Below are 72,089 nucleotides of genomic sequence, written 5' to 3'. Positions count from 1 at the left end.
GAACCTTTGGCCTCCTGGAGGCCAGGTTCAGGTGCCTCCATATGATAGGTGGTTCCCTATACTACTCACCAAAGAAGGTGTGCCAGATCATTGTGGCCTGCTATATGCTGCACAACTATGCTTTGCAACGACAGGTGCCTTTTCTGCAGGAGGATGGTCCAGAATGAGGTATTGTGGCAGCTGTGGAGCCTGTGGACAATGAAGAAAATGAGGCAGAAGAAGAGGACATAGACAACAGAAACACCATGATCCAGCAATACTTCCAGTGAGACACAGGTAAGAAGACATCACTGCCTCCTACATCTGATAAACTTGTTAGACCTATCATCTGTCTGTCACTTTCACCCAGTGTATGGACCCTGATTTGTCACTTTGCCTTTCAATTTCACAGTTGTGGGTCCCACTGTGTGACCTCTGCTATGTTACCTCATGGACTAGAGCTGTGTGACATAGGTATGTAGACACTGGAATGGACATTGGGTCTTTCCACAGTTATTGCAAATACACAATTGTGAAAGCACAGACTGACTCCAGATTGTTTTGTGATTCAAGGGTGTTTATTTAAGTGCAAAATAGTGGAGGGGGTTGTAAAATGGGCAGGGGTGATGGTGGAGGAATGTCCATGGCAGAGTCCAGTCTATTTGTCTCACAGCTGCATTGTCCAAAGGGGCATTGGAACTGGAGCTAGGGCAGTTTAAGGATGGACAGGGTGACAAAGTGGGACAGAAGGATGACATTCAGGGTGGTCTCATTTCTTGGGGGAGGGGACTTGGCATTGTTCTCTGTCTTTGTCCTGGATCTCAGGGACCGCTTGCGGGGTGGTTCTCCATCTGCAGGGGGTGGGGTGCTGGTGTCGTGGTCCTGTGGCGGTGCCTCCTGTCCACTAGCGCCGGGGGAGGTGGTGGGCAGTTCATCATCCAGGCTAGCGTCAGGGGCACCTTGTTGTGCCACAGTGTCCCTCCTGTTGTTCACAAGGTCCTTCAGCACCCCTACAATGATGCCCAGGGTGGTGTTGATGGACTTGAGTTCCACGCTGAACCCCAAATAATGTTCCTCCTGCAGCCGCTGGGTCTCCTGAAACTTGGCCAGTACTGTTGCCATCGTCTCCTGGGAATGATGGTATGCTCCCATGATGTTGGAGAGGGCCTCGTGGAGAGTGGGTTCCCCGGGCCTGTCCTCCCTGTGTCGCACAGCAGACCTCCCAGTTCCCCGGTTTTCCTGGGCCTCTGTCCCCTGAACCATGTGCCCACTGCCCCCAGGTCCCTGCTGTTCTTGGGGTGGTGGGTTTGCCTGGGGTCCCTGTAGTGGTGGACACACTGCTGCTTGACGTGTCCTGGGGACAGAGGTATGGGCCCGCTGGGTGGGTGCTGTGGTGGTGTTTCCTGAGGGGGGAGGCTCTGTGGTGGCCTGTGACTGTGTCAGGGGAACCGACTGTCCCAAGGTCCCAGATGGGCTGGGCTGGTCATCTAGATCCAGTTGGACGGAGTTGCTGTCATCACTGTGGGCCTCTTCTGTGGGGGGAGTGGACATGTCTGGAACCTCCTGTCCGGTGACGTTAGGTAGGGGTCCTGCAGGGGTGTAAAGGCATGATTATTGCATCTGTGTGTGCCATGGTGTGCAATGGGTGGGTGACCCTGTACCCCAGTGCTTACATTCTTGTTTAGGACCTTGTGTGATAATTGTTTTGGGGTCTGTGTGGGTATCTGTACTGGACATGCATTGGTGCTGGGTGTCCATGCTCTGTTGTTGCATGCAAGGCTTGGTGTTGGGATGTGTGTTTTGTGATAGTGGGACATATGTGAGCAGTCTGAGTGATGGGGGTGAGGGTAAGGGTGGGGATATGTGATAGCATGCAGGTAGGGTGGGATATACAGTAGTTAAAGATTTGACTTACCAGATTCCATTCCTCCAGCTACTCCTGCAAGGCCCTCAGGATGCAGTATAGCCAAGACCTGCTTCTCCCATGTTGTTAGTTGTGGGGGAGTAGGTGGGGTCAGCCGCCAGTCCTCTGAACCGCAATGTGGTGTCTTGAGACCACGGAACGCACCTTCCCTCGTAAGTCGTTCCACCTCTTCCTGATGTCATCCGTGTTCTTGGGTGCTGTCCCACTGCATTGACCCTGTCCACGATTCTGCGCCATAGCTCCATCTTCCTAGCTATGGATGTGTGCTGCACCTATGATCCGAATAGCTGTGGCTCTACCCGGATGATTTCCTCCACCATGACCCTGAGCTCCTCCTCAGAAAACCTGGGGTGTCTTTGCGGTGCCATGGGGTGGTGTGGATGATGTGTGAGGTGGTGTGTGTTGTGATGTGTGGGGTGACGTTTACGGGTGTGTGTTGTTTTGTGCATGGATGTGTATGAGTGATGGTGTTGTGTGCCTCTGTATGCTTGTGTGGTCTTTGCTTTTCTGTCTCTCTGATTCTTCCAAATTTTTCGCTGTAAGGGTTTGTGGGTAATGTGGGTGTGTGTTTTATATTGTATTGAGTGTGTGGGAGTGGTGTGTGTATGTGTTTCAGGTGGGTGAATTTCGATTTGTCCAATGTGGTTGTGTTTTGTAAACGTGTGTGTATTTTGAGCGCGGCAGTGTGTACCGCCAATAGAATACCGCGGTTGAAAGACCGCCGCATGGATTCGTGGGTCGTGATAGTGTGGGCGTATTCCTGTTGGCGTGACGGTGGAGGTTTTGTTATCTCCAGTTTATCACTGACCTTTGGTGTGGCGGACTTGTGTGTCTAGATTTTGGCGTATTCCCAGCTGGGGCTTGTAATAGCTGTGGCGGAATTCCGCAGCCACGGCGGTGTGTTGGCGGTCTTCTGCGCGGCGGTAAGCGGGATTTACCGCCAATGTTGTAATGAGGGCCTATATTTTCAACCCAAAATTACAAACTCAAGAATTTTTGCAATATGAACTAGAATACCCAGTTCCAGCAAACACACTGCCTATAGATCAGTATCAAAGAGTCATGTACGCCGATGGCTCAATGCAACCTGCAATTAACACAAAGCATCAATACTCCGCTGCTTGCACAGTCGTAAGCGGCTACATGGAGGATAATACATTTTGTCCCCAACATACATACACGCAAACCCTAGAGGATTGCACAGGACAGCTAGCAGAGCTAAAGGCTCTGGTGATGGCACTGGAACATACAGATTCTGCACAGTTAACACTGATTGTTTGCGATTCATACTATTGCGTTGAGTCCTTCAAAGAATACCTGCATTACTGGCGCCAGAATGGGTTCAGAGATTCTAAATGCAACACCATTAAACACAGACTTCTGTGGGGGAAAGTAGCGGATCTGAATGAAATGCTACCAAATGTCCATGTTGTACATATACTTGCTGGAATACATGTTGCTGGGAATACACTGGCTGATGAAGCCGTAAAGTCAGCAGTAGCCAGGTCCACTGTTGCTGCAGCTTAGGTGTGAAACAAGACGAAGACATATGGGCTGCTGAGAAAGCTACTGCTGATGATACACCCTATCCAAAAGCATTTCCTGCAAAACATTCCTACCAAATGGGAGGCTGCCTAAATGCTGAGGTTAAGATACCAGGCGTAGAGGTTTGAGATATTCCCAACAAAGATATAAGACCAGAGTTGATGAAAGTAGCACATGAGGGGTTAGCATCTGCCCATGCTGGTATGGTATGGCGGCTACAATATCATTGTTACAAGCCCATTATTGGTGGCCAGACCTATACAAAGAGGCCAAGCAGTATGTCCTTTGTTGTGACATCTGCCAACAAATTAAAGTTTCCACTGCTAAACTCCCACCGCAGACACCTCTCCTAATTTCCAACAAACCTTTACAGTGTGTGTACTTGGACCACTGTGTTCCCCTAACACCGGACAGTTCATACAAATACATCTTAGTCGCTGTTGACTCCTGCTCCAGATTTCTATGGGTGTCGCTGGGACTGTTATTAAAGATTTGTGAGTCTTTATCGGTACATATGCAGTTGCGGCTATCCACTCGGACCAGGGCCCTGTTTTCGCCTCAAGGGCATTCAGGAACTCCATGGCTTCATTGGGGGTCCAACTCCAGTACTTGTCTCCATTTCATCCAGAGGGAAATAGTGTTGTGGAGTGATTAAACCATGATTTAAAGCAATCCTTAACAGCCAGAGTCTTAGGTACGGCTCATAGTTGGTTTAACCACCTGTATGGTGTCCAGAGAGCACTTCACAATCTGCCTAGAAGGTCCCTGGGGGGGTCGTACTTCATATGAGTGCCTGTTTGGAACTAGGTGGCAGAAACACCCTTCGACATAAATTAAAGTGTCACTGTCTTATAGGATTTGCAACAGTTCCGTGATGACAACGCTTTTGCCAGTGCTGCCTCCACAGGAATTAAGAATGTACCTTTAACGCTTACAGGCTGGATTCCTAAAGTTGGGGATGTAGTACTTGAAAAGGTTGCTGTGAAAAAGGAGTTTGGCTCTTCTTCTTGTGCACCAGTCCCAGTCTTGGGAATACACGGTGTCATTCTACCACCTTTGGCAGGTGCCAAAGAAAACTGCTTTGTATCTATCGACAATGTCAAACTACACCATATGGACGATCCTGCACAGCAGACCAAAAGGAACAGCCAGTAGTTCCTGAATCCCTCCCACTACTGGTCAAGAAGTTCCTCTACAAGTTGTAAGCAGCAGCACTGATACCTCTCTGAGCTTGGGGAGGGTAGAAAATGATCTTGCAAATAATACAAAAATTATTGATCCATTTGACACAACTTCAACACAGACGGATGGCGCCATTTATTCTGAGCCACTATGGGAAATACCCACTCCACCTACAGACACGGCTCCAGTTTTTGCACAAACTGCTTCTGGAAACTGCTGACAAGAACAACAACGTTTCAGACTCATTCGCCTATTTGACACCTGAACTGTCAAAAATACGTAAGCTGACAAATTGACTTATAGTAACTTACTATATTCTTCCACGGAACTATCTGTGGCTTTCCTTAGCTGTATTGGCTTCCCTACTTTGGATTGGGTTTGTTATAACATTCTTTTTATTAATACATGGTAATTTTCTTCCTGAAAAATCAACCTTTGAAATGGTGAATAAGGTCCTAAAACCACATTTTTCTTCTCACAAGGTCCGCAGAGACTTGTCTTTTGTGAACATTTCCGCTATACCAATTACTGATGGGATTATTTGGGATAAAGTAACATTTGATATACACGGCCCCAAAGAGGTCATTCAAATACCATATGTACTTAAAATTTCAATGAACGATATAATAATACCCGCAGTTGTTTCTGATGATTGGGATGCGAAAACAGTTGATTCTAAGATGACTAAGTTGCAGTATTACACTGTATTTGAAAACCAAGATGTTTATCAATCTAAAGAGAATTATGGTGATATGTTTTGCTATAATTAATATGGGCACAATTTCATCCTCAGAGCAAGTACCCCAAAGACTGTTTTTAGTTACACACAATGGGAACATTGTCCGACTCCACAGCAAGGGAGTTCTAAAACACATCTGCAAAGTTTACATATATTTCTGGGCATGATGTTAGAAATGCTGAGTCATATTACTTTAAATTGCCACCGACAGCAAATGTACGCATAATGTTGACAAACACGAAATTGATTTTTTTGGGATTCCTTTGTTTCCCAGTTGACTATAGAAGGCTATGAATATTGGCTGAAGTCATTTGACTTAAAAAGTGTGTGGGGAACTAGACATTGGCAAATACGCGGGAAGGAAGCTTTATTTAGAGCATGTCTAATACCTGTTCAAATGATATTTTTAAATAAAACTGTACAACAAACAAGTTGTTTAGGCTTAGCAAAGATTAAGGAATTAAACACGTCCAGAATACTGCCCCTGCAAAATTGTATAAATGGTAAAAATATATAAATGCAACTGAAGATCAGCTTGATGAATGGGTCCAGAATGGCACGTATAATGCTTCACTGTCACGTCCTGGCGGGTGGTTATTGTGGCCAATAGATACCAATGGGTGTCATAAACATTTTATAAACTCCGCTTTAGAACTAGAAGGCCGGACCCTCGCTATATATCATCCGAACATGCGGGTATAGTAACAACATACAGTGTAGGGAAACTATACCAGCAATGGTTAGAGAGTTCCTCACTAGATGTGTTAGAGAACACATCAGTCTCCTGTCTAATAACACCGACTTATAGGACTTCCTGTTAGGCCCCAGGAAAAACGCAGAAAGCGTTTCTTATATGAGGTACATAATGAAATTTGGAAACTTTCCCAACAGGAAGCCGCTGCCCGATTAAGGCAAATAGACCAAGAAAACTTTCAGACGGCTTTAGCTGTTGTAGATAATGGGATTAATACCCTGTCCGACCGGACCTACACCTTAAATAACATTGTCTTTTCTGCTATATACATTATACTAACAGATAAGTCTTCCTTACACCATGGACAGAGTCAGCTAAGGTCCATTATGCAGTTGGATTGGACACTTCAAACGCTGAAGGCAGGTCGTATTCCCTGGCAACACGTCAGCGCAAGGGAAATATTTTCTACCTTTAATTTAACGTGACAACAAATAATGGCTAAAAAAGAAGCGACTTATGTCATGCTGAACATCGAAAAGTTGGAAAAGTTGCATTTTACATCCTGTTTAAAACACATTCCGGTAGGCAGATATGAAAGGCTTGGAATTATTTACATCCATGAGGTGTGGGAGCTACCCTTCTCGTACAAATGTCTCAGTGGCATGAAAGAGGTCTTTCTTAGCGGTAGTGAATGCAAGACTTCTGTCAGCCATTCGATGGTTTGTAAACATCTGTCCTTGCATGTGGCGTGTAACACGTCTGCAGCAAACTTGGCTTGTTATCTGAAAGGAGTTCCAGTCCCCTTGATTAGACCTACATTCCAGGTGCTTTCAAATGGCAGCTATGTTCTCCTCAATGGTGAAGACTGTTGTGGGATGCGAGCTGGAATAGTTTATGTTGTTTCGGTCTCTAAGATTGTTACATACTGCGGGAACGTACTTTTTCCTCCCACTAGATTAAAGAGGTAGCTGACATTTGGCTCCATATTGCTGCTTCTAATGTGAATTTTGTCAAGTTGAGCAGACTCAAAGCTTTACTGTTTAAAAAACATGTGGCTCTCACATCTGCACGCAAGACCTACACAAGGCCATCAGCAGAGATACAGTCCCTTTTAAGTACCAACTTTACGAGACACTTTGGTGAACTCGTGGGACAAATATTTAATGTGACCAGCACTACTGGAATCGCACATTTCTTTAAGGCTGTTGGTTCTGGTTTTGTTCACACCTTCTTCTCCATATTCGGTTTAATACCATCAGCCATCCACTCAATATTCTGAAATATTTTCAGGGGATTTCCAATAACTTTGGCTATTATAGTTGGCATTTTGCTGTTGCTACGTTTCATGTGCAATGGCTGTCCCGCCACTCAAGGAGAAAGGAGAGTGCTCCCATCAGCGCAGCTGTGTCATGAACGCATGATACAGTACTTGGAGCAACACTGCTGCAGGAATTGGTGTGTAACTGGTCTCTGTCATTCAGATCGTTTTTGCATTGTGTGCAGCCCATGTTTTGGTGCTTTTGGTGCTCTTTCGAACGTGCACTGGAAGTTTGCCTTTCTTCGCAGCACTTGCTTTCATTGGGCGCTGATCTGTTGATTTTCTAGCTGAGGGTTCATTACCGGACATGCGCTTTTAGGGTGCATTTCCTATGGGAAGCCGCTTATGAGTTGCCCTTCCTGGAGGATGCGACTCTTAACTCATTACTGGGAACTCCACGGAATGCTGCTGCCTTGTCTGAGGCTCAGGCTATGGAACACGACTGCTCCTTGGTCCTTCTCCGTGACGCCTTTTCAATGTTAACACCTGCAGAAGTGGAAGATTTCCTGTCTTCTGTTGTCCCGGATTCAATTGTCAACATTCAAAATGACTCTGACTCTTGAAATGCGGTCCCTTTTTAAGCCACATGTTAACATTTTAAATTGTCCTTTTATAAATGTTCATGTGTCCTTTTAACTTGTCATTATTGACCTTTTTTACATATATATCTTAGGTTGAGGTTTAGTGGCCTTTATATATATTGAGGCTTTGAACCCCCTCCAGCCGACAAGGGGAGGGTGTTGTGTAGCCATATTATTTATAGCTCCATGCATGTTATTTTAGCATACTAGCATTTTAGCATTTAGCATGCTAGGCCTGCTATTTTTAACTGAGATATATTTTAACCTAGATATATTTTATTCTGCTTCATTTTATTATTCTTACAATAGCCACTTTTACGGTCTTGCTTTATTTCTCTCTATCTAGCTGTTTTTTCCTAGGCCGACACTCTATTATCAAACAAGACATGTGTAAAGAAATGGCTCCCTGTTGCAGTTACCCCCCACTTTTTGCCTGATACTGATGCTGACTTGACTGAGAAGTGTGCTGGGACCCTGCTAACCAGGCCCCAGCACCAGTGTTCTTTCACCTAAAATGTACCATTGTTTCCACAATTGGCACAACCCTGGCACCCAGTTAAGTCCCTTGTAACTGGTACCCCTGGTACCAAGGGCCCTGATGCCAGGGAAGGTCTCTAAGGGCTGCAGCATGTCTTATGCCACCCTAGGGACCCCTCACTCAGCACAGACACACTGCTTGCCAGCTTGTGTGTGCTGGTGGGGAGAAAATGACTAAGTCGACATGGCACTCCCCTCAGGGTGCCATGCCAACCTCACACTGCCTATGGCATAGGTAAGTCACCCCTCTAACAGGCCTTACAGCCCTAAGGCAGGGTGCACTATACCACAGGTGAGGGCATAGGTGCATGAGCACTATGCCCCTACAGTGTCTAAGCAAAACCTTACACATTGTAAGTGCAGGGTAGCCATAAGAGTATATGGTCTGGGAGTCTGTCAAAAACGAACTCCACAGCTCCATAATGGCTACACTGAATACTGGGAAGTTTAGTATCAAACTTCTCAGAATAATAAACCCACACTGATGCCAGTGTTGGATTTATTAAAAAATGCACACAGAGGGCATCTTAGAGATGCCCCCTGTATTTTACCCAATTGTTCAGTGCAGGACTGACTGGTCTGTGCCAGCCTGCTGCTGAGAGACGAGTTTCTGACCCCATGTGGTGAGGGCCTTTGTGCTCTCTGAGGACAGAAACAAAAGCCTGCTCTGGTTGGAGATGCTTCACACCTCCCCCCTGCAGGAACTGTAACACCTAGTAGTGAGCTTCAAAGGCTCAGGCTTCGTGTTACAATGCCCCAGGGCACTTCAGCTAGTGGAGATGCCTGCCCCCTGGACACAGCCCCCACTTTTGGCGGCAAGTCCAGGAGAGATAATGAGAAAAACAAGGAGGAGTCACTGGCCAGTCAGGACAGCCCCTAAGGCAACCTGAGCTGAGGTGACTCTGACTTTTAGAAATCCTCCATCTTGCAGACGGAGGATTCCCCGAATAGGGATAGGAATGTGACCCCCTCCCCTTGGGAGAAGGCACAAAGAGGGTGTAGCCACCCTCAGGGCTAGTAGCCATTGGCTACTGCCCTCCCAGACCTAAACACACCCCTAAATTCTGTATTTAGGGGCTCCCCTGAACCTAGGAACTCAGATTCCTGCAACCTAAGAAGAAGAGGACTGCTGAGCTGAAAAACCCTGCAGAGAAGACGGAGACACCAACTGCTTTGGCCCCAGCTCTACCGGCCTGTCTCCCCTCCTTCTGAAGACACTGCTCCAGCGACGCTTTCCCCAGGACCAGCGACCTCTGAATCCTCAGAGGACTGCCCTGCTCTAAAAGGACCAAGAAACTCCAGAGGACAGCGGCTCTGTTCATCCAAGACTGCAACTTTGTTTCCAAAGAAGCAACTTAAAGACAACTGCATTTCCCGCCAGAAGCGTGAGACTTGCAACTCTGCACCCGACGCCCCCGGCTCGACTTGTGGAGAACAAACACTTCAGGGAGGACTCCTCGGCGACTACGAGACCGTGAGTAGCCAGAGTTGCCCCCCCTGAGCCCCCACAGCGACGCCTGCAGAGGGAATCCCGAGGCTCACCCTGACCGCGACTGCCTGACTCCCAGATCCCGACGCCTGGAAAAGACCCTGCACCCTCAGCCCCCAGGACCTGAAAGATCGGAACTCCAGTGCAGGAGTGACCCCCAGGAGGCCCTCTCCCTTGCCCAGGTAGTGGCTACCCCGAGGAGCCCCCCCTTGCCTGCCTGCATCGCTGAAGAGACCCCTTGGTCTCCCATTGATTCCAATTGAAAACCCGACATATGTTGGCACACTGCACCCGGCCGCCCCCGTGCTGCTGAGGGTGTACTTTCTGTGCTAACTTGTGTCCCCCCCGGTGCCCTACAAAACCCCCCTGGTCTGCCCTCCAAAGACGCGGGTACTTACCTGCTGGCAGACTGGAACCGGGGCACCCCCTTCTCCATTGAAGCCTATGTGTTTTGGGCACCACTTTGAACTCTGCACCTGACCGGCCCTGAGCTGCTGGTGTGGTAACTTTGGGGTTGCTCTGAACCCCCAACGGTGGGCTACCTTGGACCCAAACTTGAACCCCGTAGGTGGTTTACTTACCTGCAAGAACTAACAATTACTTACCTCCCCTAGGAACTGTGAAAATTGCACTGTGTCTAGTTTTAAAATAGCTATATGTGTTTTATTTGAAAAGTATATATGCTATTGTGATTATTTAAAGTTCCTAAAGTACTTACCTGAAATACCTTTCATGCAAAGTATTACATGTAGAATTTGAACCTGTGGTTCCTAAAATAAACTAAGAAAATATATTTTTCTATACAAAAACCTATTGGCCTGGAATTGTCTCTGAGTGTGTGTTCCTCATTTATTGCCTGTGTGTATATACAACAAATGCTTAACACTACTCCTTTGATAAGCCTACTGCTCGACCACACTACCACAAAATCGAGCATTAGTATTGTCTCTTTTTGCCACTATCTTACCTCTAAGGAGAACCCTTGGACTCTGTGCATACTATTCCTTACTTTGAAATAGTGCATACAGAGCCAACTTCCTACAACATTCTTGCTCACTCTGTACTTCTTTCAAAGCTGTAGTCAGATTGTTTGCCAGTGAATGTGGTACAAGTTTTGTCTCTGACATTCATGGAAAAACACGCATCCTTATGTAGGGACATTTTCTCAGAACATCAGCTGTTTTATTATAAAAACACTTCCCTGCCCCTTCCACGTTAGAGGGAGATTCCAGCCAGTAAACCATGACTGTATGCTGATTGCAGAATGCTTCAGTGCAGCTGCTTTTGCAGACTTCAGGCCTTTGCTCTGGTGTGGGGGAAGATGTTTTACCAGGGGACAAAACAATAGGTACTCTGTTCCAAAAAAGTATAAGGGGAAATCTACAAGTTTAGGAGCAAGAGCCTTCACACATCCTATTGGATGTCATGCTTTATTATCGGGGATGTTCCTTGTCAGACCGGTGCTGAAATGTCTGACGGGCTCACCGTGAGCCGGCTCTTTGCCGGAGATCTTTTTTAGTGTCTGCCATGGTAGAGTGTGCTAGTGGATGATACCTACGCACAGACACTAAGGCCCATATTTATACTTTTTGACGCGAAACTGCGCTAACGCAGTTTAGCGTCAAAAAGTTTTGCGCCGTCTAACGCCATTCTGAAGCGCCATGCGGGCGCCGTATTTATGGAATGGCGTTAGACGGCGCAATCAGACCGGCGCTGCCTGGTTTGCGTGGGAAAAAACCACGTAGACCAGACAGCGCCGGCGTAGGGGGAAAATGGCGCATGGGCGTCTTAAAATGGGGCAAGTCAGGTTACGTCGAAAAAATCGTCTTAACCCGACTTGCGCCATTTTTTAACGACGCCCATCCCCCATCAACATGACTCCTATCATTGTAAAGATAGGAGTCATGCCCCCTTGCCCAATGGCCATGCCCAGGGGACTTCTGTCCCCTGGGCATGGTCATTGGGCATAGTGGCATGTAGGGGGGCACAAATCAGGCCCCCCTATGCCACAAAATATTATTAAAAAAAAAAAAAAAAAACTTACCTGAACTTACCTGAATGTCCCTGGGGTGGGTCCCTCCAGCCTTGGGTGTCCTCCTGGGGTGGGCAAGGGTGGCAGGGGGGGTCCCTGGGGGCAGGGGAGGGCACTCTGGGCTCATTTTGAGCCCACTTGTCCCTTAACGCCATGCCTGACCCAGGCGTTAAAAAGCGGCGCAAATGCGCCGTTTTTAGCCACGCCCACTCCCGGGCGTCGCTTTTGCCCGGGAGTATAAATACCACGTAAAGGCCTGGGAGTCATTTTTTAGACGGGAACGCCTCCCTTGCATATCATTAACGCAAGGAAGGGGTTCACGCTAAAAAATGACGCACATTCCGGGAACTTTGGCGCTATTCGCCTCTAACGCCATAGTATAAATATGGCGTTAGTTGGCGTTAGTTTTGCGTCGAAATTGCGTCAAAAAAAACGACGCAATTTCGGCGCAAACGGAGTATAAATATGGCCCTAATTGAGCAGGAGAGGAAAATCTAAAATTGGTTCTAAACCTCGACGAGCATCACCATTTATTTAATGAGCAAACGAAAGGATTAGACCAAGGTTAAAAACAATATGAAAGTGATAATTGAGAGATCATGCTCAATCACTTTCCTAATAGGTAAGGAGTCAGGAATTATCACATGTCCTCTAAACAACGGTCAACATGTTTCGCATCCAGCAGTCCAACCGGATCCTATGACGCTTCATCAGGACCAAAAAAAAGAAAAGGGTAACTTCTCCTGAAGCACAATAATTAAAAAAAGACACTGATAGGTCTCTCTAGAAAATATGCTAGAGAACAGTCACTTACATTCAAGAATACTGTCCGTCCGGTCAAACTAAACAATAAGGTCGCCCTGCAAAAATAAGGATTAGTTATGAATCAATCCAAAAGTGCATGACATGCAATCAAACTCAAACCGCAGCAAACGGTGCAAGTAAGGGTGAAGACCGTGATAAATGGTAGTAGAAACTGCTAATAGGCTTACCATCCCCAATTCTGGAATAAGGCTCCCTGGGAAGGCACATGCCTAGGACTATTGCTGCTGTTGTCAGGAACAGGGACCATATACTCAGATTATGAAGGCTTAGATAAAACTGCATTTGTCAGGTTAATGTAATTAATAGGGTACACATGCACTGAAGTGTCAACAGAAATCAGGGAGACAGAGCCAACGTAAACAACATAGTCTCAGCCATAGTCAAAAACATGATTCAGTTGTCATAAGCTTAGTTGCTGTAAACTTAAAGGCTAAAGGAGATAGTATAGAAAACATGATATACTTTGAACCTCAACAGAGAGAAGGCACAGCCTAATACAGAACCAAGCAAGTAAACAAGTCTTTGTAAAACAATGCAAAACCGAGAAGTCGTTTCGTAATGGGCCTCAACATTAACCACATATACAGTGAATACAGACGTTAACTATTAGGTGCTATTAAGTACTCACAGAATAAGCAATAGGTCTGCACTTCTGAACCCACCCCGGCTGTCCTCCTGAATAATGGACGCGGAGCGCTAACAATGGTGCTTTAACATGGCAGACGTGGAAGTAAGCTGACTTCCGGATTGCGCGTCTAAAAAAAACTAGAAACTGAAGACGGCAGGGGGAGAGGAGCCTATCTCCGACTAGCGGTATCAACGTTAACCCCTTCTGTGCCCAGGACGTAATGGTTACGTCCTGAGGCACAGTGCTGCTGTGCCCAGGACGTAACCATTACGTCCTGTGCACAGAGCCCAGAGGGAGCGCTCTCGCTCCCTCGGTGGGGTTCCCCCCCACCCCCCCAAGTCAGGGATGGAAGGGGAAGCCCTTCCCCTCCCACCCCCGACCCCCCCAACCCCCCCTGTGATGTCAGCGCGCGAGCGCGCACTGATTAGTCACAGGGTCTCCCCCATCGCGCGCGATTGAAAAAGAAATGCTTTTGCATTTCTTTTTCAATCCCATGGGGGAGGCCCCGAGAGGCTTCAAAGGGAAGGAAATGTATTTCCTTCCCTTTGAAGTCTCTCACAGGTTTCAAAAGCCGGATTGCTTGCAATCCGGCTTTTGAAACCCCACTAGACACCAGGGATTTTTTTTTTTTTCCTTGAAATTGGCAAAAGGGAGCGACCCCTTGGGCAAGGGTCGCTCCCAGGGGGGCATTTTTTTAGGAAGGCCTTTTCTGCCCCCCCTGGGGGCAGATTGGCCTATTATTAGGCCGATCTGCCCCCAGGGGGGGCAGAAACCTCTAGGCACCAGGGACCTTTTTTTTTTTTTTGTGATGATTTCTTTTTTTTTAGGTGGGGAGCGATCCCTTAGGCAAGGGTCGCTCCCCTACGGGGCAATATATATTTAGGCCATTTCTGCCCCCCTTGGGGGCAGATTGGCCTATTTTGATAAGGCCAATCTGCCCCCAAGGGGGGCAGAAACCATTAGACACCAGGGAGTTTGTTTTTGCGCGCGAATGTCACGCAACAAAGCGACCCCTTTGGCAAGGGTCGCTCCCAGGGGGGGCAATTTTTTGGGAAGGCCTTTTCTGCCCCCCCTGGGGACAGATCGGCCTATTATTAGGCCGATCTGCCCCCAGGGGGGGCAGAAACCTCTAGGCACCAGGGATCTTTTTTTTTTTTTTTTCTTTTTGTTATGTTTTCTTTTTTTTTTAGGTGGGGAGCGACCCCTTAGGCAAGGGTCGCTCCCCTAGGGGGCAAATTATATTTAGGCCATTTCTGCCCCCCTTGGGGGCAGATTGGCCTATTTTGATGAGGCCAATCTGCCCCCAAGGGGGGCAGAAACCATTAGACACCAGGGAGTTTTTTTTTTTTGCGTGAATTTCACGCAAGGGGAGCGACCCCTTAGGCAAGGGTCGCTCCCTGGGGGGGGGTGGGAGGGGGGATTATTTTAGGCCATTTCTGCCCCCCTTGGGGGGGTAGATCAGCCTATTTTGATTCGGCTGATCTGCCCCCAAGGGGGGCAGAAACCACTAGGCACCAGGGATTTTTTTGTTTTTCTGTTTTACAGATGGGGAGCGACCCCCTTGGACAAGGGTCGCTCCCCTGGAGGGGCAAAATGTATTTAGGCCATTTCTGCCCGCTTTGGGGGCAGATCGGCCGATTTTAGGTCAATCTGCCCCCAAGGGGGGCAGAAACCACTAGGCACCAGGGATCTTTTTTTTGCGCCGTCACACAAGGGGAGCGACCTTGTAGTCAAGGGTCGCTCCCCGGGGGGGTAGGGGTGGGGGGGGCAAAATTATTTTAGGCCATCTCTGCCCCCCCTGGGGGCAGATCGGCCTGTTGGTATTAGGCCGGTCTACCCCCAGGGGGGGCAGAAACCTCTAGGCGCCAGGGCAAATTTTTTTTTTGTGTTTTTGTTTTTGTTTGTTTGGTTTATTTTAGAGATGGGGAGCGACCCATCAGGCAAGGGTCGCTCCCCTGGGGGGCAAATTGTGTTTAGACCATTTCTGCCCCCCTTGGGGGCAGATTGGTAGATTTTAGGTCAATCTGCCCCAAGGGGGCAGAAACCACTAGGCACCGGGGATTTGTTTTTTGGCGCCAATGTCACGCAGGGGGAGCGACCCCATAGGCAATGGTCGCTCCGGGGGCGGGGGGTGGATGTTCGGGGGGCAAATTTATTTTAGGCCATTTCTGCCCCCCCTGGGGGCAGATCGGCCTATTATTAGGCCGATCTGCCACCAGGGGGGGGCAGAAACCTCTAGGAGCCAGGGCAAATTTTTTTTGTGTGTTTTTTTTTTTTTTAAGGTTTGTTTTTTTAGAGATGGGGAGCGACCCATCAGGCAAGGGTCGCTCCCCTGGGGGGCAAACTGTGTTTAGACCATTTCTGCCCCCCTTGGGGGCAGATTGGTCGATTTTAGGTCAATCTGCCCCCAAGGGGGCAGAAACCACTAGGCACCGGGAATTTGTTTTTTGGCGCCAATGTCACGCAGGGGTAGCGACCCCGTAGGCAAGGGTCGCACCTGGGCAGGGGGGGTTTGGGGGGGTGGGGGGTCAAATTTATTTTAGGGCATTTCCCCCCCCCCCCGGGGCCGGCTGAGCTAGAGGCCAAAATCCACAGGTAGGCACTTTGCAAAAAACACCTCTGTTTTCTGTGAAAAAATATGTTGTGTTTTGGGCCATTTCCTTTTGTGGGCGCTAGGCCTACCCACACAAGTGAGGTACCATTTTTATGGAGAGACTTAGGGGAACGCTGGGTGGAAGGAAATTTGTGGCTCCTCTCAGATTCCAGAACTTTCTGTCACCGAAATGAGAGGAAAAAGTGTTTTTTAGCCAGATTTTGATGTTTGCAAAGAATTCTGGGTAACAGAACCTGGTCAGAGCCCCGCAAATCACCCCATCTTGGATTCCCCTAGGTCTCTAGTTTTCAAAAATGCGCTGGTTTGCTAGGTTTCCCCAGGTGCCGGCTGAGCTAGAGGCCAAAATCCACACGTAGGCACTGTTTTCTATGAAAAAATGTGATGTGTCCACGTTGTGTTTTGGGCCATTTCCTGTCGCGAGCGCTAGGCCTACCCACACAAGTGAGGTATCATTTTTATCGGGAGACGTGGGGGAACGCTGGGTGAAAGGAAATTTGTGGCTCCTCTCAGATTATAGAACTTTCTGCCACAGAAATGTGAGGAACATGTGTTTTTTTAGCCAAATTTTGAGGTTTGCAAAGGATTCTGGGTAACAGAACCTGGTCCGAGCCACACAAGTCACCCCATCTTGGATTCCCCTAGGTCTCTAGTTTTCAGAAATGCAAAGGTTTGGTAGGTTTCCCTAGGTGGCGGCTGAGCTACAGGCCAAAATCTACAGGTAGGCACTTTGCTAAAAACAGGTCTGTTTTCTGTGATGTGTCCACGTTGCGCTTTGGGGTGTTTCCTGTTGCGGGCGCTAGGCCTACCCACACAAGTGAGGTATCATTTTTATCGGGAGACGTGGGGGAACGCTGGGTGGAAGGAAATTTGTAGCTCCTCTCAGATTCCAGAACTTTCTGCCACAAAAATGTGAGGGACATGTGTTTTTTTAGCCAAATTTTGAGGTTTGCAAAGGATTCTGGGTAACAGAACCTGGTCCGAGCCCCGCAAGTCACCCCTCCTTGGATTCCCCTAGGTCTCTAGTTTTCAGAAATGCACAGGTTTGATAGGTTTCCCTAGGTGCCGGCTGAGCTAGAGGCCAAAATCTACAGGTAGGCACTTCGCAAAAAACACCTCTGTTTTTTTCCAAAATTTAGGATGTGTCCACGTTGCGCTTTGGGGTGTTTCCTGTCGCCGGCGCTAGGCCTACCCACGCAAGTGAGGTATCATTTTTATCGGGAGACTTGGGGGAACGCTGGGTGGAAGGAAATTTGTAGCTCCTCTCAGATTCCAGAACTTTCTGCCACAGAAATGTGAGGGACATGTGTTTTTTTAGCCAAATTTTGAGGTTTGCAAAGGATTCTGGGTAACAGAACCTGGTCCGAGCCCCGTAAGTCACCCCTCCTTGGATTCCCCTAGGTCTCTAGTTTTCAGAAATGCACAGGTTTGGTAGGTTTCCCTAGGTGCCGGCTGAGCTAGAGGCCAAAATCTGCAGGTAGGCACTTCGCAAAAAACACCTCTGTTTTTTTCCAAAATTTAGGATGTGTCCACGTTGCGCTTTGGGGTGTTTCCTGTCGCCGGCGCTAGGCCTACCCACGCAAGTGAGGTGTCATTTTTATCGGGAGACTTGGGGGAACGCTCGGTGGAAGGAAATTTGTAGCTCCTCTCAGATTCCAGAACTTTCTGCCACAGAAATGTGAGGGACATGTGTTTTTTTAGCCAAATTTTGAGGTTTGCAAAGGATTCTGGGTAACAGAACCTGGTCCGAGCCCCGCAAGTCACCCCTCCTTGGATTCCCCTAGGTCTCTAGTTTTCAGAAATGCACAGGTTTGGTAGGTTTCCCTAGGTGCCGGCTGAGCTAGAGGCCAAAATCTACAGGTAGGCACTTCGCAAAAAACACCTCTGTTTTTTTCCAAAATTTAGGATGTGTCCACGTTGCGCTTTGGGGTGTTTCCTGTCGCCGGCGCTAGGCCTACCCACGCAAGTGAGGTATCATTTTTATCGGGAGACTTGGGGGAACGCTGGGTGGAAGGAAATTTGTAGCTCCTCTCAGATTCCAGAACTTTCTGCCACAAAAATGTGAGGGACATGTGTTTTTTTAGCCAAATTTTGAGGTTTGCAAAGGATTCTGGGTAACAGAACCTGGTCCGAGCCCCGCAAGTCACCCCTCCTTGGATTCCCCTAGGTCTCTAGTTTTCAGAAATGCACAGGTTTGGTAGGTTTCCCTAGGTGCCGGCTGAGCTAGAGGCCAAAATCTACAGGTAGGCACTTCGCAAAAAACACCTCTGTTTTTTTCCAAAATTTAGGATGTGTCCACGTTGCGCTTTGGGGTGTTTCCTGTTTCCGGCGCTAGGCCTACCCACGCAAGTGAGGTATCATTTTTATTGGGAGACTTGGGGGAACGCTGGGTGGAAGGAAATTTGTAGCTCCTCTCAGATTCCAGAACTTTCTGCCACAAAAATGTGAGGGACATGTGTTTTTTTAGCCAAATTTTGAGGTTTGCAAAGGATTCTGGGTAATAGAACCTGGTCCGAGCCCCGCAAGTCACCCCTCCTTGGATTCCCCTAGGTCTCTAGTTTTCAGAAATGCACAGGTTTGGTAGGTTTCCCTAGGTGCCGGCTGAGCTAGAGGCCAAAATCTACAGGTAGGCACTTCGCAAAAAACACCTCTGTTTTTTTCCAAAATTTAGGATGTGTCCACGTTGCGCTTTGGGGTGTTTCCTGTCGCGGGCGCTAGGCCTACCCACACAAGTGAGGTATCTTTTTTATCGGGAGACTTGGGGGAACATAGATTAGCAAAACAAGTGTTATTGCCCCTTGTCTTTCTCTACATTTTTTCCTTCCAAATATAGGAGAGTGTGTAAAAAAGACATCTATTTGAGAAATGCCCTGTAATTCACATGCTAGTTTGGTCACCCCGGAATTCAGATATGTGCAAATAACCACTGCTCCTCAACACCTTATCTTGTGCCCTTTTTGGAAATACAAAGGTTTTCTTGATAGCAATTTTTTACTCTTTATATTTCAGCAAATGAATTGCTTTATACCCGGTATAGATTGAAAACGCACGTCAGGGTACAGCTCATTTATTGGCTCTGGGTTCCTTGGGTTCTTGATGAACCTACAAGCCCTATATATCCCCGCAACCAGAGGAGTCCAGCAGACGTAACGGTATATTGCTTTCGATAATCTGACATTGGAGGGAAAAGTTACAGAGTAAAACGTAGAGAAACATTTATGTTTTTTTCCCCTCAATTTCAATATTTTTACTTTTTCAGTTGTTATTTTCTGTAGGAAACCCTTTCATGCATTGGTTTCATGCCCATTTCTGTCACTGACTGGAAGGAGGCTGAAAGCACAAAAAACTGCAAAAATGGGGTATGCCCCAGTAAAATGCCAAAATTGTGTTGAAAAATTGGGTTTTCTGATTCAAGTCTGCCTGTTCCTGAAAGCTGGGAAGCTGCTGAGTTTAGCACCGCAAACCCTTTGTTGATGCCATTTTCAGGGGAAAAACCACAAGCCTTTTTCTGCAGCCACTTTTTCAAATTTTTTTGAAAAAAACGAAATTTTCACTGTATTTTGGCCAATTTCTTGGCCTCCTTCAAGGGAACCCACAAAGTCTGGGTACCTCTAGAATCCCTAGGATGTTGGAAAAAAAGGACGCAAATTTGGCTTGGTTAGCTTATGTGGACAAAAAGTTATGAGGGCCTAAGCGCGAACTGCCCCAAATAGGCAAAAAAAGGCCCGGCACAGGAGGGGGAAAAGGCCTGGCAGCGAAGGGGTTAAAGAAGGAATATGCAAATACAAAACAAATCATCATGTCTCAGAGGATCGTCGCAGTGGTAAAAAACAGAAAAAATATATCGAGTCAATGCTCATTAAGTTGCTGTGAAATCGCAATGGGCATAATATTGCTGATTCAAAAGAATAATGCCAAGAAGCATGCCGCAGTCAATTAAGGGACATACATTATGAAAATTATTTTTAAAAAGTGTATGGAAAAAGTGTAAATATCATCTTGCCGGAGAAGTATAAACACACCAGCTGGGTACCATCTTAATGTAAATACTGTAACAAAATCAAGGGGAAAGTAAATTATTGTGTAAATACAATAAAACGACCCTTGAACTTATTACTCATAGAGGACCATGGAGGCGGTATGGGAATTAAATCATCATTATGCACATTTCATGAAACGGTCACAAATGTTACACAAAAACAAAAATTGAGGGCTCGTGTTGTGAATAAAGGCACAATGTGCCATGAAAGCCAATCCATGATGTCTCACTTAACGGAAATAACCATGCAGAGAAAAAAGGAGAATAAAGGAGAAACTCATAATGGTTATTGGTACAGGTTGACCCAAGGTATCTCATCGTTCAGTCCATATGTACTGGTCCTTAGTTTGAAGACCCAGTGTTGTTCCAACCTAAATAAGGAACGTGTGTTGTCTGATCTGTATTTGGGAGCATCCAAAACTACCCACCATAAATCATTAGGGTTATGGGGTGCTTCTAAGAAATTGTCACAAAGTTTTGTTGTAACACATCCACACCTGATGTTGCTCCGGTGTTCGTTAACTCTTGTCTTCACTGGTCTGGTGGTCATACCAATATACCGTAAGGACCACGGGCAGGTGATCATATAAACACAATTTTGGGTATTGCAATTGGTATGTTTGGTAAGGCGCCATTGTCCATTGGGCTCCAGGTCAATGGTCTTCATATGTCTGGTAAAACGACATGCGTTACATTGACCACTTGGATAGTGACCCACCACTGGAGGAAAATTCCAAAGGGTCGTTTGTGTAGCATTCTTACGATCAGTTAATGGGCGAGTGTGTACCACCATGTCCTTGATATTCTGAATCCTCTGAATTGCAAATAGAGGTTTAGGAATCTTGACACCACTGCTGACTAAAGTCGACCATCTTTTATTGATCAGTTTCTTAATGTCATTTGATAAGGAAGTAAAAGTAGAAACACAGGGTATTGCGTTCCCGATTATTTGTCATCAAAAGGGCATCACGATTATTGTTTCTGGCTCTCTTACGGGCTTGACTGACTATCAGTGGAACCTGAAGGCAGAATTAGAGCTTACGACGCTGTGCTGTATACATACCTTAGGTAGGAATTAGTCTATTGACTCTAGTGACAATATGGTAGCGTTATTTTTATGCTTTACTTTCCTTGTCACGATTTTAATCTTGTCATGCTGTATCGTCCTGGTTATTGCAGCACATGCTTTGCTGTCTAAGATGCAGTCGCTTCATTAAAATCTTTCTGAAATATATACTGCCTTTGTTTGTCATTGTGTATGTGAGACTAATGTAACTGAGAGAAACGGATGAGACCTGAGTGACCACGGTTTGCCTTGGAAATCAATTATGTTATGCCCACGGCTGCCCAATCATCCCTGCCCTGGGGTAGAGATGAGGCACTGCTAGTTAGCCAGAGCAAAACCCATATTGGAGTGACAGATGGCACTTCTAGTGGGTCAGACTCAGTTTCCCACACCGCAGGCGATTCTGCCGCTCAAAATCCAGTAGTCTCAATAGAAAAATGAGAGCCTACGAGACAGAAGAAATAGACTTTTCGAGTTTGGTGTCTCTTGAATTACAATTTAAAATTACAACTTATGGTGAACTCAGATTTTAAAAAGAAATTCTGAAAATGACACTTTTAGAAAGTTGTCATTTTCTTACTTTAACAATTTGATGCCTGCTGCCTCTCTCTGACGACATGTCTTGGGTGGGTGACCGTTGGTCTTTCTGTATTCCCCCTAGACAGCCCAATGGGATTTAGGTGTAACTTGGTGGGACATCCTGGGAGGATGGGAGGGCGGGTCTGGGCACAGCCTCACACCTGAATAGGCTGTGTCCTGTCCACACACAAAGGGCTTCATAACCCCTTATATTGAGATGGCGTCAGGGCAGGAAGGGCAGAGGTGATGTAACCTTCTAAGTTGAGTCTTAGAAGTCTACTCCACTTCAAAGGCATAACTGAATATAAGTACGGGACCACTGACATCACACCTTGAGTACACTCATGTACCTGTGGATGCTCTGCCAGGTAGAGGAACTGGTGTGGTGATACAAAGGCTGCCACCCTGCTGGACTGCTACTTTGCTGGACTCCTGCTTTACTGTGCAGTTTAGAGCATGTCGCCCTCTTGCCTGGGAGTGAGAAGGACTGGACCTGAATCTCTCCAACCCAAAACCCAGAGTAATTCCAAGGGCTGCTTGGCTGGCCTCCTGATATGAAGTATCTGGTACATAACAGTCTTCCAAACACCCTGCTCCTGCAACTGGACTTTGCCCTCTGTAAGTCTGTCATGCCAAGTGGTGTCAACCCAGTCTTGGAGCCTTGGAAGTAGGCCTCAGGTGCTTGCTCAAGCAGTACTGACACATCCTCTGCTGCTGGAGCAGAATCAATGCATCACCACTGGTGTTTTGAGAAAATAGATGCATCACTCCTATTGCGTGTGTTGAAACCGTCGCAATCATAATCGCATTACCACTGTACCTTGCATCTTGAAACTAGCGCATCACCTTCTTAACCGACACTGTGGCGTTTGTCTCACACAAGATCCTGACATCTCTGCTGATGGCAGCCTTAACGATGAAGCCAAAACTCCACATTGCAGGCTCTGCGCTCATCAGAGCCAACACATCACAGCATCTCAACTGCCCAACATAGCCTTAATGTCAAGTGTTAGAAATGGGGTTTCTGGTTGGCTAGGGTATGCACCTCAGCCAGGCAGAACCTTCCCACTCTAGTCAGGGCAAGGGAGGCCTATCCCAGAGGCAATGTGTAAAGCGTTTGCACAACACACACAACACATGTGACGCACTATCCCCATCACAAAGGAAACACAACACCAAGTTATATAAAAATATACTGGTTTGTACACAACGCAATTATTAGACCAAACACCACATATCAGTACTATCCTGCTACCTTAGCAGTTGTCAGAACATTACACATTAGTCACCCTGCAAACTAGCAATAGTCACACATAACACACAGGTTACTCAGTATTCTGCAACATAAGCAGTAGTCAGGGAACATGTATTACACCAAAGCACTTGTCATACGAATATCAGAAAAGGCCCATAGTAGAAGCATTAGAAAACATATGGCAAGTCATAGAAATACATATCAGCAAATCATGTCCATAAAAGGAACATTTGCACACATATAAAAAAAAACATCAAACAGGTAGGCAATATATAAAATCAGAAAAGTCTCTAGCAAGAACTTATGTTCTATATATTGGTCCTTAGTAAGTACCTGTAAGATGAAGGCACCTCCGGTGCCTGTAGAACTAAGAAAGGGCCCCCGGCGCTCCTCTGCGCAATGTGGGGGCCTCCTTGACAACTCTGGGTTAGAGGGGGTGCCACTCACTCCCTCTGTTTCAAGGGCAGGCCACGATTGTTGCATGGCCACACCTTTGTGGAGGGCCAATGAAGGCCAGTGAAGGCCCGGGAGGCAAAGATCAACACTGGGCCACACAAGGCCAAACAAAGGACTTCTGCCCCGCCCGCTATCCGACAGAGAGCCCTTCTGGGCTTGGCAGGGCAGGGAAAGGCTTCCTCCTCTCCTGCCCGTCTCCTGCTTTGTCCGGGCTCAAATAAGGGCCTTCTGGTGCCCTGGGGGTCCTCCCGGAGCAATCCCTGCCCCGGAGGCACCGCTAGGAGTACGCTTGCTACAGGTTCTTCATTTCCAGCTTGGTTGGTGCCCCGGGCGCACAAAGAGCAGCGTGTCCTCGACGCAATTAAAATTGTTAACGCCCGGTTCACAGCAGTGATTACCACGGCAGCAAAAGCGCTTCACAAAACGCTTTATTCCTTTGGAGGAGCCCGGGTCGCGTGGTGTCTTTTGGGCACGAAGGAGCGCGTTCACAGCGCTTTAGGGATTAAAGACAAAGTGCTTTCCCAAACGCTAATTTTGGCAAGTATTGAAGCACTCCTCGTGCTTCACAAGGCAGCAGGGGTCAGGAGCCACAGCACCCTGTCCCTGGGGAGTGAAGCTTGCAGGAAAAGGCCTACAGGTGGAGGGCCCAACAACAGGCCAGCACAAGGAGTATGTAGCAAGTGGCAAGTCCGCTTTAGTGACCAAGCAGGTCACAGGTCAGCACAGCAGCAGTAGTCCATGGCGGTTCCTGGTGAGTTCTCCCAGCAGTCTGTGTCCAGTTCCAGGTAAGTTCAAGGAGTCTCCAAATTGTGGGGAAAATTCCCCTGTACTTATACTCAGTCTTTGAATGTTTTGTAATGGCAGGGAGAGGAGGTTCCAGCCAGTTACAACTGGTTCTGGGAGTGTCCCCTCTCTCCTTCAGCACAGGCTCCAAACATCAGTGGGGGGTAAACAGCCCTGTTGTGTGAGGCGAGGGCACAGCCTTTACAAATGTAGGTGTGCCCCCCTCTCCCTTCTCTCAGCCCAGGCAGACTATTCAGTATGCAGATGCACCTCTGTGACACCTCCACCTTGTGTTCAGGCTGTCTGAAAAGTATGCACAAAGCCCCAACTGTCACTCTGCCCAGACGTGGATTGGAGTCAAGCTGCAAAATACCAGAGTCATAAGCACAGATAAATGCACGCTTCCTAGAAGCAACATTTCTGTAATAGTAATAAAAAATACACCTACACCAGTAAGCAGCATTTATTATCACCATCACAACCATATAAAACACGCCTATGCTACCCCTCATAAATCAGACAATACCCCTTACACCTAAGGCATGGCATTTCTAATGCAATCCTACGAGAAGGCAGCACTCACCTCAGTGAGACACCAGGTTAGGCTGTTTGTCACTACCAGTACAGGCCACGCAACCTGGCACATGCCCTGCCTTCTACATACATGGCACCCTGCCCATAGGGTTAGTTAGGGCGTACCTTAGGGGTGACTTACATGTAGTAAAAGGGGAGTTCGGGGCCTGGCAAGTAAATTTAGATGCCAGGTCCCTGTGGCAGAAAACTGCGCACACAGGCCCTGTGCTAGCAGGCCTGAGACAGGTTTGAAAGTCTACTTCAGTGGGTGGTGCAAGCAGCGCTGAAGGCCCACTAGCAGTATTTAATTTACAGACCCTGGGTATAGAGATACCACTGTACAAGGGACTTATAGGTAAATTAAATATGCCAATTAGGTAGAAGCCAATCATATCAACTTTAGATGGGAGAGCACCTGCACTTTAGGACTGGTCTGCAGTGATAAAGTGCTCAGAGTCCTAGAGCCAACAGCAAGAGGTCAGAAAAACCAGGAGGAAGGAGGCAAAAAGACTGGGGATGACCCTGTGTAGGGAAAAAAGTCTAACATCAATGCATTGGGAACTCATGCCGTAGTCTCACAGCATCTCGAAACAAAAGCATTGCTGCTGTTGCGTGGAGAAAAGCAATGCATCCTCTCTACTGAATAGCTTGGAACTGACAAATCGCACCACAAAGGAGATTTGAGGTGCATTTCTTCAGCAGGTGTTAGAGTTGACAGACTTAGGGTGGTCTTCACCCAATCTTTTTGCCTGTTGTTTGCCTCACAATTTCTGCTGTATTTTCTGTTACCCTTAGGACTTAGGACTCTGAGCACTTTTCCACTTCTAACAAGTGCTAAATTGCATGTGCTTCTTCCATAAACATGATAACACTGGTGTATACACAATTGACAAGTTTAATTTACTTATAAATCCCTTGTAAAGTTTTATACCAGTTACCCAGGGCCTATAGATTAAATGCTATCAATGGGCCTGTGGCACTGATTGTTCCACTCACTTAAGTAGCCCTGTAAAATATGTCTCAGGCCTGCTAGCACAGAGCCTGAGTGTGTAATTACACTGCACCTTCGATTTGGCATTTAAAATGTCTTACCAGGCCTTAGGCTCCCCTTTTATTACATCTACATCCCTTCAAGGGTAGTCCCTAGATAGCCCATAGGGCAGGTTGCCATGTAAGTAAAAGATAGGGCAAGTACTTTTAATTTTTTCATATCCTTGTAGTGAAAACTCCCAAAGTCGTTTTTCACTATTGTAAGGTCTACTCCTCTCAGTGGCAAGCATTGGGAATTCCTTAATATACTGTCAGGCTGTAATTCCTGATCAGAAAGGAGTATCTGCATCATGTTTCATTTTATTGGAATGGTAATGATAAATCCATTTTACTTTAGAAAGTGGGCATTTCTCTTTTCCTACTGCTCTGTGTGCTTTGCAGCCTGCCTCCAATACACGTCTGGGCTAGGCAACAGCTACACTTTGTGCATTCCCTTTAGACAGCCAGAAACACAGGAAGGGTGGGTATGACAAAGGGCTCATCTGAGTTCATCTGCATTATGATGGGTCTTCCTGGGCTGGAAGGGTGAAGGGGAACTTGCCTTTACCCGTCAGTAGGGAAGTGCCTGTCCCCATACAAAGGGCTGATTACCCCTAACTGATAGTCTGGGGCCAGGGCTGGGATGAAAGGGAGATGTGTGCACATCAGGAGCTGCTTTGAAGTCACCCCACTTCAAAGGCACTTTTTGGTATAAGTACTGGGGCTCTAACCACAGCAAATTAGATCACTACTAGACTTGGGAAGAAATCTACTGAAGTGAAGATTGCTGTGCTACAAGGACTGTTTCTCTGCCTAGACTGACTGTTCCAAGAAACTGATCTATGCTTTGCTGATCTGCCCTGCTGCCTGCTGATCTCTGCCCTACTGAGGACAAGGATTGGATCCATCCTGTTGAACCTGAGTGACTCCAAGGACTTGCTGGCTTGCCCCTTGTCCTCCAACAGTCTCATGGATATCAAGGACTGACTGCAACTCTCCTGCAGTTCCTGGACTCTGCCATCTGTGAGTCCTACCCTTGCCTGAGGTGCCCCTCCCGAATCCTGGGCCTCCGAAGTGGGTTGTGCTGCTGATTCCTGCAAAAACAGATGCATCACCTCAAGTGCGTGTAAAGGTTTGCTGCACCGCTCTTTGATGCCAACTCAGAAACTGCACAACAACATCATAGCCATAACAAAGATGCTCAGCATGGCTGGATGACAACACATTGATTTCAACAGAGCTCGATGATGAACCAGGACCCCCATTTGCATGGCTCGATAAGGACGCTGTACATTCACAACGTTGACCAAAGCTCCATCCAAAGTACTTTGTTAGCGGGAAGTGTGTGTGTCCTATTGCTGGCGTACCATCCATCGTGGTTGGCCTGAACTTTGGATTTCCATGGGTCCCTCGTGACATCAAGTAACCTTTTGACTGCTAGTGACTTCTAAGCGCTATTTGTACATTGTACATTTAATGTTGAAAAATTAACAACTCAACTTCTACTAGTTGGATTTTTGTTGTTTTGGTCTTGTTTCACTCAGTTAAATATCCTCTATTTCTCTAAACCTGTGGAATTGTTTTGTGATATTTTCATTGAGTTACTGCATTGCAATTGTTGCACAAATACATTACACATTACTTCTTTAGATAAGCCTGACTGCTCTGTGCCAAACTACTAGGGGTGAACACAGGTTATCTTTCATGTGCGCTTAGCTTACCCTGACTAGGATTGTGGTCCCTCCTTGGACTGGGTGCATACCTCTGCTAATTAGCAACCCAATCTCTAACAGTGGGCTTCAGCGCTTTCCAATTCTTAGCCACTGTTTTCACCCAAAACCTTAACTATCAATATCTCAAGTTCTACTATTGGATTTCTGTCATTCTGGCCTTGTTTTACTCATTAAAATCAGAATTATTCTTCTAACATGGCGTGGAATCTTTTTGTGTGGAGTTTTCGCTGTTTTATTGTTTGAAATGTTGCACAATTAATTTACTCACTGCCTCTAAGTTAAGCCTGACTTATCTGTGCCCCGCTACCAGAGGGTGAGCAAAGGTTAATTTAGGGTTAGCATGACACTTACCCTGGCTAGGATTGTGGCTGCTGCTTGACTAAGGCTTACACCCCAGTTAACCAACAACCCAATTCCTAACACTGCGCACGTGACGTAACAGTAACACAGGCTATACCATAATCATATACAGGTCAAACCGAGGATATCTGGTCACACTTGACCGGGACAAGTCAAAGTTTGAGGTGGACCACGATGGAGCCCTGCTCAGATGCACTGAGCGGGAGGCCTCTGTCAAAATTTTACCTTCGCACTTAGAAACCTTTCTGGAGCTTTTCTCTCTCAACGTCATGCGTTCCTCTCCAGCAAGCCAATTTTGATGCAACATCATCGGGTTGCTTTTATGCGAGGCCCCAGTCAAATCGTGGAAATTTGGAGAACCAGTTTTCAGTGGGACAAACCTGAGATTGGGGCAGAGTCGTGGTTGAAGGTAGTCGGCTTGACTCAAGATGTTGGGTCGGTCCACTTATGGACCGTTGTCCAAATGTTGCTCTAATCATCTCCAAACTTCAGGAACTTCTTCCTGAAGTTCCTTTTGAGATCTCAACATGTCCAAAACACAAATCCAAGGATCTAGAAGCTCTAAAATGGTCCTTGGAAATTTAGGACTACAATTTCCACAGTGCACCTGGACAAATCCTTAAACGTCTACTGGACACACTCTAGGCTGGGGATATTTGTGACAGGTGGTGAAGGTAAGCTCTGTTAACCTGTTCCTTTCAGGGAGTGCACTCCCTAGTCCTTTTTGAAGCAAGGCAAAGTCATTAGGGCTGTTGGTCAAGTGTGCAGCAGGTGCAGTCCTTCAGAGTGCACTCGTTTGGGTTGCAGAGCAGGGTTTAAGCAGAGCAGTGCTTCTTCTTCTAGTGGTTTCAGGCAGCAGATCTGAGTTGCAATGCAGCTCAGTTACCTCTACTCAATCATCTTGGGGGACACGCAATGGGTACCCCTGTTCATTGAGATGAAGGGTGCCACCCAAAACCATGACAGCTTCCTCCAAAGTGTGATATTTTCTTTTCCTACAAAGCGCTGCAGTATCAATTATAAAGTGGACAATTTCTCTCCAGAGGAGCATGACCTAGTTAAACCAACCCACTGATGTGGCCAATCTCCTTTAACATTCCTTTCATGAGCATGCTAGCCATCTGTGGGGGACAGGATGAAAGGGCAGGCCTGGTTGGCATTCCTTACTTTCCTGCTTCCTTTGCAGCCCAGTTTGATTCACCCAGCCCCCTTCCTGGCCTGGCCTCTGCAGCTGCAGACATCCCTCTCTCAGATAACCTCTGCTCAGTGCAGGCCACTTGTCACCTCATCAAAGCAGCCTGGCTAATCCTGTTAAATTTGACCAATCAGAAGAGGCCACTGCAGCCTGAATTATAGCTACAGAAAAGAATGTCCTGTAAGTTCATTTCTTTATTATGATATGAAAAATTCAGCAGTGGCAAGTTGTTAGATCATTACCAAACTTTTGAGTCCTTTCATAACTAATTTAGCTCCTTCCTAGCAATACTTATGCTTATGTGAAATATCCCAATGTTATCCTATGGAGGTAAGCATCTCCAATGATGAAAAATGAAATGGACAGTTTTTCCCATACCAGGGCATATAGCACATCTTTTATAATGTCCCTGCTTATAATTACATGGTACCCCACCCCTGGGGCACCTAGGGGAGACTTTAGAGGTGACTTAACTTATATGTCAAAATAATGTAGAGTATAACTTTGGTAGCACCTTTAATTACAAAATCAAATTTGCACACATTTCACTTTTTAAAGGCACCTGGCAACACAGCAGTGCACACTCCAGTGCAGGTAACCTACTGGGCCTCTAAACATCCCTGCCTTAGTATATACGAAGGACTTATAAGTAGCTTGAATCCCCCTTGCCCTATTGTATAGTAGGGGCTTACAGGAGTCTGTCATTGCCAATTGTAATAGCACCACATTGCCATATACCTTTTTTTCAGAGAACTGGCCTTGGACCTGTTTAGCAAAACCCAGGGCACAGTCAGTGTCAGTTACCACAAGTATCAGTTAGACATATTGGGTGTACATGCTAAAAGGATTACTTTCTCACATCAAAAGGTATGTCTCAGTGATATTAATTGTTCCTAGATCACTGCTTCCCCTACTACATCTCACCTAATCTACAACAATTGCAACCAACAGACGAAAGGGACGCTGTGGTACTCTGGTGCACCTTTATTACATAGAAGCCTACAGAAAAGTGTGCTGCATACTGATGCAGATGGGTTCAAGCATGTGATGTGGATGCATTGTGGGATGGCTAAACTAGAGAATTGCATGTATCAAAATGGGCACTAGCTCAATAAATGGTAGAGAGAGCAGGCTTTACTGCCAGGATGGGAAGGGGAGAGTTTTTGGGTGGTAACTAAAGCAAGTGCTGGGAGGGGAGCCAACAGGTGGGTGCAGACCAAGCAATGGAAGTGCATCAGAGCATATGGGAATTTGGGGTCACTAGTTAAGAGTAAACAGCATCATGACATAGTACAAAAATACAAAAAGAGCAGGATAATGGAGAGCGTTAAGGTGGTAGGATATACGCCTGACCACACTGTACCCTAAAAATTATTATCAGACAGTAAGAAAGCTAGATTGAGACCAATTATGCACATGGAAAGTCAGAAACTGGTACTGCTACAGATAGGTGCAGATAGGAGGAGCTGGGCTGCAATGTACGAGCAAGGGCATAGAGTGCAATACAGCGATACCTTTGGCTAGTGAGCAGCCACAAGTAAAAAAAATACCAAATACATGGGAAACAAACCAGGTGAGGGGTAAATGGGGTGCAAAGGGAATCTATCAAAATATGCCATTGGGAATATCAGAAAGAAAAAACAGGGCAGGGCATGGAAAATGAGAAAAATAGCAACATGCACATTAGAGACAAGAAAGAAAATACAGTTGTGAGAGGTATAAGACCAAGAGGGCAGCTGGATACCCCCATCAAAGCATCATCTTATAGCATCAATCAGTAACAACAACCGAATACGTGAAATAACAATTAAAATGCAGTAGTGTGTTACGATATGTCACGAAGCATAATGCATTTACATTCTTTCTACACACACACTTAAAGAGATAGTTCCAGGAATCAGTCAATATGAAACTCAACTCATATTTTTGCCAAACATCGACAACCTCTGTTCACCAGGGAGCTAAAAGTTATTTGTTATTCCTTCTAAGAGTTAATCATCAGCAATTCAAGGTAAATATCACAAACTGTTCTATTACACTGGCGTGGGTAGCGAACAACAGATGTTTACCTAAATAATCTCAGTCTTAAGGCATTATTTACTTTTAATATTGATGATAGCATCGCCGTTGAATGGTTGGAGCAGTGCAAGATCTCACTTTTCACATACATGGGCGGCTTGTACTCTCTGAAAATAAGGTGGTCATGAATCAATGCATGTGAGATTGTACAGAGCCATACGATATTTGTGAAATTCTTATTTTTCACAAACGATCGATCTCTAGAAGGAACCAGAATTGTTAGGAACCAAATTAACCCCTGTTGGACTTTTTTGCTTCTGCAGGGTCATCCCCAATCTTTTTGCCTCCTGCCTTCTATTTTTTCTGACCTGTTGCTGTTGGCTTTTGAACTCTGAGCACTTTATCACTTCTAACCAGTGCTAAAGTGCATATACTCTCTGTGTAAATTGTATGTAATTGGTTTATCCATGATTGGCATATTTGATTTACTGGTAAGTCCATAGTAAAGTGCTTTAGAGGTGCCAGGGCCTGCAAATCAAATGTTAGTAGTAGGCCTGCAGCACTGGTTGTGCCGCCCACATAAGTAGCTCTGTAAGCATGTCTCAGACCTGCCATTGCAGTGTCTGTGTGTGCAGTTTTATCTGTAAATTCGACTTGGCAAGTGTACCCACTTGCCAGGCCTAAACCTTCCCTTTTCTTACATGTCAGACACCCCTAAGGTAGGCCCTAGGTAGCCTCAAGGGAAGGGTGCAGTGTATGGTTAAGGTAGGACAGATAGGGGGTCATTACAACATTGGCGGTAAAAGGCGCTTACCGCCGTGCAGAAGACCACCAACACACCGCCGCGGAATTCCGCCACAGCTATTATGAAACACATCACGGAATCCGCCGAAATTCAGACACCCACACAACGCCGCCACACCAAAGGTCAGCGATAAACTGGCGGAAACAAATCCTCCACCTCCACGCCAACAGAAACACGCCCATGCCATTACGACACACGAATCCACGTGGCGGTATTTCAACCGCGGTATTCCATATGGGGTACACACCGCCGCGCTCAAAATACACACACAGCTCCAAAACACCACCACATTGGACAATTACAAATACACACACCTGATACACATACAAACAACACTCCCACACATCCAACACAATATAAAACACCCACCCACATCAACCACAAACCCCTATGACCACAATTACTGAGAGAACGCCATAGAGAGACAGCACAGAATAGAGAACCCCATCACACAGAGGCACACTACACCATCACCCACACAACATCCACGCACAAAACAACACATACCAGTACACTCACCCACTCATCAACACATACACCACCCCACACCTCACCCACACCACCCCATGTCACGCCAAAGACACCCCCGCTTCTCCGAGGAGGAGCTCAGGGTCATGGTGGAGGAAATCCTACGGGTAGAGCCACAGCTATTTGGCTCACAGGTACAGCACACATCCATAGCGAGGAAGATGGAGCTATGGCAAAGAATAGTGGACAGGGTCAACGCAGTGGGACAGCACCCAAGAAATAGGGAGGACATCAGGAAGAGGTGGAACAACTTACGGGGGAAGGTGCGTTCCACGGTATCCAGGCACCACATCGCGGTACAGCAGACTGGCGGCGGACCCCCACCTCCTCCCCACAACTAACAACATGGGAGGAGCAAGTTTTGTCCATCTTGCATCCTGAGGGCCTCGCAGGAGTCGTTGGAGGAACGGACACTGGTAAGTCAAATCTTAACTATCAGATCCCCCACCCTACCTGCATGCTATCACACACCCCCACCCTCATACCCTCCCCTATCACCCCAAATCCTCAATAATGTACCCATAACACCAACCACCCATCCCAACCCCAAGACCTGCATGACACAACTAAGCATGGATACCCATCACTAAAGCATGCCCACTGCACAGACCCAGAACACCCCCCAACCATCAGCACACAAGCCCCCACACAGGAATGCCTGCACTAGGGTACACGCACACCCAACCATTGCACACCATGAAACACACACATGCAATAATCATGTACTTATCCCCCCGCAGGAACCCGAAGGAACGTCACCACACCAGAGGGTCCAGACAACACCACTCCACCCCCAGAAGAGGCCCACAGTGACGACAGCAGCTCTGCCCTACTGGATCTTGATGACCAGCCCGGAACATCGAGGGCCTCAGGACAGTCGGTTCCCCTTGCCAAGCCACAGCCCAACACCGAACTCCCACCCTCTGGTAACACCAGCACAGCACCCACCCAGCGGGCCCATACCTCCCTACCCAGGACAGGTCAATCAGCGGTGTGTCCACCACTACAGGGCACCCAGGCGAATGATAACGCTTCCTGTTCCTGTACACCTGTTCACTCCTCTGGGGGGGGACCAGAGCTACATGGGTCCCATCAATAGCACCTATGACGTTGAGGATATGTCCAAGGGCATAGAAGTCACCTTTCACTGTAGGCAAATCCTCCACCTCAGGGAAAATGATGTATCTCCTTACGTGTTTCAGCAGGGCAGCAAACACTCTGGACAAGACGTTGGAAAACATAGGCTGGGACATCCCTGATGCCATGGCCACAGTAGTCTGAAATGACCCACTTGCAAGGAAATGAAGCAATGACAGCACCTGCACGTCAGGGGAGATTCCAGTTGGATGGCGGATTGGTGACATCAGGTCTGGCTCCAACTGGGTACATAGTTCCTGGATTGTGGCACGGTCAAACCGGTAGGTCACGATCAAATGTCTTTCTTCCATTGTCAACAGGTCCACCAGCTGTCGGTACACCAGAGGATTCCGCCATCTTCTCATATGTCCCAGCTGACGGTGCCTAAGAAGGACAACAGCGAAGAACCAGTCACTATTCCTCCAGGTATGTACCCACAGTTACACACAAGACTACACCACTCACAAATCCTGTATGTGTGTTGATTATAGGCCTAGCTATGTGTGACGCAGTAGTAAATGAAGCCATGTGGGCCCCTGAAATGGCGGCTGCCTGACCTCTAAAATGGGACAATGGAATTGTGGGGTAACTGCACTGGCGTTCGACACCGTCGCGGTAGGCGGTCGTAGAGCGCGGCGCAATCCTGCATTGGTTAACATTGGACCCTATGGGTCCCAGGAGCCAATGAACAGGTGCGCTGGGGGGGGAAGATGCGTCCCGCCGCGGACGTCACCGCCGCGGACGTCACCGCCATTTTCTATCTCTTCAATCACTAGATACCTGACCTTCGACAGGAGAGGACCTACACTGCTAGTGCTGCTGTGACCTCGGTCTGGAAGCGACGATGGCTGCTGCGTCTGGGGAAAGGGCCCCTGCCTTCACTGCACAGGAGTTGGAGAAACTTGTGGATAGGGTCCTCCCCAGTACATGCTACTCTACGGTCCTCCAGACCAACAGGTCAGTACACAGGGAGCACGTTGGATGGGCTATGCCTGGGTGGAGAGGGCTGGTTGGAAGGGGGCAGAGTTCATAGAACAGAAATGCATGGGAACGAATGGGCCACATGGCCAGAGTAGGGAGGGGGCCACTCACATTGACGGTGCAGTAGGTAATGACTGTCCCTCTTTCCTTGTGCATGTCATGTAGGTCAGCGCCCACCAGAAGAGGGACATTTGGCGTGCCATCGCCAAGGAAGTCCGGACCCTGGGGGCTCACCAGAGACGGGGCACCCACTGCCGGAAGAGATGGGAGGACATTCGCCGCTGCAGCAAGAAGACGGCGGAGGCTCCGCTGGGGATGGCCTCCCCACGTGGGAGGGGTGTCTGTCGCACCATGACACCCCTGGTGTTCCGGATCCTGGCGGTGGCCTACCCGGAGTTGGATGGGCGCTTAAGGACATCACAGCAGACACAAGGGGGTGAGTACAACCTCATTCTGTGGACTTTGCGTGCAGTGGAGGTGTCTGGGTGGGGGAGGTGGGCTGTGGGTGTCCCTAGGCCAGGGCGAGTCAGGTAGGCAAGGCCCCTCCGTAATGTAGGCCATGTGGCACTCTAACCCAGCTCAGAACAGTGGCAAGTTGATGTATAGTTGCCCCTTTGCCATCCATTTGCGCAGATTTCTACCATTGCCATGTAGGCCATATCCCTGAAATTGCATGTACAGAGGCCAGGAGCACGGCGTAATGCATGGGGCTGCTGCGTTTGTCTTGTCCGCCAACGGTAGCGGTATGCCATGCACTAAAACTCTCTTTCTTCTGTCTCCCCCCCTTTTCCTGCTCTCCCTGTCCTTTTGTACATCAGCATCATCAGGCGGAGGTACAGTGGCACCGGAGCACGAGGGAGCTGCATCCCACATGGCCATGGAGGGCCACACCACAGACTCTGAATGCACCAGTGGGACGGAGGGGAGCTTCACGTCGGCCACAGGATCACCAAGCAGCGATACAGACTCGTCCGCCGATGTGAGCTCCCCTGTGGTGGCGGCACCATCTGTGCGCCCCACTTCTACAGGTACAGCCGCCACCTCCCCTACCTGCACCGCCCTCCCAGCAGTCCCTCAGCGTTCACCCCCTGCCCGCTCACCCAGGAGGGTGGGCATCACCTTCACCTCAGGCACCTCAGGCCCTGCCCCAGTCACCCCTGCTGCCCTCAGTGAGGAGGCCATTGACCTCCTCAGGTCACTCACTGTTGGGCAGTCTACCATTGTGAATGCCATCCAGGGTGTAGAACGAGAGTTGCAACACGGTAATGCATTCCTGGAGGGCATTCATTCTGATCAGGCTGTCCTTCAGCGAACCCTGCAATCTCTGGCCTCAGCACTGATGGCAGCCATTGTCCCTGTGTCCAGCCTCCCCCCTCCAACTTCCTCCGCCCAGACCCAATCCCCTGTACCCCAGCCCATCCCAAGCACACCTACAGACCAGCATGCACACAAGTCAACACCCAAAAGTAGCTCAAGCAAACATAGGCACCACACACACCACAGGCACTCACACAAGCATCACACCCATACAGACACAGCAACATCCACTGTCTCCATTGTCTCCCTCCTCCCTCCCAGTCTCGTCTACACACACACCTGCATGCACCACATCTACAGGCACTAGGACTCGCACCAGGACACCCAGCACCACAAGCCGCTCACCTGCACTCACCACCCCCACTGCCATTTACACGTCCCCTGTGTCCTCTCCCAGTGTGTCTGTGACGCCCCCTCCCAAAGTACACAAACGCCGGCAATCACTCACCCAACATCCATCCCCATCACAACAGCCTCCAGTACCTGCACCTGCACCCAAAACACCTAAAGTGACACCTCCTACAACAACCTCCTCTTCCTCAACTCCCAGACCCCCTCCAACTACCCATCCCAGTGTCCGTCAGAAACTGTCCCTATGTCAAATTGACCTTTTTGCCCCCCTCCCTCCAATTCATCAGTCCCGTCGTAGCGCCTCAGCCAAAAAGCCTCCAGTACCAGTGGTGCGTGTTCCAGGTTTTTGGAGTGCACCGTCCACCAGGGAAGGCAGTAGGACCCGGAGCCAAGGCACTGTCAGCCCACCCCCTGTAAAGTCTCCGAAATTGGAGAGTGGACGACGGGACCGTGTCAAGACTCCTGGTGGGACAACAAGTGAAATGGGATCGAGGGCGATTGGTGAGTCAGCTGTAACTCCAAAAAAGGTGGGGAAGGTCCTGAGGAAGTCTCCCCAGCCTGTTGTGAGTGTCACGGCAGAGAAGTGCGCCATCATTTCCGGCGGTCCAGACACAACCGCCAGCACCGTCGTTACTGGTCAGGAGACCACCGCCAGAGTCACAGCCCAGGAGGGCCCAAGTATCTTTACTGGTCAGGAGACCACCGCCAGAGTCACAGCCCAGGAGGGCCCAAGTATCGTTACTGGTCAGGAGACCACCGCCAGAGTCACAGCCCAGGAGGGCCCAAGTATCGTCACTGGTCAGGAGACCACAGCCACCGCCGGAGTCAGTGCCCAGGAGGGCCCAAGTATCATCACTGGTCAGGAGACCACCGCCACCGCCGGAGTCAGTGCCCAGGAGGGCCCAAGTATCGTCACTGGTCAGGAGACCACCGCCAGAGTCACAGCCCACGAGGGCCCAAGTATCGTCACTGGTCAGGAGACCACCGCCAGAGTCACAGCCCAGGAGGGCCCAAGTATCGTCACTGGTCCAGAGACCACCACCGGAGTCACAGTCCAGGAGGGGCCAGGATGCCACAGCCCCGCTGGGCAATGATGGAACGTCATGCCACACACCAATGTCCAGTGTGGAGATCGTCATGCCACACACCAATGTCCAGTGTGGAGATCGTCATGCCACACACCAATGTCAGTATCAGAACCGCCATATCAAAGCACTGATGAACAGTCCTGAACCGCCATGGCAAAGCACTGATGAACAGTCCTGAACCGCCATGGCAAAGTACTGATGAACAGTCCTGAACCGCCATGTCAAAGCACTGCTGAACAGGGCAAAGACCGCCATGGCAAAGCACCGCTGAACAGGGCAAAGACCGCCATGTCAAAGCACCGCTGAACAGTCCTGAACCGCCATGGCAAAGCACCGCTGAACAGGGCAAAGACCGCCATGGCAAAGCACCGCTGAACAGGGCAAAGACCGCCATGGCAAAGCACCGCTGAACAGGGCAAAGACCGCCATGTCAAAGCACCGCTGAACAGTCCTGAACCGCCATGGCAAAGCACCGCTGAACAGGGCAAAGACCGTGTAGGTATGAATAGGCCGCCACATCAGGCATCCTTATCCAATGTGCAGCTGGGACAGTGACAGGACAGGAACTCATCCAGTCTGGGCACCAGTCCCACCCAGTACCAGTAGAGAACTGCATCTACTTGAGAGACTGTGGCTTTGCACTCCCCAGGATGGCACAGTGGGCAAGCCACCCACTGTAGAGACTTGAGAGACTGTGGCTTTGCACTCCCCAGGATAATGCAGTGGGCAAGCCACCCACTGTAGAGACTTGAGAGACTGTGGCTTTGCACTCCCCAGGATGTAACAGTGGGCAAGCCACCCACTGTAGAGACTTGAGAGACTGTGGCTTTGCACTCCCCAGGATACATCAATGGGCATGGAGCCCCGTCGTGGATCTGGCTTCGCATTCATGTGGCTGAGGTGCCCCCCCTTCCCTTCCTCCTGAGGTGCCTGTAGTGTTTCTATCTAATGCCCCGGCAGTGTTCTCTCGGATTTTGGTCAGGTATCTATTGTGGGCCTCGCCCATGCATTTTTGGACTGTTGGTGCACGGACATTGTTGTGTACATATCTGCACTACTTCTTGTATTGTATATATAATTAGGACAGATTTCGAGATATATATCAGTATATTTTTGTATGTATATTGGCACATTACAATGTTTGACCGCAATTCGCTTTGTCTTTGCATTCTTCCGGGGGGATTGTGGGTTGTTCATGTGATATTTTTGACTGCATTGGTGTGTATGTTGTGATATGCGAGGGTGGGGGTGGGGGTGTTTGGTGGGTGTCCCCCTAACTTTTGCCTCCCCCCTTCCCCGTGTCGTAGGTGCAGTACTCACCGGTATCTTCGGCGCCTACGTCGCTGTTGTTCGTAGAGGAGCAGAAAGACAAGGGCAGGGAGTATTTGGAGCTCCGGCTCCATGGAGTTGTCGTTCCTCGTGGAGTGTGTTCAGGTGAGCGTTTTCCCATAGCAAAAGCTGTTTCTGCCGTGTTTTTATCCACGGTGAATCCGCCCCGGAAAAGGTGGCGGATTGGTGTGTTCTGATACTATGGGCGGTACATTGTCTTCCGCCTGTCTGTTGGCGGTGACCGCCGCTCTGCTTGTCTGTACCGCCGTGGCGGGCAGTGTGTTAAAGTGGCTGTCTTTGTTGGCGGTTTCCGCCAGGGTCATAATTCCCTTTTTTGTCCGCCGGCCAGTTTGCGCTCTTACCGCCGCTTTAACACCGTCCGCCAGGGTTGTAATGACCACCATAGTAATGTCTTTTATATGTCCTGAGAGTGAAATATTGCTAAATTCGTTTTTCACTGTTGTAAGGCCAGTCCCTCTCATAGGTTAGCATGGAGGCTACCTTTAAATCTGATTAAAGTGTAGATTCCCTTTGGGAGCGGATGGACATATGGAGTTTGGGGTCTCTGAGCTCACAATTTAAAAATACATCTTTTAGTAAAGTTGATTATGAGATTGCGTGTTTGAAAATTCCACTTTTAGAAAGTGGGCATTTTCTTCCTTATACCATTTCTGTGGCTCTGACTGTTTGTGGATTCCCTGTCTGTTTGGCAGTTGGGCTGGTTGCACCTCACACTAGACAGTGACACAAATGGAGCTGGGGTGTAACCTGCATATCCTGATGAGCCGTCTTTGCTAGGAGGGGGGGGAGGAGTGGTCACTTACACCTGAAAGGGCTGTGCCTGCCCTCACACAATGCAGTATCCAACACCCCTGGTGAGTGTCTGGGGCCTGGCCTGGGCAAGGCATGATTTCAGATTCCCAAGAGTCTTTGCTTTGAAGTAAGCCTTCTTCAAAGGAGAAATTGGGTATAAGAAGGGCACCCCCAAACTACAGACTTTAGAAACACTTCTGGAAACAATAGGAACCTCTGCCTGGAGAAGAGCTGAAGAGCTGAGGAAGAAGAGCTGCCCTTCATGTGACTGTGCGTTGTGGAGCTATCCTGCAGTTGCTGCCTCTGCCAGAGTAAGAGGGCAAAGACTGGACTTTGTGTGCCTTCCATCTTCAGAAGAAATCTCCAAGGGCTTGATTTAGAGCTTGCCTCCTGTTGTTTGAAGTCTCAGGGACAGCAAAGACTTCTCTCTGCCAGCACCGGGAGTCTCTGGAGAGACTCCTACTCTGCCCTGTGGTGCCCATCCAGTTCCTGGGACCCTGAAAGGAGAAGCTGGCAACCTAAAGAAAAGGAAATCCATGAACAGAGCGCCGTGTGGGGAAAAGATCGAAGCGACTCAGATCTGTGGCTGAAGAAACTACGCGCCGCCGGCTCCGCAGCTGAAAATCAGCGCTCACCAGAAACACGACTGACAAATTGACGCACAGAGCAGGAGAAATGACACACAGCATCGCGGACGGAGGCTGAGAAATCACAACCCGTGCTGCAGGGTTTTCGGATCATCTTGCGGCTGGATTTCTGACTTAAGTACTGCTGGGCGTGTAAAAACAACGCAAGGCCTGTTCGTACCCGAGAGTGCTGACCGGATCGAGGCATCACTCTCCTGCAGAGAGAAGAAACAACACGCCCTCATCCAATGAAAGGAGAAACAACGCAAGGTCCCGCTCGTGAGTGGAATCAACGCATCGCAAGCCCTTTTTGATGCGCACTTGCCTGTGCAGGGTTATTTTTGACGCACCCGAGGTACTTTTTCACGCTAACAGTGTTAGTGTGTGTTTAAAACTACTTAAAGACTCTTTTTGAATTTCCATTGATAACTTGACTTGTGTATTGTGGATAAATATTTCCTATTTTTCTAAACCTGTGTTGTGTCATTTTGTAGTGTTTTCATTAAGTTACTGTGTGTGTTAGCACTCTGAAATTAAGCCTACTGCCCTGCAAGCTACCAAGGGGGTAAGCAGGGGTTAGCTGATGGTGATTCTCTTTTACCCTGACTAGCGTGAGGGTCCTTGCTTGAACAGGGGGTAACCAGACTGTCAACCAAAGACCTAATTTCTAACAATCCCTTAATACCACCTTAACGATTACCTCTGAGACTTCAACTTTAAAATTGATACCTCTTTGGATTCCAAATATTATATCCAGTTAAAGTATGATAGTCTTTAACATGAATGTATTTATCTGAACAGTTTTTATTTCCTATTTTTGTGATGTGTTTTTGTTACCGGGAGCGACCAATGTTCCTTGACTCTCTGGCTCTGTTTCTACATTTCATTATTTCCTTCCTATAATGGCTGCCTTCCAGTGCTCTCCCATTTTATGCCTTTAGCACTGTTCTCCTTTTTTTTTTCCTCTCCTGACATTTCTTTAAAAATATATTGTATGTGCTTGCTACCGAAGTACAGCATTTTCCTGCCGGATAAAATGTCTAATTTGAAGGAGCTGACATTTAATTGTTGCTCTTCTGTTTGTTGAAATGTAGCCAGATTTTGACCTCACCTTCTTGCTAACAAGAATATTCAGTTTGGAGGCAGTGCCATTCTCATTTACACACAACCCTCTGGTCACTTGCATTTCCGGTTTACATTGTACTAACAACAACTCAAAGCCTTTGCCTTTTTTTCAATTCTAAATACAGATTTTATACCATAGACCAGTGGGTCCTACTTTATTAGTACCCCCATTGAATCTTATTGGAATCCGCCCCCCGTGAGTTATTACTGAAAGCTGGGGATCTAATCTGTTAATATAATTTAATTTTCTAGTAAGTCACAGATACTATGAGAAGGCTTTGCGGACCCAGAGGGGTCTCTGGACCAAAGGTTAGGAACCACTGCCATAGACATCTCCAGCAGCTGCATTCACTTACCATCAGATCAAATTAATCTTCCTGTCTAAAAAACATCTGTCACTGTGCAGCCTTTTATCAAATGTGTTTTTATTCTGGACTCAAAGGACAGACAGAAGCTGAAGGTACGTATATATTCAATGGTCAAGTCCACATTTTAGAGAAAATGATTATAAGTAAAAGTGTGATAGTGTCTTCCAATGAAGTTAGTTTCACTTTAAACCAGAGAGTATCAGTGAAAAAGAGATATCAACAAAAGACATTGAGCAGGCATGGCTGTGCTTTCTTCTGTCTGTGTCTCAGGAGTATGAATCATAAGGCATGAGCAGAGTTGGATGAGGCTTGAGCGGTAACTAATGGTTTACAGTACTAATTCCTAAAGTAGTTCTACTGGTAAAATTCTGTATGTAGCAGCAACAGGTAAAACAATTACTTCATCGCATAGTAGAAAGGGAGACTTCCTTCATCCTAGTTCCAAGTTAATTCTGAATGTTAGTTCTGGCAGCCTCAGGGAGATCCTCCCCAAAACATTTTGCCTTACTCCTCTATTTTTACTGACCTCATTTTTGCAGACTTTAGGACTCTGTGCACTTTACCACTGCTCACCAATACTAAAATGCTTGGCTCTCTCCTCCAAACATGTCATCATTGGCTTATACCCAATCAGCATATTTAATTTACCTATAAGTCCATAGTAAAATGTCACCATATGTGCCCAGGGCCTGTAAATTAAAGAATACTAGTGGGTCATGATTGTGCCTCCCGTTTAAGTCGCCCTTTAAACATGACTCAGGGCTGCCATTTCAGCTTGTGTGTGTAATTTTACACTATCATTTTGATTTGGCAAAATAAACCTTTTGCCAGGCGCAAATCTTCCTTTCTAATATATATATCACCCCTTTGGTAGGCCCCGAACAACCCAGAGGGCATAGTGCAATGTATATACAAAGCAGGATATGTACTTTTAGGTTTTACATGTCCTGGTAATGAAAAACTTTTAAATTCATTTTTCATTACTGCAAGGCCTACCTCTCCCATAGGATAACATCGAAGCCACCTTATTATATTTTCATGAGATTAATTTTCAAATGGAAATAGATGATTAGTTCATGTTTAGTGTCTATAGAATCACATTTGAAAATCCTAACTTTTGGTCAAGTTGGATTTAAAATTGTAAATCTGAAAATGGCACTTTTAGAAAGTTGGCATTTTTTGCCCTAGCCGTTGAGTGCTTGTAGTCCGTACCTGGGTCACATGACCGGGTGTAGCTGACAGTTGAGCATTGTGCATTCTTCCTAGACAGCCACACACAATAGGGAAGAGTATCCACAGGTCCAGGTGTGCCTGGATGGGCCATCACTGGCAGGATTCGAGTGAGGAGCTGGCCACAGCCTCACTTACACTTGGGGTGTATCCTGCCAACATACACAGGGCTGCATACCACCTACTGTTTGTCTGGGGCCAGGACAGGGAAAGCAGGATCCCTGGGGACTTCAGAGGAAATCCTCTAGAAGCCTGTCACTCACTTCAAAGGCACAGCTGAGAAGAAATACTGGATCTCAGACACTTACTCTTCAGTACACTTCTGGACCTGTGGATACTCTTCCAGAAAGAAAGATTGCTGTGCAGCTGAAGGGTTGCCACTCGGCTGGACTATTGCTCTACTGTGATGACTTGCTGCCTGCTGCCATCCTACCTGGGTCTGAAGTAGTGGACCTGCATCTCTTGAACCCAGAACCCCAGAGGGACTCCAAGAGATAGTTTGCTGGCCTCCTGACTTGAGCCTCGGGCACCGAAAGCTCGAACAACCTTGCATCTGTCTCTGGACTCTGCCATCTGTGAGTCTACCATACCAAGTGCTGCCACAAAATTCCTTCACCCTTGAAGGTGGACTTACAGTGCTTTACCAGCCTCTGTGGATCCAGCATCTCCTCTGCTGCGCAGCAAAATCCCAAGCAGAACCAACCCATCTCTGCTGAATCTAACCCATTGCAAACCATTGCATTGCCACCATATCCCACATAGCATTTGGAACCAAAGCTGTGCGACAAGTCCTTTGTGAAGGCCCTCACACATCTTGTCAACGCCAGCCTTAATGTCGGCAATGGACACCGCATTGCAGCCTTGCAGCTCTTCAGAACCGATGCATCGCCCTGACTGTGCATCACATCCCAGACTCTGAACTTCACATCACAAGCCCTTGTCAATGACTTCTTTGATGACAACACAACAGGACCTTACACTGCAGCCTCCCTACATTTCAGAACTGATGCATTACCTCGGCTGTGCAAACGCATCTTCAGCTCGGTTCCTTGCAATGCTCTGTAAGCCAGGATTGAGGGTACTCTGTTCAACGACCTGTAGCAGACCTGTGCTCCATCGCAGTCTGCCTGTATTTGCAACTTTGTCCTGGTCCAATGTGACCAGATATCCACAGCTGGCGCTTTACACCTTTTGATGCTATGTTTATTAAAACATTTAAAATTGAATATCTCTGGTGCTATTGATTGGATTGATGTGGTTTTGTAATTGTTTTATTTATTAAAAATACTCTACCTTTCAAGCAATTGTGGACTCTTTCAGTGGTGTGTTTTCATTGGATTGCTCTTTGAAGTGCTGCATAAAATCCTTAACACATTGCCTCTCAGTGAAGCCTGACTGGTCTGTGCCAAGCTACCCTATAGTTGAGCACAGGTTAAATAGGGTTTGCTTATGACTTCACACTGAGAATAATTGTGGTAGCTGTTTGAAAATGGTTACACCCCCCCTCAACCAGTGATCACATTTATTACACCAGTATTCTAATGGCCAACTATTGATTTTCAAAGGGAATATGTAGTTTGCAATTAGTATTGTCTTCCTAGCCTAATTCCTAAAAGAAGCTTCTCACATACTGGATTCCACCTTTCACTCTGCCAAGGTGTGCTTCTTTCGCTAGGAGAGTGACTTTCACTACAAATGCCCAGAACTCCACGTTGGAGTGAAACTGAGCTCTTTCCTTCATATCACCTCACCTCACAAAAGCTCTAAAGGATTTCCTGGCACATGTTTCACTTACTGTCAGAGATGCTACTTCTGCAGATGAGACCACTGCGGGTGATGAAGCAGTTTGAGCGACTAACTGGAACTTCATCAGTCTGTGAAAAGATACGCTATCTCTTCAAGCAAAGACCCTGAAACAGCCATTGAAGCAAGCTGTCAATCTTTGAGGTGACCTTAAGTCATCAGTGAACATCACAATGCTGTATTCTGCTTTGGCCAAGGTCTCCCTAACTCACACCCTGTTCTTGTGAGAGGCACAGCTATTTACTTTTGCAAAACTGTGAGACTTAAAGGGAAAAAAGAAAATCTTTCTGCTTGCAAAAATAAGTAATGTCGCAAGTTCTGAATTATTCGAAGAAGCTAAGCGGAGGAAAAATCCAATTATCTTGGATTCCCAATTTGAGATGGTGACTCCTTCCTGTCAATGTAACTAATAAATGTATAAGGAGCCCTCATCCCAAGACGTATGTGTTGTGAGACATGTTTTTAATTAATTTTATCTTTTCACCATCCCTTGCCACTTTTTTGTTCCCTATTTTACCCTTTGCAGCACTCTTCGTCTCTGGGATTCTGCCCAGTCCTCTCCTTGTTACAGATCAATACTATTTTTCAGCTCCTACCATTCACCATCAGTGTGGTTTAATATTCAAAAAGGTGTTTTCCTATTTTTACTGTTTCCTATCTGAGGAAAACCTGTAGCCCTCCATGTATACTAATCATGAGATGAGTGTTGACCTTCATGTGTGTTATTTATCAGATGGTCCGGTAATGAGTCTCCCCTTCATCTGGCAATTGAAGAACTACAAGAGACAGCGTCCTTTGCGCCCTCCCTTCAATATTATGCTTGAAAGTGCTTCTGATAGGAAACAGAATTACGAGGTCTCAGACTAACCCAAAGCTGCAAAGGGAGATGTGAATGCAGAGCATTTGCACTTCCATGGGAAAAGGCAGCAGTGACCTGACATTTCCTTTCCCTCTGATGTTAGCTGTGCTGTACGTCCCTAGGAATAAAAAAAAACTTAAGCTAGGACATGCTGTGATTGCTCGTTTAATATGCTGGCCAGCCCAAAGGTGACTACCTGCTATTCTATACTCTGCGCCAATACCGGAGAGTATATTTGTTAGAGGATTTCACCATGGGCGATTTATGTTGGTTCTGTGTTGAAGGCTAATATGGTGGGCGGAAGGAGTCATCCTTATCAAGTGATTCTCTCAATAAGAAATTATCTAAAATAAGATTGATAAAATAATTTGAGCCTGTTCAGGGCTAACGTATAGATTTGATGAAACCAATGGAAATCTAAATTAATCTAAATTCCTGTCTCTGCCTAGCAATGGCCATCACTTTCTTGAGGAAGGTAGTTACCTATGATATGATTCACTGCCCAGTAATAAATAGTAACCTGACTCACAAACAGCTATCACTAAACATTTTAGGTGTAGAGTAAGGTAATGAGGAAAAGTATTACATACAATCTAACAGTTTTAAACAGTATGGCTGCACAAAAAGAGACTTACATTGTCCATTATCCTCTTTGTGAAACTTGCAATACTAACATGCTGTCAGCTTATTTTGCAGCTGACTATCATGCAACTCCTCTTAGAACACACTCTGAATTGGAATGGTCATGAGAACGCAAAACTTTGGCTGTGCTATTATGTGCTGCAGGACTAACACATAATTGTAATTGACGATACATGTATTGTGAGTTTTAATACTACTAATAGAAAGTGAAGCATCCAATGTATCGTTGAAGGTGCCTTCACAGTATATTAATAATTCCTATATATGATTGTTCAAAGGATGACTTTAACATGTTGGATTTTGATACATTTGCATATTTATATTCAGGAAATGTGAATAAGATATTTGGTGAACTTACATATAATTAATAAATTGTTGAGAGATTAATTGAAGATGTAAATATAATCATATATTTTGAATATGCATTGAAGTATCTTACTAAATTAGCTTGACTAAAGTGCTGAAATGTTGATTGTGTGTCCAACTTCAATGTGGAGTTTGCTCTTGTTGCAATGTTGTTTATTTGCAGGTGCACCTGTCTTAGTGTACAGTTAATGAAAAGTATATTTTGTATTTGAGATATGGCCCCCAATTCTTTTTTGGAAAGGACAAAGGGGATATTTTGGCAAGGACAAAGGGAGCACTAGTGAACTAAGAAGGAATACTCCTTTGTGTGTGCTGTGCTGCTAGAGGCTCTCAAAGTTGTCCTGATGTTCGACTTCTGGAATGAGAACTTGAAAGGGAGTTGCCAATTCCAAATGGAAAACTACTGGTGTTGATGACGTGGATTCTCACAGGTTCCTCAAGGTCTAATTTGGTATTTATTTAGCTAGATGAGAGCAGACCCCTTTACCCTTTGGTGAGAACAGATTCTGCAGAGACCTGGAGAGGTACAGGTCTCTCTATTCCGAATCTGGTTGAGTGGCTACATACTATACACACCTCTCTATCACAACTTCTACTGAGGTTCCTGTTATTCTGACACTTTCCTATTATTTTCATCATTTCCTACATTTCTTGATAGATAATTAGGATTCCCCTATAGCTTAGAATATTTAGCTCAGATTAGTTTTCAGATGATTAGGCAAGAGGACTGTAACTTGTATACTGATCAACAAATCCTATTTCTTATCTTCTGTATTGCTGCAACCGAGATTCTTGTATGCCTTATGCTTGTACAATTTAATATGAATCAATGTTTTAATTCACCTTTGGTGATTCTGTACTTACATAAATGAGTTGAAGAAACATGATATATATGTCTTCCCCTAAATGTGGAATGAATCTTTGAACTCAAACCTCTGACTCCAAGATTTAATGTGTGAACAAATAGGTTACACTGTTAAGTAATTTGAAGTGTTGATTTGAACCCCCTTTATCCCTCAGAACTCCTAAAAAGGACCATTGAAGAAAGAGAGAAAAGAAAATGGGCACTGAGGTCATCAGATGGAAGTAGAGTGATGCTGATTAAGATTCCAAAGCAATAGGAGCTGGAATCCTTCATTTTAGATTAGTTCATCCCAAAATCCCAGTACATAGTATCCTTGTTCATACTTTGGAGGATCAGTAGAGTTTCAGAGATCCGGGAGAGAGTCAGCATTGAAGGAGTGAGTGTCAACAGGGTAATACATTTCAGTGGTTAATGTTTAGCTTGCAGTGTTTTGTAGAGTTTGGATAATGTTTTTTTGGAGATGTTTTGAATGCTGTGCGAGTGTGATGTTTAGTAAATGAAGTTGAAGTTGTTATTAGGTCCAACATGACCAAAGAGCTCAGGAAAGTCTTAAAAGGTGTACAAGACACCACATTGTAATTGTCTGCTTGTTTGACAGTGCTTATGCTGAGACATTGTCAATGGCACAATTGAAATAGGGATTTTACCTTTGTGTGGATGTGAGGTGGTTGGAATAGTGGATTTTAATGTGCAGGGTGAACCTATACTAACTTGGATGATATCCATGAATTCTGTCACGAAAGCTCTCATTATTCTAATGAGACTACTGGATTTGAGCGGTACAATCGCCTGCGGTGTGGGGGATTGAGCCACTACCGCTGACAACTGTCGGCCCAATCTGGGTTTTGCTCCGGCTAACTACCAGTGCCTCATCTACACCCAATAGCAGGGATGATTGGGCAGATGAGCGCATGACACGATTGATTCCTCAGGGAAATCGTGGTCACTAATATCTCATCCGTTTCTCTCAGTTTACGTAAGTCTCACATATACAAGGACAAGCAGAGGCAGTATATATTTCCATTAGGGTTTTTAATGAAGCAACTGCATCTTAGATAGTGAAGCATGTTCTGCAATAACCAGGACAATAAAGCATGACAGGATTAAAATTGTGACAAGGAGAGTGAAGCATAGAAATAATGCTACCATATTGTCACTAGAGTCAATAGACTAATTCCTACATAGGCTATAATACAGCACAGCATGTTAAGCTCTAGTTCCGCCCTTCAGGTTCCCCTGGGAAAGACATAATCCCCCATACCTGAGCAAAGGCCTGAAGTCTACATAAGCATCTGTAGCGAAGGGTTCAGCAATCAGCATACAGTCGTAGTCATCTGGCAAGTGTCTCCCTCTAAAGTGTATGGGACAGGGAAGTGTTTTTATAATAAAACAACTGATGTTCTGAGAAAATGTCCCTACGTAAGGATGTGTATGTTTCTATGAACACCAGAGACAAAGCGTTGTAGGAGGCTGGACTGGCTTGTAGTGAGTACCAAGGGGTACTTGCACCTTGCACCAGGCCCAGTTATCCCTTATTAGTGTATAGGGTGTCTAGCAGCTTAGGCTGATAGATAATGGTAGCTTAGCAGAGCAGCTTAGGCTGAACTAGGAGACGTGTGAAGCTACTACAGTACCACTTAGTGTCATATGCACAATATCATAAGAAAACACAATACACAGTTATACTAAAAATAAAGGTACTTTATTTTTATGACAATATGCCAAAGTATCTTAGAGTGTACCCTCAGTGAGAGGATAGGAAATATACACAAGATATATATACACAATAGCAAAAATATGCAGTATAGTCTTAGAAAACAGTGCAAACAATGTATAGTTACAATAGGATGCAATGGGGAAACATAGGGATAGGGGCAACACAAACCATATACTCCAAAAGTGGAATGCGAACCACGAATGGACCCCAAACCTATGGGACCTTGTAGAGGGTCGCTGGGACTATTAGAAAATAGTGAGAGTTAGAAAAATAACCCTCCCCAAGACCCTGAAAAGTGAGTGCAAAGTGCACTAAAGTTCCCCTAAGGACAAAGAAGTCGTGTTAGAGGAATAATGCAGGAAAGACACAAACCAGCAATGCAACAACTGTGGATTTCCAATCTAGGGTACCTGTGGAACAAGGAGACCAAGTCCAAAAGTCACAAGCAAGTCGGAGATGGGCAGATGCCCAGGAAATGCCAGCTGCGGGTGCAAAGAAGCTTCTACTGGACAGAAGAAGCTGAGGTTTCTGCAGGAACGAAAAGGGCTAGAGACTTCCCCTTTGGTGGACGGATCCCTCTTGCCGTGGAGAGTTGTGCAGAAGTGTTTTCCCGCCGAAAGAATGCCAACAAGCCTTGCTAGCTGCAAATCATGCGGTTAGCGTTTTTGGACGCTGCTGAGGCCCAGGAGGTCGCAAATTGGACCAGCAGAGAGAGGGGACGTCGAGCAAGACAAGGAGTCCTCTATGAAGCCGGTAGCACCCGGAGAAGTGCTAGAAACAGGCACTACGAGGATGCGTGAAACGGTGCTCGCCGAAGTTGCACAAAGGAGTCCCACGTCGCCGGAGACCAACTTAGAAAGTCGTGCAATGCAGGTTAGAGTGCCGTGGATCCAGGCTTGGCTGTGCACAAAGGATTTCCGCTGGAAGTGCACAGGGGCCGGAGTAGCTGCAAAAGTCGCGGTTCCCAGCAATGCAACCCAGCGAGATGAGGCAAGGACTTACCTCCACCAAACTTGGACTGAAGAGTCACTGGACTGTGGGGGTCACTTGGACAGAGTCGCTGGATTCGAGGGACCTCGCTCGTCGTGCTGAGAGGAGACCCAAGGGACCGGTAATGCAGCTTTTTGGTGCCTGCGGTTGCAGGTGGAAGATTCCGTCGACCAACGGGAGATTTCTTCGGAGCTTCTGGTGCAGAGAGGAGGCAGACTACCCCCACAGCATGCACAAACAGGAAAACAGTCGAGAAGGCGGCAGGATCAGCGTTACAGAGTTGCAGTAGTTGTCTTTTCTACTATGTTGCAGGTTTGCAGGCTTCCAGCGCGGTCAGCAGTCGATTCCTTGGCAGAAGGTGAAGAGAGAGATGCAGAGGAACTCGGATGAGCTCTTGCATTCGTTATCTAAAGTTTCCCCAGAGACAGAGACCCTAAATAGCCAGAAAAGAGGGTTTGGCTACTTAGGAGAGAGGATAGGCTACTAACACCTGAAGGAGCCTATCAGAAGGAGTCTCTGACGTCACCTGGTGGCACTGGCCACTCAGAGCAGTCCAGTGTGCCAGCAGCACCTCTGTTTCCAAGATGGCAGAGGTCTGGAGCACACTGGAGGAGCTCTGGACACCTCCCAGGGGAGGTGCAGGTCAGGGGAGTGGTCACTCCCCTTTCCTTTGTCCAGTTTCGCGCCAGAGCAGGGCTAAGGGGTCCCCTGAACCGGTGTAGACTGGCTTATGCAGAATTGGGCACATCTGTGCCCAACAAAGCATTTCCAGAGGCTGGGGGAGGCTACTCCTCCCCTGCCTTCACACCATTTTCCAAAGGGAGAGGGTGTCTCACCCTCTCTCAGAGGAAGTTCTTTGTTCTGCCATCCTGGGCCAGGCCTGGCTGGACCCCAGGAGGGCAGATGCCTGTCTGAGGGGTTGGCAGCAGCAGCAGCTGCAGTGAAACCCCAGGAAGGGCAGTTTGGCAGTACCAGGGTCTGTGCTACAGACCACTGGGATCATGGGATTGTGCCAACTATGCCAGGATGGCATAGAGGGGGCAATTCCATGATCATAGACATGTTACATGGCCATATTTGGAGTTACCATTGTGAAGCTACATATAGGTAGTGACCTATATGTAGTGCACACGTGTAATGGTGTCCCCGCACTCACAAAGTTCAGGGAATTGGCTCTGAACAATGTGGGGGCACCTTGGCTAGTGCCAGGGTGCCCTCACACTAAGTAACTTTGCACCTAACCTTTACCAGGTAAAGGTTAGACATATAGGTGACTTATAAGTTACTTAAGTGCAGTGTAAAATGGCTGTGAAATAACGTGGACGTTATTTCACTCAGGCTGCAGTGGCAGGCCTGTGTAAGAATTGTCAGAGCTCCCTATGGGTGGCACAAGAAATGCTGCAGCCCATAGGGATCTCCTGGAACCCCAATACCCTGGGTACCTCAGTACCATATACTAGGGAATTATAAGGGTGTTCCAGTAAGCCAATGTAAATTGGTAAAATTGGTCACTAGCCTGTTAGTGACAATTTGGAAAGAAATGAGAGAGCATAACCACTGAGGTTCTGGTTAGCAGAGCCTCAGTGAGACAGTTAGGCACCACACAGGGAACACATACATATAGGCCACAAACTTATGAGCACTGGGGTCCTGACTAGCAGGGTCCCAGTGACACATAACAAACATACTGAAAACATAGGGTTTTCACTATGAGCACTGGGCCCTGGCTGGCAGGATCCCAGTGAGACAGTGAAAACACCCTGACATACACTCACAAACAGGCCTAAAGTGGGGGTAACAAGGCTAGAAAGAGGCTACTTTCTCACAAGCGTTACCACGTTTTACCGGCAACCTATCTCACTGCAGCCTTGAGAGAAGCACAGAGTGCTTCTTTAAGAACACAGTGCTGACCTAAGCAAAGAACAGCTAGATAGAGAGAAATAAAACAAGACTGCAAATGTGGCTATTGTTAAAATAATAAACAAAGCTAAATAAAATATACCTAGGTTAAAGTGCACAGTGGCGGGCCTAGTGTGCGAAAATAACGTGCATGGAGCTATAACTAAAATGGCTACTCAACAGTTCAAAATTATTGATAACCTTGCATGACTGGATACTGTCAATTCTTTAGTGGAACAAACAAAGCTTATTGTGTACTATTTTATTATATGTGTGTGTACTGTTGAAGATAGTGTGTGCATGCAGATTGTAAAGGAGGGTGAGCCGCTGCAAGGAGCGAGATTGATGTCACAGTGTGCCATGTTGGTATTGGTCAGTTGGTGCACTGCTGCACTGGTATTGGTTGTTGATGTCATAAGGCAATGCACTGTGATTGGTTGTCACTGTTGAATAAGGAATTTTGGCAAAAGAGTTACTTCCCAATCAGGAACATAATTTTTTTTTGGGAGATTATTGATATTTGTCTGAAAAAGGATTTGTTTTAAGGTAATACAAGGTTTGTTCAGAGGAAATGTACCTATACCAAGTAGGAAGGAAAAAGAGGTTCCTCACAAAGATATCCCAGGTCATTATATGGCAATACATGTAGGGCTCCATAAATGCATTTGGCTTGGTCAGTGGCACAAGATTACAGAAAAGGAAGGTGACTTGAGGTTTCCATGTTATGGCACATTTAAGTTGAGAATTATTGAAAACCTGAGGAGAGTGTTGCATGAGATGTAACCACCTCCTAAACCTGCGCAATATGAGGCACCTAATGCTTGGGAATATGCTGCTCATGCAAGAGAGAAAGAGGTACATCAGAGAAGAGCTTAAAGCGCAGTGCACACCTATGCAGATGCTAAATGGGATGCTGAACAAAAAAGATGGAGAACTGATATGATCGAGGTAGTTAGATTGTATCCAACCTTGACAAGCAGAGTATTTGAGGGAGAGAAGGAAAATAAAATAAACAAGAAACAAGGAGGGAAAGTGAAAGGAACTAGACGATATGAGTGAGGTTAGTGATAATGACTCTGGAGACAGTCTTCCAAAGGTACTATTGTCAGAACGTCGTCCTGCGTGCAATGAAACTTGGGAGAAGGGTGGAAATGGCGGCACGAGTAGTGGTGGGAATGTTGGATTAGCTACTGCTCTGGTAAATGTGACCCCTGGTCCCGTTGCAGTTTTTCTGGTAAATGTATATTATTAACAAAGACAGAGGATTTAGGAATTTGTGTTCCTGCTGATTCTGTCACCCCAAATACTGCTGAGTTACTATTGGACTTGTGGTTCCCATGTATAAGCCTGATTGCATAGGAAAAACAACTTAGAATTTGAATGTCCCAGTGCAGTAGGTAGGTCAGATAGTGCTGCAGTGTTCCTCTAGTTCTGACACGCAGAAGCTCTTCATGTGTGACAAGTGCTAATTCAACTTTGAATTTTTTAGGGTACTGTTCCATAGGAACATATCAGAGAATGCAAATTCCTGGAACACTGGTATGGAAACCTCATTTAAATCCTAGTAGCAGTGCCCAGGGAGATGGAAATTTGTCTAAAGTCCCTGAATTGACACAGAGTCTTAGGGCTAAGGAAATAGATGAGTGGGTGAAGGCTTTTAATGTTGATACTCCTTCAAGAGAAAGTGTGATTAATGAGGTAAGTCAGTGAACAATTCAGTCTCCGGAGAGAGAGAACCTGGTGGATGTGGCAAAATTGAAGTTATAACTGGATGAGATGATTATCGGGAAACTTGCAATGATTTGTTTAGATACTTATCATAAAAATTAACTTCATGTGTGAAGATATTACCAGACATGCAGGACAAGTTCATGACAAATTTTCTGAGATGTCTCAAAGATACGAGGTAGACTTGAATAAGACCAAAGCATTTCAAAAGAGCTATCTTGTATGCTTTAATGATGGAGATGTAACCTGCATGAGAACTTCAGGGATGAAAATACAAAGCAGGCAGTTCACTACCACCCACCGCCAGGCCAGAATCGACCGCCGGGCCGACAGTAGGCACATTCGACCCGGTGGTGGAGGCCAGAATGGTGGTGGGATTATGATCCCATTTCTACCAGGGATTTCCTGGCGGGATACCCTGCCAGGTAATCCCTGACGGAAAGCATACCAGTGACAGGAATTCTCATTCCTGTCACCTGCATGTTACACGCCGGCCTCCCCCTTGTCACTACCCAACCCACTCCCACAAGTCCCTAAAACTGCCTTGACCCCCAACCCCCGAAACACGAAAACCGACCCACCAACCCTCCTCCCCCAAATGTCCATGTAGGCCTCCCAGCTCCCCCTCACTGTCCCCCACCCCCTCTGCCTACAGGTCCCCCTCACCAAACCCCAAACCCCAAACCCCCACATCCTCATGCACCCATACACCTACATGTACACACGCATTCATACACTCAGACAAACATCCCCCTTCTCAAACACTAACGCACACCCCCATGCATGCACTCACACACTCAAACACGCACACCCTCCTTCCATTCCCTGTTGGGCAGCACTTACCTGTTCTGTGGCGCTGCTATGGGAGGGAACAGGCTCCTTGGATGCTGCTCCAACAGCACCACCATGTCTTCATCCACCACCACGCCTATAAATTGCATCATTATAGGCGTGGCGTGGTATGGACTGATGTGGCAGTGAGGGTGGAGCAACATCCACCCCCGCCACCGACCGCCAGCAAGGCACATGGCGGTCCTCACCGCCATCAATGGCGGTGAGGCTCCATGCGGCGGAATATGGCGGGATACCTTCCGCTGCCACTGGTGGTCTTCTGTTGATTGTCAGCATGGTCGGTGGCGGGCTATCCCACCATGCTCCAAATGAGGGCCTAAGTTTGAATCAAATTCCCAACAGAATTTGAATGTGTTTCAAGATTATCATCCCTTCCTATGTTTGAGACATTCGTGAATTATGGCTCTGATCAGTCAACCTCACGGTGCCTGAATGGGAAGGAAGATTATGTACTCAACGCAGTCTTGGAGATGGACCAGAGTGGCCCATTCATAGATGGTGAAGTGAATGGTCAATGACTGTCACTTATGGTTGACACTGGTGCTACCCATTCAACTTTGACAGCAGTAGAACTTCCAAACCTACCCCCTCAGGAAAATTGATCCAAGTTATAGGAGTAGCGAATAAACAAATGACAACCCAAGAAACAGCAGAAGTGCCTGTGAAAATAAGGTAATTTGAAGAGAATCACCGATTTGTGGTGGGTGATTCTTGTCTGGTGAGTCTTGTAGAGAGGGATCTCCTTTGCAAATTAAATTGCGTCATCTATTGTACGCTGAAAGGCACAGAAATGTAAACCCATGATGAGGATGTTGCTTTTAAATTAGTGAATGATGGGTCCTACACTGCATTGCTTACCATGTTAACCATTGGTGATTTGCCACCAGACCTTAAAGAGACAGTCAGGAGTGAGGTGTGGGATTTTTCAGGAAAGGATATCGGGTTGATCAAGGGTGTTGAATCTGTTCAAATCACAGTAAACCCAAATGCTGAATACACAAGAATCCCCCAATGCAATTTGACACCTAAGTCAGTTGCTGAGATAACTCCAGTAATCAAGTCCATGATTCAACAGGGAATCTTGAAGGAAATTATGGGAAGTGGGCTTACAGAAGCCGAATGGGAAGTACTGCATTGTGCAGGACCTGCTAAAGGTGAACAACATTAATATTCCTAGTTGTCCCGTGGTTCCTAATCCAGATGTGATTTTGTTTCAAATTCCACTTGTGGCTGAGTGGTTCACAGTCATTGATCTGTGCCAGGCTTTCTTTTCAATACTGTTGCATGAGGACAGTCAGTTCCTCTTCACATTTTGGTTCAGAAATCATGTCTTAGCATGGTGTAGAGTCCCACAAGAGTATATTGAGAGCCCTTCCATTTGCAACCAAATTCTCAAGAAGAATCTGGAGTCCCTGGTCATGCCTTGTAATTCAGTCCTAATTCAGTACATCAACAACCTATTGGTATTGTCAAACACGCAAGAGGTCTGTAAACAAGATACTATCGCATTCTTGAACAATCTGGCTGAGAATGGTCAAAAAGTGTCCCTAGGAAACTTACAGTATTGTCAGAAAGAGCTTTAATATCTCGGACAACACATTGAGAAGGGAGCAAGAATAGTGTCACAAAAGAGGATTTTGTCAATTATGAAAATGAATCCTCCAACAACTCAGAAAGAAGTCAGGATATTTTGGGGAATAGTGTGCTACTGTCGTCTGTGGATACCCAACTTTTCCCTAGTGACCCAGCCTTTGCAGAGGCTGACACACAAGGATGCGTCTGATCCGGTACCCTGGGATAACCATTGCTTGATTGACTTCCTAAAGCTGAGAGAAAGTCTTTTCCATGTCCCAGCTCTGGTAGTGCCAGACTACAATAAGTCTTATTCACTTTTTTTTCAGTGAGAGGGAGGGCTGAACTCTGTCAGTGCTTACACAAGTATACAGAAATGCCAGAAGTCCTGTGGCCTATTATTCTGCTTCTCTTGATCCCATAGCTTCTGCACTGCCAAGTTGACCTAAAACAGTGACAGCCTTTAGTGTCAGCATCAAGAGGTGTGAAAACATGGGGTCTGATTTAGAGTTTGGCGGATGGGGTTACTCTGTCACAAACATGAGAGATATCCCCTCCACCATATTATGATCCCATAATAGTCCATGGCGATCATAGTACAGCGGATGGGATATCCGTGATGTTTGTGACAGAGTAACCGATCTGCCAAACAATAATTCAGGCCCATAGTCATGTGTCACCCATTAACTGTTTATGTTTCTCATTTGGTAGAGTTATTGTTGGCAAGGACTAGAACCCAGTATTTGACAAGTAGCCACCTTACTTAATATGAACAAGTTATTCTTGTGGTGGAGAATGTGACTGTCAAGCTCTGTGATTTTCTAAATCCTGCCACCCTGCTACTCGTGCTTGACCATAAAAAGGATGAATGTGAAGTGGCTCATGACTGTCTTGATGTCACTGAACTATGGCCCAAACCGAAACTGCATATAAGTGATGAGCCACTACCAGAATCAGATTTTGTGCTATATGTTGATGGATCATGTTTAGGAGAAAAATGAAAGAACTATGAGAGCTGCTTATGTAGTGTGTACCATTTTAGAAGTTGTTGAAGCTTCCTGGCTTCAAGGAATATTGTCTTCACAAGTGGCTGAATTGTTTGCTCTTACAAGGGCATGCTGTGTTTCAGCCCAGCAGCGGGTGTTCCTACACAACACCCATGGATCTTGACGCTCTCCTAGATTTACAAAATCATGTAAACTTGGGGCAGCGCCAAGACCTTATGTCTCTCCAGAGCAGAAGTAATGAGGAGCAATGTTTTCATTTCTCCACATTTTTACCTCTTTCCGTGTGCTTCTTTCAGCAGGACACATAAAATGAGGAAAACGCCTCCATGGATTGTTTTTCTGCAGGAAGGTGTTCCTTTCCGCACAAAAACAATCTTGCCAACAGCGCTAGCCACCAAATTGGGCACTGGTGCTGGCTGAATGCATTGTATCTTAAAAAAAATACGGTGCATTCCTGCCCTTTCAATTTGGCATTGGGCAGCACAGCAAAAAGATTTGTGGCGCTACCTTATGCCAAATCTTTGTAAATAAGGCCCAATGTCTGAACCTTTAGTGGTGAGTATATGAATGAGGGAATGGATGAGACTAGCTACAACCTTCTGTTGACAACTGCAGACACATGGACAGTGGCTACAGGAAGAATATGAATATGAATCTTTGTAAATAAGGTCCAATGTCTGTACCTTTAATGGTGAGTATTTGAATGAGGGAATGGATGAGACCAACTACAACCTTTTGTTGACAATCGCAGACACATGGAAAGAGACTTCAGGAAGAAGTGTCAGAAGCTAAAAAGCAGAGTTGGGTTAGAGCAGGTTGTGTAAAGAGAGTTGATGACATTTGGGTTTCAATGGTGAAAGGCCAGAGTTGCAGAATAGCTTGTTACCTTTAATGGGTATGCATTTCCATGGTTCAGCTCATGCTAGCAGAGGTGTAATGGTGAGGTTGTTTAGACAAATGTTGTTTAATCCCAAGTTCAGGTTGATGGCTGAAGCATGGTGTCACAGTGTTGGGTGCCAGCAGAACAATGTTAGGAAGAGAACTGCAGTAAACATAAGCACATAGGACAACCAGAAGAACACTCTATCAGGATGCAGTTGGACTGTATGGAGATGCCTGTGTGAGATATGTCCTGGTGATTGTATGCATCTTCTGTTGGGTCGAAGCTTACCCGACTAGAAGAAATGACAGCCTCACTGTAGCAAAACTGTTGAGAGAGTTTATACCCAGGTTTGGCATTCCGACTTCTCTGGAATCAGATCATGGGAGCAGGGGCCAGATGTAGGAAACTGTATGCGACTCGCAAACGGCAAAATATGCCGTTTGCGAGTCGCAAAACGCAGTTTCCTATGCAGAAATGCATTTTGCGAGTCGGAACCGACTCGCAAAATGCATTTCCGACTCGCAAATAGGAAGGGGTGTTCCCTTCCTATTTGCGACTCGCAGTGGGATGCAATACAAATGGCATCGCAGTTACCATCCACTTCAAGTGGATGGTAACCCACTCGCAAATTGGAAGGGGTCCCCATGTTAGCGAGTGCCTATACTCGCTATGTGGCCGCAATTTGCGACCCACCTCATGAATATTCATGAGGTGGGTCATTGCGACCCCATAGCGAGTCGCAGTCGGTGTCTGAGACACCGTACTGCATAGCAATTTTCGACTTGCAAATTGCGAGTCGCAGGGACTCGCAATTTGCAAGTCGCAAATTGCCGTTTTGCTACATCTGGCCCCAGGTCCTTAGGCTGTTGTGTGCAGCATTGCAAGTGGAATAGAGATAACATTGCAGCTATACGCCTGAGCAGTGGTTAATTTGTAAATAAAAATATGACGGTGCCCAAATCTCTCTCTTGAAACACATGGCAACTGCAATGAAGCGTGAAAGCACTAAATACTGAGTCAGCATACACCTAAAGCCATCTCAGGCCTCTTTAATCCATTTACAGCCACTCCTTCCCCTCTGATTCAGTCATGCAGCTTTCTGCTTTCTCCCTTTGTGATGCTTTTTTCTGTTTTTCTCTTCCTCTCTATTTCCCATTAGTATCTTTTTCATGCAGTAAATTTCTGATTCAAAAACATAAGTGCTGGCCCCCAACAATAAGTGCTGGTACCCCACACCGGCAACTACCAGCTCAAATTAAGAACTGGAGCTGAGGATTTGAGTCTTGTTGAACAGGTGAATGGGGCACTGAAATCCAAACTGTCAAAAGTGTGTGCTTTGACATTTTTTAAATTGCCTGATCTTTGCCTCTTCTATTGATGAGTATTTGAGGTGTACCTGATCTGAAGATATGATTTTCTCCCCATGAGATCATCATGGGTACAGATATGAGGATGACAGCTGTTCCTGCAAATGCACTTGTGAACATCACAGATTATATCGTCCTAGACCTCTGTAAAGGGTTAGCTGATGTGGTGCATTCTGTGTCTCATCAGGTCGGTTCAGCCACAGTCCCTCCACATCAGGAACAGCGCCAAGACCCCAGTGACTGGGTCATGGTGAAGAAACACATACGGAAGACATTTTTGGAGCCTCGTTGGTGTAGGCCATAAAAAGTCATTTTAGTAACTGCAACAACGGTCAAATGTGAGGTCTCCCTAACTGGACCCATGTGTCCCATACTCGCTGAGTTCTTGTGTACCCTAGATGTGACAGAAACTATTCCCAAGTACCGGTGGTGATAGAAAGACAACAGGAACAGGTTAGTAAGCTGTTGGGGAGCAAACAGAGATTGGAACAGTATATGTTTGGTTGGACCTATTTACAGTTGAAACTGAAACAGGAGAGTCCCGTCCTGCAGTGGCAATTGAGTCAACTTCACATTCAGACCCTGACGAAGGACCTAGTGCTGTGAGGAAGCAAGTAGAAGCTGGTGACTGCTGGCCAAGTAGACAAGAAAGGAAAAAATTGAATCTGACTTAAGAGTGTGTGACTCAAACAATTCCTGAGGATACCAAGGACTGTGATCTTGGTGAAAGTGAGAATGAAGGATTGACACTGAGGAGGTCAAAGAGACCGAGAGTGCCCTGTCGGAGGTACTCTTCACCTGAATGAACATACTTTGCTACAGATGACATAGAAACATTTTTTGTGAGTTTTGGGATAACACTGCAGATTGAAAGCTCTTCAAGAACCCCGATTGATTGATTGACTGTGCTGCTGGATGGGTTGAGACATTTAATTCTGGATTGGTTATTAGTGAATTTCACCTGTGCATATTTTAGAGACTTTGCATTGACTTTGTTAGGGATTTAAGAAGAGTACGATGCCTGACACATATGTGAAGGAGTGAAAGGTTGTCCTTTAGAAGAACACAGAATAGGGTTAAGGAAGACTCACAAAGACCTTGTAAAATATTCATCGTTGTTCATCACTCTCACTTTATTTTGCCACTTTGCACAGCTGGAATTGATGGAGAATACTCAGTATTACTCAGTATTTATTAATACTGATGGAGAATACTCTGCTGCTTCTCTGTTCCCCTTGGAAGATCTGATGTACATACACATGAGGGGCAATATTTTTTCTTTTCTTCATAGTAATAATGGTTTTATTAATAATAGCATTTTCTCCTACCTCTTCTGCAACAAATGAGATATCGTATGGTGTTCCCGGGAAACACTTAGGGCTTGATTTAGGAGGCCCTAGCACCACCTTAGCGCTGCCATAGGATCATTTATTACACTAAGTGGGCACTAAAGTAGCTTTTTACATGCACCATATTTACAAAGAGGTTCAATACATGTACTGGGCCACTTTGTAAACTCTTGCACCACATTATGCCTGCGCCAGGCATAATGTATGCAAGGGAGGCGTTCCCCCATTAGAGGGCGATGAAAAAATAGCACAAGGAAATATAAGACATTTCCTTGCACCACTTTTTTCAGCACTTTTAATGTCTGCTCAGAGCAGGCATTCAAATGTGTTATGCTATTGAATACAATGGGCCCCTATGTACTCTGCAGGAGAAGCGCCATAATTTTGGCGCTACTGCTGCAGAGTACCTCAATAGCTTTGGGAACTCTGACGCAATTGCCCCACACCCGGTGCCATGGTTTGCCGTATTTTAAATACGGCACCCACATGGTGGTGGTAGGGGGGCGCTAAGGGGCGCATGGAAAGTGGCACTGAACTGGGTGCAGCACCACTTTTCTTAAATCAGCTCCTTAGTCCCAGAGATAATGGCTTAGATTGATTAGATGATAAGGCTTTGCACATAGATAATTCTAGACGGTATTATTCTGCAAACGTATATTTTAGATTGCTTTATGAATACTACGGACCCAATGGATTGCTATGTCTGTACGCAATTAACTGCTTTAGTTTCAGAGGGCATCACTTACCACCACATTACTCTAACATATAGAGTTTTTCGTTAGTCTTTTGTACATATTATAGACTTGATAGTTTCCAATATTATTTTTCAAATTATGGTTTGGTCTGTTCAGAAGTTCCTGTGGTTGAACATCTTTTTAAAGGTGCAGAAATAGCAGGAAAATATTTTGTATAACTCAAGCCATTAGACACTGCATATGCACATAGACATAATTGGACTTGTTCAATGACCGATGAGGAGAAGAAAATTTTGACTTTAGTGGAGAACAAAATGAGAGATTTAGGCCCTGACTTGCTGAATAGTCATGCAGCGCAGTGATGCAGTGAAAAATGTTGTGCTGTGTGAAAAGGAGAGAGAGTATGAGAACTCCATATTTACAGAAATATGGCTCTCTACCTTCGGTGCTGATTTTAGCTGCTTTGGACCACCCACATGCCTTTGCGCCATAGTACCCTTTCAGTACAAAAAACTGTGGTTAGACACACTTTAAAACGTTTCTTACTTTGCATGTGTACTGCACATTGAAACATGCAGGGAAAGTTGAAAAAAAAAGTAAAAATGAAAACATTTCTTCTTTTGACATCTACTACTTTTAAACGGCATTCATTTTTGGTGCAAAACCTGTCTATTAGTGTGTGTAGATATGGTTTTGCGTCAAAAGGCATGGGTGGTTGCATGGGAATGCCCATGTACCCCACATTTAATGCCCCCTTGGTGCCAAGCAATACAGTGCAGTGCTTTGCGCTGCTGTGTGTTACTTTTAATTGAGATTCAAGCCCAAAACATTTTTTGCACTGGAAAGCAAATAGAAAAAAAAAGATTTTGCACTGATTTGTGTCAGTTTTGTGATGATGTAAAAGTCTAAATCTGACCCTGATAAAGATCTTAAGAAACACCATAGGTGGAATAGAGAGGATACTGATCACCAGGTGAAAGGAAACATAGCAACATTAGCTCCCAATTGGAAACATAGGGGAAATGTTGTACATTCACATTGATCAGAGTTATTTGGACCAGGTATTTATATGGAAGAGTAAATGTGAACATACTTTCTATGTCAGAGAAAAGAATGAATTCTTTTTAGATGGTAAGGATCCTGTGGTTCCTGAAGTATATTAAATTTGTGGACAGTATGCCTATTTTAAATTACTCAAAGGATGGCATGGTCCATGTTATTTTGGCATCGTTTTTCAGAAGAATTATCATATGGAGCATTTGCGTGTGTTAGAAATGGGGGTTCTGGTTGGCTTGGGTATGCACCTAAGCCAGGCGGAACCCACCACTCTAGTCACGGAAAGTAAGTTACACACCAAAGATAACCTGTGCTCAGCCCCTGGTTGTTTGGCACAGAGCAGTCAGGTGTATCCCCATAGGTCATGTATAAAGCCTTTGCATAACACACTCATGCTAGTGACACAATAAATACACCACAAAAGAGACTCTACATCTGCTTATACAAAAATATGTGTTTCTCTACTGTATACATCATAGGTCCAAAACAAAATAAATCATACAAATGGTGCACAAAATGCAATTACTGTAGTAAGGCTCAGTATTTTGTTAATGCCAATGCCATGATGTTACACGCTATCCTGAAGGTATAAGCATATAAACAATATATATTAAGATACCAGGCCATGAAATGCAGATGTAACACTCATGAATGCTCATAGGTTGCAGTGCAAGCATGGGTCACACAACATTCCCACAAGGACATAGGGTGCAGCACCTCTGCACTCATATTAGGTGTAATATGGTAATGAGGGGGTCCCATTGTAAGGATGGCCAAATTGTAGGGTACAGGAACCCTGCACACCTACTAGATGTTATATGGTAATTTGTGCATGCAGCTCTTTTCAGACAAGCCTTACCTCACTTGTGGATCTCTATACTATTTCTAAACCCCCAGCAACAATGCCCCGAGTCCTTTCCTGGATAAGGAGTGAGGGGACAGGGCACATGGGTGATAGAGGATCACGGGGAGACCCTCCGTGGGCCCCCTTTATGTGAGGAGATATATTGAAATTACCCGTGAGAATCCCGAACAGTCATCAAGAATGCAGTTCAGTTTCCTTTACACCGGCTGGTCTACCCACACAGAAGCACAGTGGTATTCCCTCCAGGGCCCTCATACCACCTGTGGTTCTAGGGTGGTGGGCCTGTTGCAGGTACGGCCGCTAGAGGTGTTCTGACACTTGTTTTCACCCTCTGAGTGTGTGGGGGCCTCCGCTGGTATCCTTTGAGGTGAGGCTAGCTGTTGACATGGCAACTTGGTTGTAGTGGGCAAGACTGTCAGTGACTGATGTTCTGCTGACAATCAGCAACTACTGCAGGTTCACACCAGGTACATGAGGCCTCACTGGGCAATAAGTACATGGGCTGGCACACAAAGAAAGACGCTTTCCACACACTAGCAGGCAGGCACAATACAGCATGCTTCATGTGCTGAGATGAACCTAGGTGCTCACCTTGTAGTTCTTGGGTCATCCAAAGTCAGGGAGCAGCTGGCAGCAGGGTAACAAACAGAAAAGCTATCCAGTGAGTCCTTTATGCCACCCAGCAGACAGCAACAAGCAGGCAGCAGGGCAACCACAGAGGTGCAGTACAGATGAGTCCTTTTGTGCAGTACAGCTGTCCTTCTGACAAAGATGGTCAATCCAAGTTCAAAAGGTGATCTAAAAACATGGGGTCAGAGCCCCTGTATTATTACCACAACTTGTCCTTGTTCAGGGGTTGTGTTCAAAGGGACCCTTTCAAATGAAAAACAGCCCTTTCATTAGGTGGTAAATCAACCCATTGTGTGAGGCAGGAACACAGCCTATACAAATGTAAGTGTGCCCTGCCTCTCTCTTTCATAGTCCAGGGAGTCTATCAGTATGCGGATGGATGCAGATGCCTCTCCTGTCACACTCAGCCCCTCCAGTGTTGTGGCTGTCTGGAAAGTATGCACCAAGTGTAGCTGTCACTATACCCTAGAGGTAGACTGAATTCAGGCTGCAAAACACTGGAGTTGTAAGCATAGACCAATACCCATGTTCTAAAAGTGACATTTCGAAAATATTAATGTAAAATCACAATACCCCAGTAAGCATAATTTCTCACTACTATTCCAAACATACCTAACCTGCCCACGCTACTCCTTTCATATAAAAAATTACCACTTAAACCAATATAGGGGAATTCCCAATGCTATCCTATCAGAGGAGCAGCCCTCACAGTAGTTCGTCACTACTAGGACATGTGAAGCAAAAAAGTATATGTCCTAACTTCTACATACACAGAACCCTGCCCATTGAGCTACCAAGGCCTAGGTGTAGTAAAAACGGTGTTTAGGCCTTGGCAAGTAGTTTGAATTGCCAAGTCAAAGTGGCAGTAAACGGCAGTGGCAGTCCTGAGGCAAGTTTGAAAGCTTACTTCTGTGGGTGGCGCAATCAGCAGTGCAGGCCCACTAGTAGCATTTAATTTACAGGCCCTGGGTATATGGTATTCCATAAGGGACTTACAGGTAAATTAAATATGCCAAACAGGTGGATGCCAATCATACCAAATTTTAGGGGAGAGAGCACATGCACTTTAGCACTGATTAGCAGTGGTAAAGTGCCCAAAATCCTAAAGCCAAAAAAGAGGGTCAATAAAATAGGAAGAGAAAGGTAAAAAGTTTGGTGATAACTCTGCAGAAAGGGCCATTTCTAACTCAATGATCCTGTGTGGGATATGAAACCTTGAACCAGAAGAGGTGTTAGTGCGGGAGAGGTAGTAGGAGATATTTTCGGTGCATTGAGTTTACCTGTAGGAGTGATTCTGAATCATTTGACAATTAGAAAGCTGTCCACCATAGTGGATATATTGGCAACTAGTACAGCAAATTCCATATTGCTTGTGAATACAGAGATGGTAGCAATAAGATCTATGGTTTTGTAGAATAGACCAGTCTTAGATCTTCTTCTCTCAAAGGAGGGTGGAGCCTGCTGGATGCTAAAAGTTCAGCAATGCTGTACTTACATCCCAGACAAAAGTAAGGACTTGGAGAAATATATTCAGAACATTTCTGGGTTGACTAAGGATTTGAAGGAGATAGAGGCAACAGGTGCCTGTGAGACTATTAGAGATGGATTTGCTGCTGTAGGTAGATGTTTTGAAAACCTAGGAGGTGGAGTTGTAGGGTTTGTTTTCAAGCAGTTGTTGGTTATTGCCATATGTGCAATAGTTTTGATCTTGGGATTCAAAATACATTGTACGATAAAGGGAGAGCAGGCAAAGAAGAGGGAGAGGGCAGATGTTGAGCTGAAAGATAATGAACATAAATATCATGATGATATGAAGTGTTTGGAAGAATCTAGATGGAAATTGATGAAATGACAAAGTTTTAGTCAGTTTCATTTGAGGGATTGTTAGCGCGTCAGACCTTATTAAGTAAACTTACAAGGAAGACGCGTATAGGCCGATGGACCTTTTGACTGCACTTCAAGTAGTTCTCACCATACAACTCCGTACCAATACAAATCAATAGCAGTAATAATCAATGGCATCAATAATCAATAGAAGTCAGTAATTTCCACACACCATGACCTCTCGGTCATGAATAACCACACCTTTATGTAAAAGTTAGTATGTTTATTTCCCTATATTATCAATGCTAAAGTCACGTAACTTAGTCTCAAAATCAAATGATAAACATAAAAAAACAATACTGGCTGATCAAAGCAGTGAAATAATTGCAATCTGATCAACGCTTGAGCTACCACACATTCTAAGGTTACAGTACAAATTATTAATACAAATAGCTGCTCAAACGAAATAGCGTACATTTAGATTCAGCAAAGCAAAGACATCAACTGTTATTACATGTAGCGAACTTCATTGGTGAGAGCCCTAACTAATGTCAGGTTAGAATAGCATGTTTGGACTTCATGCAAAACAATTTACTCATATAAATTTGGAAAACATCTAACTATGGCTCCATCAAAAGTAGAAGTTGGTACCTAGAAATAAAAGTATATAGACATAACAATCAGTAACATCATCCTATACCTTGCCTCAGTATGGTTCAGCAAGCTGTGACAGTCTTTCTTAATAGGACATCAGTTCGGTCAGCAAGACATCAAGATTCAGCATTAGAGTTCAGAAAAGCAAAGTCTCTTCAAGCAGTTCGGAAAAGAATAATAACTAAACACTCAAGAAGAATGGGTAGAATGGGCTCCCTAGACAGTTCAAAAGAATAGAGCTAATGTTGAAGTAAAAAATGGTGTCCTCCTCCCGGTGCAGTCTGGTTAAGTTAGATTTCCTAAAACTATTTCCCACGTCCTTATTGGTCAAAGAAACACATGTTTACACATAGACCAATGAAAAAAAAAAAAGAAAATCTAAAGTTTTATTAGTACATGGTTCACATGTCAATGATTGGCTCCTCTTCTCCTGTTCCCATCTTTCGGCTTGTCATTTATCAATATTGTTGCAGCTTATACTCCAGTCAGTGCATCTATTGTCTTCTCCAGGGAAGGTCAGCCTTACACATAGTACGTTAAACATTGTATCCTAGGTAGTACTGCACCTTCTAGCAAACAGTTTCTCAAACTTCTGCTACAAACACATGGTCAGTACAGTGGAAAATCACAATTTAGGAGGTCATTATGAACATGGCGGAAACAGCCGCCATGTTCATGCTGGCGGTCAAAACACTGACTGCCAGCAACCCCAGAACCCCTTTGGCCAGATAATTAACTTTTCTGTGAGCCGGCCGGCGGAAACCGTGTTTCTGCCCGCCGGCTCACAGAAAGGCTCGGCCGGGACATTGGCGGCAGCGCTCTGTGTGGCAGGTGCAGTTGCACCCATCACGCAGATCACTGCCCGAAAATCGGGCAGTGACCTGCGCGATGGGGCTCTGCACCGGGGCCCCTGCACTGCCCATGCAAAGTGCATGGGCTGTGCAGGGGCCCACAGAGGTGACCCGGGGGCCCCCTTCCCCAAGCCTTTTCCTGGTGGGAAATGAAACATTATCCATAGGGTAGCGCAGCTACCCTGGCTGATGGTGTTTCAACCCGCCGCCAGGCTGCCTGACGGCGGGAGCCTGGCAGTAGGTGACGGCTGCCTCTGGTGGCCGTCACCATGTCCATTATATTATATATATTATATTATTATTTAATATGATTCAACACTTTACTTCACCTTTGGGTGTACTAATGTAGCATGTTTCTGACACTCGTTTATAGAAGTGTGGCCTTAAATTTGTAATAAATCTTTAAACTCAAACCTCTGATAACAAGTTGTAATGTGTAACCGAATAGGTCACACAGTTCAGTGATTTGAAGTGTTGATTTCAATTCCCTGTGCCCCTCAGAACGCCTAAAAAGGTTCATCACAAGAAGAAAAACAAGAAAATGGGCTCCAATGTCATCAGTGACAACATCCGAGAAAGTTCTATAGAAATCAACACAGTGGTGTTTAGTTTGAGCCTGTGGATGCGGCTAAGGGTCACTGGCACTCATTTTTGAGGACCAGCATTTAGTTTTCTTCATCAATTATTGAATACGAGCTAGGCATGTAGGTTAGCCAGTGAGATTCGAGAGGTGCAAATATCAAATTTCCCAACTAAAAAATCAGTGGGCTGCAGTGTGGAGGGGTAAGATGACAAAGGTTTGGGATACACTCTTTCCAGGGGAAAACAGTCAGTACTTATTTGCATTACGTTGGCCTCTGTCTAGAGTGTCACAGTGAGTGAAGAAAGATAGATGGGTTGGAATGCTATCCCAGTAATTGCCACTGGTTAGTCTTTCTGCAAGCATTTATCCCATCTGCTTTTGAGTGTTTGACTGCCAGTGGCATGCATGTAAACCTGGGATTGGGGCAGCTTTTCAAGCCTAGTACTTCCAATGAATTCCAAAACAGTAGTACATGTGTTCCTATTTAAGGAGTACTTGTATGGGTGCAGAGTCACTTTTTCTTTTGTATACCATTCATTATGCTTCTATTTAGGTTTCTTCTCCAAAACATGAACAGGATTGAAAGTTCTTGGGGAAGACAATGAGAAAAACTGACAGAGTTATAGCAAACCCAACTCAGGACCCCCAGACAACTATCAAGTCAAGAATGAACTGGGTGAGTGTCACACCCGAAACACCCACCTGAAGCTGCACTCCGGTCCGTCCCACCTGGTAGTCTTAGAGTTGTTAAGTTGATGCATGTAGGCAGGGCTTCATGATCTCAGTCTCTCTTACTATAAATCAAGTTATGAAGTGACTGATGGCCCCAGGTTTTAAGCCAGAGTTTCAAATAGTGATGGGTGCACAAGCAAATCATTAGGGTGAGCCGAGCCACGGGTCTGGCTTGGTTTTAAGAGACCTTGTAGGACTCAAGCCATGCAACCTTTTGGCCATTTTAGCATGCTACATACCTATTGTCAAAATCAGATACAATCTCTCCAAAATTCATACAATTGTATTTCTTTAACATGAGGAAGTGTTTCACCTCAGCACAGCAGATTATATCATTGCATTGACAGACATTTTTTTAAAGTGAGTTTCAGGTATTTCAAACTGCTCTTATGTGATAAAAAAAGACTGTGAAATAAATCACAGGATCACAGGATTTGGGCATGCAGGGAAGCCAGTATTGATTCCAGGTTATCTGGTTTCACATTTTTACATTCAGCCACAAGATGTGTATCTCTGTTGCTCTCCCCTGTTTTAGATCAAAGGTCACTGTTTTGTGTTTAATTCGTGGCAGAAACATCGATACAGACATAGGTGACCCGACACAGAGCCCCCAGACCTAACTACTATGCCAATAACCCATTTATTTGGTTGTATCATGACGTAAACACCCCACTGGAGCCATGTCCCTGCCACGAGCAAGAGAAAGGAAAATACACAAACTGGAAGGAAGGAGGAAATGAAAGACGGAAAAATTAGTTCAAAGCGAGAAAGCAGGAACGGGCAGGAGCCAGATAAAGGGGTGTCAGTATTTAGTAATGGATTGACGAGACTTGGGGTAAATTCAACACGATGCAGCCTTGGCATGTGGTGCGCCGAGTTTTAACAGCACTGCCAGAACAGAGATTTGGGCACCTGCACTAACTCTTACAAATTAAGCAGTGCAGCGCAATTAGGAGTCTTGCTCTCTACAAGGACGTATATTATGTTAATGGGAGAAATAAGAGTTTATGTAGGCTGTAGTCAAGCCAGAGACTTTAGTATAAAAGACTGATAGAACTGACAGAAAGTTCACAGTACATCTTAATTGTCTTGTAATGACTACAACATTCAGAGCCCTAATAGCTGTGATCTAAGTTTTAGATATTTTATCCTTAGAGTTAACAACGTCCCTTGCAGCATTTTGATGATACTTATAAATATTTGAACCAAATGACACTATATTTTTCGGCACATTCTCATTAACTTGTTTGCTCAATAAAGAGGGCTCCATATGTGGCATTGGGACTTTCATAATAGGACACACTGAGACAACGTTTGTGTTTGCGTAATGACACTTCTCATACCCACAAACATGCTTTTACGCCAAGTACGCAACATGGGTAGGCTATTAGTTGTCTACTAAGGCAAACCTACAATTTGTATTAATTTTATTTTTCGCTTCCACATATTGACAGTCGTAATTTCCCAACTTGCACACAAATAAACCCCAGAAGAGTTATTTCCCTCTGTACCTTTATCAAAACAAGCTTGTTCTGCACATTAACCATGAATTTTGGATTCTGGCGCTTTTTTTGCAACTGTTCTCCGCAACATCGCTCCAACTAGATAAAACATTTCCACAACGATCCATATGGCGCATGTTATAAGCTGTAATTACGTACAGAATGTCATAAGATGGAAAGGCGTGTGATAAAGGAGACACATTTGCATACACTCACTGTATATTAAATGTTTACACCGCAGATGACAGCAATGTATCTTTTCTCCTAAAACTATATTTCTAATGTTAAATAACTGAAGAAACACTGCAGAACCAAACAAGGGCTCAACCATTCGTTTTCTAAGCCATTCTTCTCAATCATGATATTAGCTCTTACAAAGAATTCTCACCGGGCCTCACTTTACAGTAAGGTACCTGGGGTTGGCGTAAAATGTTTACAATTATTACTCATCTACCAGGAGGCCCTACTGTTGCCCGATGCGTTGTTTTCCAGTATAAGACTAATGCAGAGCACCCCACACAACGTAGACCTTTGAGGTTCTTTGAGGTCCTATGGCACAATGAAAACAAGCACTGGCAAATCCCACAGATCTTTTTATATATAACTGACAGTATACACACAAGGTCTTTCATGCACATGCCCATTTTCTGCTGAACACATACAAATCACACAATGCTCCTATACGCGTAAACACACAACAAAGTGGTGTTGGTGGTAATAGTGCTTATAACAGAGATGGTGGTAACGTGTGCTCCTAAAACAAACAGCCATCCTGCTTAAAACAGGTTGTTGCAATGTCATAACGAAACTTGAGGGAGGAGCCCTGCAAAGTACGTGGAAGGGGCCCATCCCCGTGGCCTGCCGCCTGTCAGCAGTCTACTGTGCTGAGTGGGCCCCCTGGAGCTCAGTCCCCGTTGCACCGCAGGGGCTGCAGGGGCCTTTGTTGCACCACTGGGTTGTTGCATCCCCACAGTAAATGAACATGCTGAAGAACTAACAGAGACTACAGATGTTATTTTGCAGGGCTCAGGAACTGACACACCGGTAAGGCAAGGAAGTAATATACATAGTATACATATTGTTCTCAAGGCTGTATCTGAAGATGAAAAATTGCATTCTTTTTTAATGTTATCTGTTGCTCCAGGAGGGAGTTGTTACATCTTAATCCGTGTGCAACTGTCATAATTGCTTAAGAGCCAAACTGCTGGGTAATTTCAATTACTGAGAAATCGTATAACTATCTGTGCTTAGATTGTTTTTATCAGATATTGCTTTAGTATCAGATCTGTGTGTGTGTCATTCAGATTAATAAACGTCACTCAAGGAATAATTCTGCTAATTACTTTTTCACCATCATCCTTAGCTTTATTTCGGTACTAAACATGCCATATAAGCTCATCCTACAATGCACATATAGAAATGAGTAAGAGCCATAATGTAAAACAGTCTATCTATAAAATATTCAAAAAGGAACAATAAAAGTGCAAAATTATTAAGACATGATCATAATAATAAAAATCCATCAATATAAAAAAGCAATGATATAAAAACCTTCGCCCAATAAATTAAGAATACAAAAGGAGATAAAAACACTCCAACTAACATAAAAATCTTAAGGTTAATATCGATTATTCACTATGGAAATAGCATATCCATTTTTATCTGCAGTCTTAAACTTATTTTAATGTAATGCGTTAGAAGGTGCCTCTAAACGTTTTGGTCTTACATTCCAAATTGCATCAAAAAATCTGGCCAGCGCACATACCACAATACCATGGTATTAGTTTTGCAGATCCTAAGAGCTAAAAGCCGATTGTTAATGCCGATGGATCTGCAAAGAGGTATAATCCATTGAATCTGCTGTTTAGCATATGCTGGACAGTGAAATAGCACAAGAGCAATACATTCTGGTGACCCATTGGGCATAGC

Source organism: Pleurodeles waltl, chromosome 2_2, assembly GCF_031143425.1.
Source record: "Pleurodeles waltl isolate 20211129_DDA chromosome 2_2, aPleWal1.hap1.20221129, whole genome shotgun sequence".
Lineage (NCBI taxonomy): Eukaryota > Metazoa > Chordata > Amphibia > Caudata > Salamandridae > Pleurodeles > Pleurodeles waltl.
Note: the sequence above shows the minus strand (reverse complement) of the source record.